At 49.8% G+C, this 72,089-nt stretch overlaps 1 protein-coding gene across 1 annotated transcript; it reads left to right on the forward strand.

Moving 5' to 3' along the window:
* The first annotated feature begins 4,453 nt into the window (after positions 1-4,453).
* LOC148138718 (putative G protein-coupled receptor 139) lies at positions 4,454-40,583 on the forward strand. The gene is made up of 2 exons (XM_087981143.1): positions 4,454-4,673; positions 39,673-40,583. Exons 1-2 carry the CDS (start codon positions 4,454-4,456, stop codon positions 40,581-40,583), a joined length of 1,131 nt encoding a protein of 376 aa, XP_087837269.1.
* Positions 40,584-72,089: the final 31,506 nt, after the last annotated feature.

Raw genomic sequence — 72,089 nt, forward strand, 5'->3', positions numbered from 1 at the left:
TTGGTTTCTGTTTTCCTGGGCCTGCCCAGGGTACTTTCCACAGATGAATATGGGAACAAAGTTATATCCTATCATTCTGTACTTTCCGTGCTAGGAAAAATATTCTGTTGCGATGGATGTCTGAACTCCCCCACCCCCAGAGAGGAAGAACTATGTACATAAAAATGTGTATCAGTTAATGCTCTTGATGAACAAGAGCTGTCCTTTTGTTATGCTGAGCTGTATTATTTATTCATTAATGTTTGCTTAGTTTTGTTTTTTCTTCTGTCTGTGTAGTGTTTTAATTTGTTTTGTATGTACATGAAATTGGATGTTATTTTGTTTTCAGTTAGTTGAGTTGTGTTGTTATTGGTTTATTATAATACTAAAAATCTCTTCTTAAATTTTTTTTTAAATTAAAATGCTGACATTGATAGAATACAGTCCCAAAAAACTCTCATTAGAAAGACCACTCATGGTGGTTTATCCTGAGGATCACCACATCTCGGGTGATGGGGTGAGGCTGAGAGACTGTCCCCTTCATGGTAATCTTTGTCAGTGTGAGGGACTGAACCTGCGCTGTTGCTCTGCCTCTACATCAAAAACCTGCCGTCCTGCCAACTGAGTGGGAGACTGTGTAACTGTTACAGACAGAAACAGTCACAGACAAATTTTAAGAGAAACATGCATAATAAGGAAAGTGGTACAGTTCAGATAATGGTCAAGATAACGCCTGAGGGTAAAAATGTTTTTTTGCTCGAAATTGTATTTATAACGAGACGTGTTTAGATGTTGTTTTTGGTTTAATATCATTAAGGTGAGTCAAGTAACTCTTATGTGTTACACACTGGCACACTACCATTTTCCTGAAACTGGGAAATATTTGGAACATTATCTGGAACATTCTATAATCGGCATTCTCCAGAATATTCTATGACTGTGTGGGAGGTATTGCAAAGGAGAGAGAGAAGGTGTTGCATGCAGTAGTGAGAGTGGGGGACCACGAGCCTTGTTCGGGGGTAGTTGCAATCACAGATATACAGTGATTGTGAGGGACAGACAGAATACGGTGACCCTTATCCTGACAGAGCGGGGAAGGTTATTGATGCTTATCCTGTATTGCTGGACATTTCTTCAGACCTCAAATACTGCACTGAACTCGGTAGTGAGCACAGACCATGCTCGGTGGGTCTGGTGGTGTGGCACCTTCTGGGATGGGAATGTTCCCCCTCTGTACTCGCCCATCCAATACGCCCACCGTGCTCTGTCAACAAACCATGGTGTAATTGCACCTTATCTACCAATTTGCCATTTCCCTGTCTTTGCTCTGTATCCATCTAATCCTTTCCTATCATTGTATTTGTCCAAATGCCTTTTCAATGTTGTTATTGTACTGACTTCAACCACTTCCACTGGCAGCTCAGTCTAATTTGACAGTTCACCTTGGATTCCATGCGATCTAGCCTTCTAGAGCGGCCTACTATGTGAAACTTTATCAAAGGCCTCACTGAAATCCATATATAATATGTCTACAACCCTGCTCTCATCAACCTTCCTGGTCACTTCCTCAAAAATCTCTAACAAAATTTGTCAGGCATGATCCGCCACGCACAATGCCATGCTGACTGCTCCAAGTCAAACTCTGTCTTTCCAAATGCATGCACATCTTATTTCTCAGAACCTTCTCAAGTGGTTCACCGAAAACAGGTGTGAAGCTTACTGGTCCATATTTCCTAGGCTTTTCTTCGCAGCCTTTCTTGAATAAGGGCACAACATTTGCTACTGCCCAGTCTTCCGGGATCTTTGTCCCTAAGCTTTTTCTCTCGCCTCTTACAGTGCTCTTAGATATATCTGGTCAGGACCAAGAGATATGTCTGACTTTGTGCGTTCTCATATGTCCAACAGCACCTCTACTGTGATATGGACAGTACCAAGATATGACAACTAACCTCCTAAAGGTCACAGATCTTCATGTCTTTCTTCATGATAAACACCGAGGGGAAATTGAGGACTTCACCCATCTCTTGAGGTTTTACACATGCATGCCGGTTTTAGATTTTAAAGCATCCTATTCTCTCTCTAGTTACTCTTTATTTTTCCTATACTGAATTTGGATTCACTCTAATCTTCTCAGCCATGACTACCTCATACCCCGTTATGGTCTTGCTGATTTCCTTCTTCAGTAATCTCCTCTATCCCCTGTAATACTCCAGGGATTCCCTTGATACGAGCTGCCTGAACATGAGCCACGCCTCCTTTTTTCTGGTCAAAGCCTCAATATCTCTTGACATCCAGGGTTCTCTCTTCCAGTCTCACATAACCTTCACCCTCATAGGAAAATTGAAACCTTGAACTCGAGCTATCTTACTTTTAAAGCCCTCCCACTTGCCCGAGATCCTTTTACCTGGAAACAAACAACTCCAATCATCCCCTGCAATCCCCTGTCTAACCTAGTCTCGTGCAGTTGAGTGACTGCCTCCTGTTCCTGTGTCCCAGTTTCAAGCAGTTGAATGATTCCCTCCTGATCCCAAGTTTGTGAAAATGGATGTCCTCCAACTGCTCCAGAGTAACAGGCTCCAATAGCTCTGTGCTCAACTGCTGCTCATGTGGAATGGAATTGAGGGACTGAATGACCTCTTCACATTCTTTACAGCTTTTCTTGACTAAAAGCCTTTCTCCTGTTTCTGTAAAACACCATCAAAATGTGAATGATGTATTTTTGTATTTGACTGTCAGTAATTGAGCAAACACGCTGACTGATAAACTTCAGAAGCTGTATAGCCTCCTCCTGCTCCCATGTTAAACACTCAAGAGTCAATCGACTCTCAGAGATGTATAGCATGGAAGAATATCCTACGGGTCTGGTCATCTGTACCAACCAAATATCCTAAATTTATCTCGTCCCCCTAGCCAGCAGTTGGCCCATCTCCCTCCAAACACTTCCCGTGTACATACCCATCCAAATGGTGTAACTGTACCTGCCATTATTTTGCCATTAAAGGATTTGTAGAATTTCTTCAATGCCTCATTAACACGATTTGTCCACATTTTTCTGGCCCAATTTCCCCATTGACAATACACTTATTGCCCTTATACTCCCCTCGGGATTCACTTAATCTCAGCTCTGTTTTCCTGACATATGCCTCCTTCCTTACCTTGACCATGACATCAATATATCTAGCCATCCAGCACTCCCTGCACCCACCAGCCTTGCCCATCTCACTAATAGGAACATGTTGGCTCTGGACTCTCTGAAACCACGTTTTGATGGCCTTGCATTTTCCAACCATCCCTTTACCTGTGAATAGGGTATTCCAATCTGCCTTTCACAGGGCTCGCATAACACTTTCAAAATTGGCCTTATTCAAAGTTAGAACTTTAATGTTTACATCAAGTCTTTCCTATTCCACAACTAGTTTAAAACTAACATTTATGCGTAACAGACTTGAATGTTAAATAAACATTTCCTGCCCCTCTGCAACAGGCTCGAGAGGCTGAGTGGACTCCTTGTGTCCCTCTGTAATAGACTGGAAAGGCTAAATGACCTCCTCTTTTCCCTCTGAAATAGACTCAAGAGGCTTCATGGCCTCCTCCTGTCCCTGTGTAACAGATCCGAGACATTAAATGAGATAGCAACACGTGGATTACGAGCAGCCGTTAAACTGTATTTGATGGAGTTACAGAAACACAAACAACACAATGTACTCCAGGTGCCCTCTCAGTAACAGTTTATACAGATGCAGCGACACATCTCTTTGTTTTGAATGAATCTTTCGGCAAAATGTGCCAATATTCCAGCTTTCCACCTTTTCAAGTAGCACTAGGCTAATATGGGCTGAATGGCCTTCTCTTATCCCTCTGTAAGAGGCCCATAGGGACAGAATTGCTTCGGTCTGTTCCTGAGCAGCAGTCTCAATGCTCTGTCTCAAGGTTATGAAAGGATTTGACAACAGGTCACTTAAAACCAGGAGTAGCCTCACACTGGTCAATAAGTACCGTACTTTTTGTTCAGGTATCGAGAAACTTGCCCACCCGACTTTTTTTGATGCGACCGATCTGTTATTTTATAACTGCCTCCATTCCTAACCAGAGTGGAACATATATTGACCCCTGCAGTGTCCTGTTAATACTCTCACATACAAATTAATAAAAAGAGTTAAAAGATTGAAAGGTTTATGATCCATCCCTCAGCAATCCTCATTCATTCCATCCAAACCCAATAAATGAAAAGTGATGTTTTGAACAGGTTAACTGAGCCTATTTGTTCAGTGACTGCGATTAATGCCAATCTCCATGGATTCTAATTATGCCAGTGGAGGGTTTCCATCTTTTAATGATAAATGGGCTCCGTTCAATGTGTTATTCCATAACATGAGCGGGAGCATCACCGACAGCACTGATCGGGATCAGCAGATCCAGAGAGAGGGAGAGGAGAGATCAGAATCTGAGAACATTAGACTGGAATGTGCCAACAATGGATCAGAATCTGAGAACATTAGACAGGAATATTCAAACAATGGATCAGAATCTGAGAACATTAGACTGGCATGTTCCAACAATAGACAGGCGCTTATCCAATTATGTTTGGTATCTTTCTGCATTTGATTGGTTGTCATTATCATTGCGGATCTATTACGCTCTTCTCATTATTCAATATTTTTATTATCCCTTCCTGGCTATCATTGGTGTTCCTGGTGAGTGTCACTGTCCAGATTTTGTTTCTATAAACCAGTTATGACTGTATTACTGTTATTTCATGTAGTCTACACTTCCTGCCACTATTATTATTCCTGTTGAATCTCTCAATCCAGATATTCACTCCACAGGCCACTACTAACTACATGAATGAATGCGTTCAATTACTGTCTCGCTCTCTGCTCTGGCAGTGTTACTCCGGGTCCCTATGTTGATCTATTCAGTTTCAGGGGAGAACCACAATGCATTGTAGCATTGCCTTTGCTGTTAAGAGTATAGAGGTCACCGTCTACTGCTCTGGTTACAAATTCCACTTCCTTCCACTGTTTCTATCCCATCCCTGGCCAATATCTACAGCTGAAGCAGACAAGTCACAACTGTGGGAGATCTCTTTGACCATGAGCTGATTCCTGACACCATGTCCTGACCATTTCTAACTTGAAATACTCACCACTCCAGAATATATCTCACTGCGTATTCCATCTGCTGTTTGAATCTTGAGCTATGAAATACAGGCTTAATGAAGCCAATAATCTGCTACTGACGCTCCCGGCTTCAAACCTGCCGAAGCAAATCTGATTCGAATTCACACCAAACCCCCATCCATCTGTCATTCATGTGTGTGCCGATGTATATTGCTGTTGTGTCTGGCAATGACTTTATTTTAATATTCTCAAACACTTTATCTCATCTGTCCATGAAACTTCCCTCGTTCTCTCTGTTGATTAATAAAAAGCCTGTCAGTTGTTCGTATTTAAAAGTTTCCTCCACGTGCGTTCCTTCTCAAACAGTGAGTTTCGCATTCAACCACACACACACACACACACACACAGAGCAAACCTTCCCATTGCAAGCAGTAATCTGATGCGAGGAAAGTTAGCATATGATAGCAAAGTTTGCAATACTCTCTATGCTGGGCAGATAGTGCAGTTCACTGAACAACACACTAGCATGGCCTGCACAGCTGTCCACGCTGGGCTGTCATCTTGTCCCAGTTTATGTTGTGTGTAATGTTCGGTGAAGCAGATTCAGAATTTGATGTAACAAACCATTCCAGCTGATCTGACAATGCCTTTTTTCAATGTTCTCATTCTTGTCATTTTACTCTCGAAGGTCTCACTTCCCCAGTTAGTCCCACTGCCCTGTCTTTTTCCCCATATTTCCACAACATCTTTTCAGTTAATTAATTGTCTGTTTCTGTCTTTAATGTGAATCTCTCTGTCCCTCTGTATCTTTCCCTGGCCTTGGGTTTTGGCTCCCTAGTGTATCGAGTGCTGGCATTGTGTAGCTCAGAAATACTGAAATGGTGTGTGTCAAACTGTTGTTCACTTCCTGGTATGTCCCATGTGATGGTCCATGGACAGGCGTGTATCAGAAGTTATGAGACACCTCCTTGTAACTTGGTCTGTACCTGTGGTTGTCCCTCTCAGGTGACCTTGCGATCAGTAACACGAGCAAGCCCATTGAGTGAAGGACCAGGCATCTAAATTGCCTGACAATGCTGTTACTTTTTAAATAAAACGTTAGTTTCTCTTTTTTTTTAGTAAGAGGTCTTAAAGGCCAAAGTGCCTACTGAAAACGGCTCAAGTAAATAACTTACGGGGCTTTTAGGGTTTTTAATAAATAGTAGTAACAATGGACAGCTCACACAGACCAGGCTTTCTAGTTTGTTTTTTCTTGCAGCTGTAACAATCACCGGGTGTTTGGGGTCCCAGAGGGATTGGAAGTTTTAGTAAAGTATCCCTAGCTGTTACTCTCTCTAAAGCCTCACTTGATAGTGTTTCCTCCTGGATTGGAGAACTGTATGCAAGAATGCATGTCTGAATGTTCCTTTTTGCCAAGGGGTGTGTTTAGGTGATGTTAATAGATTGAACAGTTCATTTGTAGAACGTACTGTATCCATTATTCGGTTAAGGTTTACAATAGTTAAGTTATTCTAAATTCCTCTTCATTTTGTATGGATTTTCATTAGAGGATAGTGAGGTTGAGCAACCCTATAGCAGCCAAAGGCCTGATCAGGATCTGTTGAAAGACATCCAGGTCATTATCTAAATTTGATGAGAATGATGGGGGAGCCTTTTTAATTTCATTTCAGAAAGTGGCTAAACAAATGCAGTGGCCAGAGAACATGTGGATTTAGTTTATCCAAACAAAGCTGATAGGTATTTGCATCCCTATCGGTGGAGGTGAAGAAAGCCATCTGAAGTGCATATGAGCTTGTGCCAAAAGCCGACAGTGTTTCAGGAATCTAAAAGAGCATTCCTGGTTTAACGCACGTTGTGTTTGAAAGAATCAAACAAAGTAATTTTGAAAGGTGGGGAAGGGTATTAAAACAGAGCAAAGTTATGGCACTCTGAGAGAGACTCTAATTTTGGAGAAGTTCAACAATTCACTTCCTGCAGCCGTGAGAACTCGTGTGGAAGAGCAGAGAGTTACTATGGCAAGATTAGAAGCTGAAATGGCTGATAATGATGATTGGGTTCAGAAACCAAAGTTTGGTTTCTGTGAGGGATTGAGAAGAATGTGCGAGATCTTCTTAAAACATATCCCTGTGAGAGTAAGGTTAACTGGTGTAGGCCAGCATTAGCAGGTGAAGCGGTTACATTACAAAGTGGTACAGAAGGATGTAATATTTTTATGCTGAGACATGATGAGCTATGTCATTCAGAAGGACTATTGGAGAGATGAGACGTGCTCCATTATGTAACGTGTGGTTGGAGTGTCCAGTAGAAACATCAACAGATTTATTCCACAATGGGGAAGGAGGCCTTGAGCTTGGCGTTGGCGTTACAACATTTCAGCATTTAATTTGCCAATAACATACATGAGACAAATCTTTATCACTGATCGTGACCCTTAATGATTTTGGAGAAATTTAGGGAGAAAAATACCAGTCCGTTTTTATTGAGCTTATTGAAATTATAAAGTTGACACGGCGAGAAAACCTAAGTTTTGACATGTTGTGGAGACTTGGATGAAGAAAGACAAAAGGCATTCTGTGGCAGGAGTGAAATGACTGAAATCGAATCGAGTTGTGAACATTTGTATGCTCAGAGTCAATGTAATATATGTTCATTCCAGTCTACTAATAGTGGAAGATTAGGCGGTCTAAAATGAATCCATTTGTGTATATTGATGGATCATTTTATTAAAAGTGGAGTTGTGATAATACTATCACTATAAAAAGGTTATTTTCTCTTCGGGTTTTTTTTTTGATGAGAGCTTTGAAAGGCAGAGGTGCAGAACTGCTCTCTGAAAACAGTTTAAGTAAATAACTGAGAAATCCTTTAGGTTTTATTAAAACGGTGCTAACAATGGAAGGGCAGTGGCCAGCTCTCCCAGACCAGGTTTACTCGTTTTGTTTTTAGCTGCAGCATTCAGAAGCTGTTGGGGATCCCAGAATGGTTGGAAGTGTCAATACTTGATCCCCAGCTGCCTTTCTCTCTGAGATCTCTATTTATGTTGATTTCTCCTGGATCAGAAAACTACAATGTAAGAATCTGTATTTGAATATATCTTTGTGCCAAGCGGTGTATACCAATAAGGTATGGTATCTATTGTATGTGTAATTGTTCCAACATATAAGTCATCCCGAAATGTTCTTTTCTTTGATTGTATTTTAACTAAAGCATTTAAATAGATTATATTTTGCCTAATGTCGAGTGGTTTGACCAATCACAACATATCTGTAAAGCACACTTCCCATCTATATTCAAAATGAGGAAAGGTTTGGGTCTAAGCGGCCTTCTTAAAATATTTTGCGGGAATCTGGTCTGGTCCACAACACTTGTAGCCGAGGGATTTCTAACTGACTCCTGTTATTGAAAAGTTAGTGCAGCAGCAGGGGATGGTTTTCTGGAAGTTATGCTGTGAGCTGCCTCAGACATTCAGGGAGACCTGAGGATTTGGTGACCCTGGGGACTCTTGGATGGAGCCTGGGGACTGGAGTTACAACATCTGGGTCTGCAACATGAACAACAAATGGAGCAGAGGTTGCAGAGAGGGGAGACTCTGAAACCACGCAGTGAGTGTGTGTGTGGGGAAAGAGAACTGCTGCGTCCACCCCGGAATTTTCCGGAACAGCTTCCCAAGCTCCACTTATCCCAGTAGCAGAGTGTGAGGGGACTCTGATTGAATAAGGAGCTGGTCACAGAGCGGTGTCACCTCCTTTAACACGTCCTGCAGCATCACCCCAGGGGGAAGGACGGTGCTGCCAGTGGCTGTTCGGGTCAGTTTCATTCAGCTTCTATGTTCTGGAACTTTTCAAACAGGACTGGGTGACATATCCGTCATCTCCCAGTATGTTGCCATCAATGTAACCATTCAGTGACGGAGGATATATATGGTGAGGTAAATACATTGTTTCTCCTTCAGTAGGGAGCTGCCGGGTGAATCCAGTATAGTGGGATTCCCGATGGTGTACATGGCATCTGCGGAGTAGCCGTGTCAATGGGGAGAGGTAGAGGAACTGAAGGAGCACTCTCTGCATTAATCTTGCAGCGTGCCCATCACAGTACATCATGTTGGTGAATACCCCTGTCCTGACAGCAGCCACAGCCTCTTCATTCACAAGCAGGCAGACATTCCCATCGTCTTCAGATCTCCATGTAGAAAGGAATGAATGTATCTTGGATAAAGGCCATCCCCTTGATACACGTTTGATGACAGCATCCCCCATCACCAAACAAACACTTCAAAGTATTCCATGTGCACGGAGAGCAATGGGGTCACTTGGAGCGTCAAGGAGCAGACAATCAGGGATGGGGTAAAACCTCCCCTGTCTGAACGGGTCAGAGTGAACCCCCCAATACACAATATTATTAATCCCTGTAATCCCTCTCCATTTCAGTAACATACTGCCTTCCATTATTCCTGTAAATGAAATGACAGATTATATCATGTTATTTTGCAGCTGCCAAATTATTATCCATTGCCTTTACCTCTCTGCATCTATCTGTAGACCCTCCACCCTCTCTTGATAATTTAATCTCTTGCTTATCACAGCAACATGACCAAACTCAGTATCTCTATATCTGTTCCATCCTCCTGATCATTGATATAGATTGTAAATAGTTGAGGACCCAGCACTGGTCACTGTGTGACTCCTCTGGTGACGTTCTGTCAAACTGATTTAGACTGATTTATCCGGAGTGCCTGCTTCCTGTTTGATACATAATTCTACCCCATTACTGTGTAACACAGCCGTAAAGCTGAATATGAACAAGGAGCATCAGTCAGGAATCCAACCCTTCGAACTTGCTCTGCCATGGAATACAATCATGGCTGATGTCATCGCGGCCTCTGTTCCACTTTCCTGCCATCTCTCGATCCTCAAACTCTAGTCTCTTATTGTAGATTGCGCCACATGAAAAAATATCCATTCCACATCTACACTTTCAATTACGTTTCGCATTTTACAGACCTCAATGAGATCTCATTTCATTCTTATAAACTCGACAGTATAGGCCTGAACTGCTCAATTTCTCTTCATAAGACAAACACTTCAAATATGGAATCAATCTGATGAAGCTCTTCTGAATTGCCTCCAATGGAAATACCTCATTCTGCAGGACACCCAAACTGTCCTCCAGTTGCAGCCTCACTAACGCCTTGCATAGCTACAGCAACCTTTCTACTCTATCCTTTTACAAATAAACGCTCAAGTTATGCTTGCATTCCTCATTACTTCAGGTACCCGCAAGTGGTTTTCTGTGATATGCAAGCAGGCACCCAAATCCCTCTGCACTTAAGCACTTTGAAGTTTCTCTCCATTTAGATAATAATTTGCCTTTTTATTAGGCTGGCCAACTTGAATAACCCCATATTTATCCACTTTAATTTTCATTGCCAAATGTTTGCCCATTCACCCAATCTATACATATAGTTTTTAAATCTCTTGCATCATCATTCCGAAGTAATTTCCCACCAATGTTTGTGTCATCTGAAAATGTAGCTATAGCATTTTCTATCCCGTCAACCGAGTAATAATGTCGATCACAAATGGTTGAAGCATGAGAACTGAAATCTATGGCACCCAACAAATTGCATTTTCCAATAGAAAATGACACAATTAATTCATCTGACTGCATTTTGTTGGTTAACCAACCCTCCATCCAAGCCAATAAATTACTCCTAAACCGATGCTGTCTGATCTTACCACGCACTCTTTGCAGAAGCGACGTATCTGAATCCTTCACGAAGACCAGATATATTCCATTTCCAGGATTCCCACAATCCACCTTGTTTGTCACATCTTTAAATAACTCAAGAAAACACTTCAATCATGATTTATCCTTTGTAAAACCACGTTGACTCCGATGAATTGTGGTTTACGTTTGCAAATGTCCACAACAATGGATTCTAATAATTTGCCTTAAATTACAATACTTTATTGTTACATTTTACTCCCTAATGTATTCAGTTATTATAAGTTCTTCCCTTTCTAAAACCTTTACATTTTCTTTGAATTCCTGTTTGATTGGCAAAAGGGTTTTAAGAGATGTGCTCCACTTGCTGCATAAGCGGTATGTGTGGCTAACTGGACCCATCCTCCTGCTGGTGTACAAAATCGATGAGATGAAGTCTTTCTGACGTTCCCATGTTATCATCTCCAAGGCCAGAATGACCACCCCCTGTAGATGCGTTAGAGGAGTGGGGGATTATGGAAACTTCCCGTTGCTGTGCAACATTTTGAGGGGCTGATGGGTCTTCTCATATTTCTCCATAATAGGTGGAGGTACTGTACGGTCTCCTCATGTATCTCAGAGATGGGACTAAGATGGCGATTGGTCTTCTCTTGTTCCCATACAACAGACACGTGTCTGAATTACCTCCTCTTTTCTCATGAAATAAGTCTCAAATAGTTTTTATCCTTATCCAATTCTCTTGCAACAGACTCGGTGGGTATGAATGGCTTCCTGCTATCCCAGTGTAACAAATCTCCAGTCACTGTGTGACCGCTTTCAGTTCCTATGTTACAGACTTGAGGAGGCTGAATGGACTGATCCTGTTGCTGTGTAATAGGATACTGGTGCAGCATGGCCTACTCTGGGGCCAGTGTTGTAGATTCGAGGGGCTGATTGGCCTCCTCCTGTAAATATACATCAGGCTCCAAGGGCTGAACAGCCTCGCCCTATTCTGGTGTAACAGGGTCAAAGGCCTGAATATCCTTCTGTTGTTCGTGTGTAACAGGCTGAAGAACGGAATGGATTCCTCCATTATCTGTGTAATTTGCTTCAGTTGTTGACTCCTTCCTGTCATCTATGTTGAAATAAGGTCTTCTTTCATTTTTGTAAACTCCAATGGCTATTGGATCAACCTGATCTTCCTTTCGTTATAAGTTAGCACCTTTATTGCAGGAATCAGTTGAGGGGACCATCTCTGAGCTGCTTCCAAGATAATAACATCCTTTCTTCATCGAAGAGACCAAATCTGTACACACTACTCCAGATGTGATCTCACTAAGATCCTGTACAGCAGCAGCAATGCTTTACCACCCTGCTGTAAGGTTCCCACCCAGGTGAGAGCAGTCTCAGCTCTCTGGGGGAAATACAGAGCATTGTTGAACGATCATTGTCCTTCTCTACTCCACTAGCATAACGGGAGATCTGGAGAAAATGTCACGATGATGCTTAAGAAGATCATAAATGATGTGGCAAGATGATCTCTATCATTAATCTCCCCAAAGTCCACGTCACTCAGATTCTACAGAATCTTGTAAGGTGGAGCGTAAAAACAGCAAGGAGCAGGAAACATTGATGGGGGTTATATATCAAAGTGAAAGCTGCAATACAAATGTTGGGCACGTTATAAAACAGGAAAATGAGATATACACAATTGTGGCTACTGCAGTAATAATGTACTGTTTACATTGTATCTAAACTGTGTTAACCAAACTGAATGCTAATGCTGGGAAAAATGGATTTCATGAGCATGTGTTAGATAACTGGCATTAACATTTTGTTGAGCACAGAGCTAGAGATCAGGTTATTTAGAAATTGATGTTGGATGACCAGAAAAGCTAATTGAAAACTTTAGTTTAAAAGGACCTTTTGGGAACAGTGACCACAATGCATTGGTTTTCTTTTATGCTGTTTGAGTACACGGTAGTTTTTGTTTTATTTGAAGTAACTGTTATAAATCTGAATCATGCAAGCCCTGAAGGTGTGAAGAGAAAGTGGGCACTGCAGCTGCTGGAGATCAGTGGCGCTGGAAAAGCACAGTCAGGCAGCGTACGAGGAGCAGGAGCATTGTCGTTTCGGGCACAACCCTTCATCAGGAATGAGGCTTCTGGGTCAAGGGAGCTGAGAGTTAAATGAGAAGGGGGTGTGGCAGGAGGCAGGTAGCTAGGAATGCGATAGGTAGATGAAGGTGGTGTTGAAAGTGATAGGTGATGAAGGGAGACAGAACGCCTCATCTACTGCATCCTTTAAACTCAGTGTGGTCTTCTCCACATTGGCGAGACACACGTGGATCATTTCAGAGAACATCGCTGGAACAGCCACATTGTCCAACTCCACCACCTTGTGGTTAAACACTTTACCTCTCCTTTCCACTCTGCCAAGGACATGAGAGTCCTGGGCCTCCTCCATCGCTAAACCCTAACCACCCGAAGCATGGATGGAGAAAGGTTGTTCTTCTGCCTTGGGACCCTCCAACCACAGGGGATTAATGTAGATTTCACCAGTTTCCCCATTTCCCTTAACTCCACCTTATCCCAGTCCAATCTTCCAACTCAGCACACTCCCCCTTTTGAACGTTCCTATGTGTTCATCTTCCTTCCCATCAATCACAGGAGAAAGAAACAGTTTCTTTGTGTCTATTTTCAATGCAGAATATCCCGAAATTCTACCAGAAATACCAAGTGACCATGGGACTTGTGCAAGTAAAGTTTAAGATCATTCTTATCAGTGTTGAGGTCATCTTTGAAAAGAAAACTGGATTGAGTATTTGTAAATCTGACAGATCAGATGTACTTCATACAAGAATTTCAGAGGAAGCAGCAATAGACGTATTGATTGCATTGCGAATTTTCATGTTATTTTCCAATATATTCCTGAACGATATTTAGCCAATATGGATATGGCAAAAGTTATAAATATTATCCAACAGTTTAAGAACGGATGAAGATGGAGATTGGTGAACTACAGATCAGTTAACTTGTAATCCGCGGTCGTGTGTCTCCTGGGCTGAATTACAAAGAACGTGTTACTGGGTATATAGAAGGTAATGGGAAAACTGGGGAGGATGATCATGCATCGATGAAACGAAAACCATACGTGGCAAACATTTTTTGGAACGGTTTGAAGATGATTCTTGTGGACGGAGGCAACAAGGAGCTAATGGATAACGTATGGTTAGATATTCAGGAGGATCTTTTTTAAGAACTCTCCCACTACCTTCATAAGAAAAGTTAAAGTGAAAGGAATTGGGAAGAACGCGTGCAAATAGGAAACGAAAAATTAGGTTAACATTCATGTGTATGTAATTGCAATATAGAAGATGTCATGCACCAGCTGCATAGAGTGTTGCTGAGACTAAACTGAGTATTGTGTACCGTTCGGAGTCCCAATCTAAGATAGAATATACTGACTACAGAGGAACTGAAAAAGGTATTTTCCAGACTAATCCATAAAATGGCAAGATTGTCTGATGGGGAAACTCAGTCTGTGATCTCGAGTTTCAAAAGATGAGACTTTTGAAGTTGAGATTGTAGTGAAACTTAGAAGCTTAGGAACAGAGAGGGGACTGAATAACAGAGAGACATGGAGAAGTGCAAGCAGGCGATATTAGGGAGAATCCCACGGTATTCTACACGGACAAGTAGAACAGAATAATCAGCAAACAGTTAGTGTCCATTAGAAACCAAAGGGGCAATCAGTGCGTCAACCCGGAGAACATTGATAGATTGGTACATGTAAATATCACAGCTGTTTTACTTGGGAGAAGGAGGATGCAGGCACAGAATTCAAGAAGATGGACCGGAAAGCTCTTGAAGAGATTGATGTAAAATATGAGCAGGGGTTTGAGGCTTTGTCTGGTATAAAATTGGACAAATCCGCAGGTCTGGACACTGTTGGAGTCAAGGGAAGAAATTTTAATTGGAATCTGACCACAGGGGAGGTGCCAGAGGACTGGAGAGCAGCTAATATGATTCCACTTCACAGTAAGCATGGTAGATATTTGCCAAGGTAACTACGGATGAGCAAGTATTAGATCACTGTTCGGGAAACTACTGGAGAAAATAGAGAAGGAGAAAATCGAAGTCCAATCAGAATCGCAAGGTTTGATCAGGGATAATCATCAGGATTTTATTAGAGTGAAGTCACACCTAATGAATTTGATTGAATTAGGCTGAGAAGGTCGCTTATTTAGTTTTGCAGCAAGGCCTTTGACCAAGTTCCACATGGAAAATTGGAAAAATAATGTAAAATCTCACAATATCAAGGATAACTTGACAAGTTACAACGAAAATTTTCTTAGTGTCAGGAGGCAGAGGGTGGTGGGAGAAGTCTGTTTGTGTGACTGGAGACCAGTGTCCCCTGGTGTACCACAGAGATCAGTGCTGTGTCCCTTATTATTTGTAGCATTCATAAATGGTACCGATGTGAATCTGGAGGGGGAGGGGGGTGGGTGGAGGGGTGGGAGTTGTGATAAGTAAGTTTGTGTTTGAAACAAGGATTGGCCGGGTGGTTGGCAGTGAGGAGGAAGTTCTGATTTTACAGGAAAATACAAGTGGAATGATCAGATGGGCAGATCAATGGCAGATGGAATGTGATCCTGATAAATATGAGGTGATGTACTTTGGAAGGAGGAACCAGACATGGGGTGTACACAATGATTGGCAGCACACTAGGAAGCTCACAGGGTGTTTCTCCACACATCCCTGAACGTGACTGAACAGGGTAATGGACTAGTTAAGAATTGAACCTTGGGTGTAGCGTTTATTAATCAGGGAGTAGATTATAAATGCTATAAAGGGCTTGATTTAGTCCATGATGGAGTACTGTATGTCGTTCTGGGAGCCACATTACAGGAAGGATGTGATTGTACTGGAGTGGCTGCAGAGGAGATTCACCAGAATGATCCCTGGGATGGAGTATATCAGCTATGGAGAGAGGCCGGATAAGCTCTGGTTGTTTACTTTGGAGCAGAGGACGCTGCGGGGGATGTGATTCAGAAGGATAAGTTAACAAGGGGCATGGACAGGGTGGATAGACAGCAGCTGTTCCTTTTAGACAGAGGGTCAAGAACCAGGGAGCACACGTTTAAAGTGGGCGGCACGGTGGCACAGTGTTCAATTCCCGCCTCAGGCGACTGACTGTGTGGAGTTTGTACGTTCTCTCCGTGTCTGCGTGGGTTTCCTCCAGATGCTCCGATTTCCTCCCACAGTCCAAAGATGTGCAGGTCAGGTGAATTGGCCATGCTAAATTGCCCGTAGTGTTAGGTAAGGGGTAAATGTAGAGGTATGGGTGGGTTGCGCTTCGGCAGGGGGGTGTGGACTTATTGTGCCGAAGGGCCTGTTTCCACACTTTAAATAATCTAATCTAAAAGTGAAGGATTCGAGGTTCAGAGAGGATTTAAAGATTACTTCTTTTCACCCAGAGGGTGTTGAGGTCTGGAATATACTTCCTGAGAGGGGAGTTATCACGGCTAACCTCTCAACCGTTAAAAATACCTGGAAGTTTCATAACATTCCAGGCTATGGGCCTGGTGTTGGAAAGTGGGACTAATATAGATCGTGCTGTATTTCTGTTGGTACAGTAACTATGCTCCTGTGAGTGTATGATGTGGAGCTGAGCAGCTTAAGACATGAATTGGTGGGTTTCTGAAGATAATGTTCACAATGATTATAGGAGTGAACTGTTATAGCTTGTCAAATTATATCAATGTGAGAAGTATAAAAAAACAGTGCAGATTTTTTTTTTCCAGTTTGAAACCAGAGAATGGAGAATGGGAAACAGGGAAATGGCAAAACTATGAAGCCACAACTTCAGTTCTGTCTTCACAGAACTTTCTGACAATACCAGGACAACCAAGTATGGTGTGTGAAAACGAAATAGTACATGAAACACAGAATATAGTAAGTAAATTGTTTGGGAGAAATTATTGGGACTGAAAGTAATGGTCATAGACAACACTAACATAGATTTATGAAATGGGAATTATGTTTGAGAAACTGACGGGGAGATAAATGAAAGAGAAACAATGGATGTAAAACACGTGGATTTTCAGAAAAAATGTTGATAAATCTCCCAGCCTAGTTTGCAAAATCAAATCTTAGTAGATTGGGGCGAATATATGGCCATGTTTCTAGAATGGGACAGCTGGCAGGAAACAGTGAATAGAAAAAAAAAAACAGACATGTGAAGCAACAGCCTGACCTGGTATTTAAGGTCTGATTCTGTGAGTATGACTATGTCCCAGACACCCCGTCACCTTCCTCGGATATCTACTGTTTCACCAGCAGGAAAGACAAAGCAGACGTGGTGGCACAGTGGGATACAGTTGGAAGGGAATTGCTCTGGGAGTCCACAACAGTGAACTCTATCCCAGGAAGACTCATGGCATTAGTTTACACATGAGAAAGGAAACCTCCTGCTAATTACTATGTACCAGCCTCTCCCAACTGATGAGTCAGTACTCCTCCAAGCTGACCAACACTGGAGGAAGCACTGAGGGTGGCAAAGGCACAAAATGTACTCTGGGTTGGGGATGTCAGTGTCCACAAAAAGAGTGGTTCAGCAGCAGAATTACTGCTTGAGCTGGCCGAGTCCTAAAGGATATACCAGATAGACTGGGTCTACGGCAGCTGGTGAAGGAACCCATAAGAGGGAAAAGCCATATTTGACCACAGCCTTACTAATCTGCCAGTTGCAGAAGTATCTATCCATGACATTATCGTTAAGAGTGACCACTGCATAGTTATTGTGGAGATAAAGTCACACCTGCACATTGAGAATAAGCTCCACCAGCACAGGTGGCACTATCACCGTGCTAACTGGGACAGACTTCGAACAGATCTATCTGGGTTTCCATAACGTGTTGCAAGTCATCAATAGCAGCAGAATTGTACTCCAGCACAACCTCATGGCCTGGCTTATCCCGCTCACAACAATTACCATCAAACCAGAGGATCAACCTTGGTTCAATGGAGTGTGCAGGAGGGCAGGAGCAGCACCATGCATACCTGACAATGAGGCGTCAGCCTGATGAAGTCACCAAACAGGACAACTTGTGCGCCAGACAGCATAAGCACTAAGTGATAGACAAAGCTAAGTGATCCCACAAGCAACAGATCAGATCTAAGCTCTGCAGTCCTTCTAGTTCTAGATGAGAATAGTTATGGACAATTAAACAAGTCATTGGAGGAGGAGATTCCACGAGTATCCCAATCCTTACTGACGGAAAAGCCCAGCACTTCAGTGTATAAGATTAGGCTGGTGCATTCACAACAATCTTCAGTCAGAAGTGCTGAGTGGATGATGCACCTCAGCCTCCTCCAGTGGTCCTCAGCAATTCAGTTACCAGCCATCAGCCAATTTGATTCACTCCACGCGATATCCAGATTCAGTTGGAGATACTGGATACACCAGAGGGTACATACTCTGACAACATTCTGTCAATAGTACTGAAAAGTTGTTCTCCAGACCTTGTCACTGCCCTCACCAAGCTGTTCCAATACCGTTACAATTACATTTCCCCGATTACGTGGGAAATTACCCCAAGTATCTCCTGTATATAAAAAGCAGAACAAATCCAATCCGGCCAATTACCACCCCATCAGTCTACTCTCGATCATCAGTAAAGTGGTGGAATGTCTCAGTGCTTTCAAGCTGCACCTGCTCAGCAATAACCGGGTCAATGACGCCCAGTTTGGGCTGCCCCAGGGCCACTCAGCTCCTGACCTCATTACCTTGGTTAAACATGGACAAAAGAGCTGAATTCCAGAGGTGGGGTGAGAGTGACAGTCCTTTAAAACAAGGCTGTCTTCTCCCAAGTGTGGCATCAAGGGGCGTAAACAAAACTGGAATCAATGGGTATCAGGGGCAAACTGCCCGCTGGTTAGAATCGTACCTGACATGTAGGAAGATGGTCATGGTTGATAAAGGCCAGTCAACTCAGCTCCAGGGCAAGTCTGTTGGAGTCCCTCGGGCAGTGGCCTAGGCCCAAACATCTTCAGGGCTGCTTCATCAATGACATTGCCTCTATTCTAAGGTCATAAGTGGGATGTTTGCCAATGATTGCACAATATTCAGCAACATTTGTGGCTCCTAAGATACTGAAGCAGTCCATGTCCAAATGCAACAAGATCTGGACAGTATCCAGGCTGAAACGTGGCAAGTAATATTCACGTCACACAAATGCCAGACCGTGACCATCACCACTAAAATACAATCTAACCGCTGTCCCTTGGCATTCAATGGTGTTACTATCACTGAATCCACAGTGGGCTGCAGTGGTTCAACAAGGCAGCTCACCGCCACCTTCTAAAGGGGCAACCAGGGACAGGCAATAAATGCTGGCCCAGCCAGTCACACCCAGATTCACGAAATAAATAAATTGAAAAAGCAGATTTTTTTTAACAGAGGAAGGTTGCTGAGGTATCATAGGGATCGGTGCTCGGGTACCAGCTGTTCACAATATCCATTAAAAATGTGGTTGTGGGAATCAAATACAATATATCACAACCTGCTGAGAAAACTAAAGGATGTTGGATTGCGAGTGGGTGAGGAGGTTGAAAAAAAGTTTATGGGTAGAGGTGACGATGTGCCCTTTGGTGGGAACAAGAGATTGGCAGCTTTTCATTTGAAAAGGGATTGTTTGAAACATGTTGATCTAAAAAGCGACATATGGGCCTTTTTGTTGTTTCTTTTGGCGCAGACCTCCGAGGTCCCTGCAGCGCAGTGAGGTCTGAACCCAGAAGTCAATACTGGGAATGGCATTCACACGCTGCCCAGTGTACATAGACCCACCAAGTGGGGAGCTGTAACATTGTAAACGATATGGATCTCCATGTACACCAGCCACTGAAACCAATGTTGCAGGAGCAGAAAACAGTTAGGAAGATCAATGATGTGCTGACCTTCATTTCAGGGGGATTTGAATCCAGGAGTAAGGGTGACTAACTGCAGCTGTACAGAGTGTTGTTGAGACCCCGTCTCAAACACTGTGCAGTATTGTGTGCAGGTTTGGTCTCAGTACCTAATAAAGGACAAAACTGACATTGAGGGAGTGCAGTGAAGGATGACCAGACCGATCTTTGTGATGACAAGCTTGTTGTGGGAGCAGAGTTTGGGGCGACTGGGCCTGTGTTCCATGGGGTTTAGGAAAATGGGTGGAGGTCTCAGTGAGATATATAAAGCTCTGACAGGGTGAGACGGATTGGAAGCAGGGATAATAATTCCCCAGGCTCTGATGTCTAAAACAAGGGTCCACAGTATTAGGTACAGGCTGACCATTCTGCAATGAAATGACAATAAATGTCTGCCCTCAGCGTCTGGTGAACCTGGGGAATGCACTCGAATCTGGAAGCCAAGTATCGAATCGTCAGAAAACAAACCTTCAAGCACAGCGAGCTAACTTGCATACATGCAAACTGTTATTTTTCTATTATTAGTGGAATTTGGGAGTTCTTTGTCATTCATGTATTAACAGATTACGAGGTGAGGTGAGCTTTTTTGGGTTTGTGGTTTTAATTAACAGAAGTGCTCGACATAGATGTCTTCACAGTTCGGGGCCCTGCCATAAGGGACTTGGGTAGATTTGAACAGATTTCGGGTACAAAATGTCCCAGCAAATTCCAACACGTTGCAATTAGTGACCTAGTTCTTCAAATAAAACCGGTCGGAAAATCTGTTTAATTTTGTTCACTGGTGGTTGTTTAAATTAAAACAGAGGGAAATGGCTCTTAACATTACTAAAGAGGTTCCCAAATTTGCCAAGAAAGTTGAGAAAGACTGAAGCAGGACATTTATTAGAATTAGCAAATAGGTTGGAATTGGGTTTAACCACGGACAGAAGGAAATTTGAAATTATAATGTAGTTGGTTAAGCACATTGATGTATCAGAGAAACAGACAAGTGCAATCGAGTTAGAAAAAACTTAAATTGCAAATATGGCAACTGAACTTAGAAGATAAAGTAAGAGACGGAAACAGAGTTAGAAAAAAGAGGAGAGGGAAAAGAAAGAGAGAGAATTTGAGATTCAGAAGTTGTGAATTAGACTATAAGTTAAATTAATGGAGTTGAAGGGAGAACATCGGGATGTATACAACTATGTTAGTACTTTGCCATATTTCGGTGAGAAAAATGTCAAAACCTTTTTTATTTCATTTGAAAAAAATGACTCGGCAGATTATGTGTCCAGTGAACTTGCGGGTAATGCTAGTTCAGACTAAGCTGGTGGGCACAGCTGGTGAGATATGTGTAGCACTGTCAGATGATGGGTCAAGCGATTATGCAGATGTCGAATTGGCTATTTTGATTGGTTATGAAATGGTACCAGAAGCACATAGACAGAGGTTCATAAAAATTGAGACGGAACTTGGTCAGACTTAGGTTAAGTTTGAAAGAATTAACTACAGTCATTTTGATAGTTGGGTGTTGGACTTAAAAATGGATAAGACCTGTGAGGCTCGAAGGGAGATTATTCTGCTGGAGAAGTTTAAAGACTCACTTCCAGAGATGGTAAGAATTCATGTGCACGAACAGAAAGTTCAAGAAGTGAGAAGCGCGGCAGAAATGGCAGGTAAATATGCATTGGTGCATGAGATGAAATTTAGCTACCGGGAGAATTTTCATGCTATGAAGGATAAAAATTGGGAGAAGGAAAGTTCACACATTACAAAGCGAATAGTAGCGCACAATAGTTTACCACAAGTGAAAAAAGAAGCCCAAAGGGGTTGAAAGGAGGTGAAAGGCCTCAGGTGTTCTCAGTATAAGGCAGTGTAATACATAAAATGACAGTGCCGATGGTTTAAGAAGGGCACTGGGAAAAGGTGTTTTCACTGCAGTAAGCTGGGACACACTGTGATGGTCGTTGAAGGAAGGCATTTTGGGGAAAGATGTGGTAGAAGAGGCTAAGCCAGTGGCATTAGTAAAACTGGTAAAGGAGACCCCAAGTGGAGCCGTGGAGCTGCAGGAAATTGCACAGCCTCTGCAAGGGCTGGGTATGGAGGCAGTGCCTAATCTCTCTAAAGAATTCACCTCTGTAGATAAAGTTTACTCAGAAAGATCAGGGGGAGTTGGACAAGAAGTTATAATTTTGTGAGATACGGGATCTGCTCAGTCTCTAATAGTTGAGAAGTGAGCCGCCGGAAAAGCACAACAGATCTGGCAGCATCCGAACAGCAGGACAATCGAATATCAGGCAGAAACCCATCGTCAGGAACATGGTGGGGGGACAAAGGGGCTGAAAGATAAATTCGAGGGTAGTAGCTGAGCTGGTGGGATGGTCACTGGGAAGGCAATAAGAAGATGTAGGTGGGAGTAATAATGATATGTCGGTTGGGAGGATGGAGTCGGAAGGTGGGAAGCAAGCTGGCCAGTTAGGGCCGTTCAAGATGGCAGTACTAGGTTGAACGGTTGGATCTGGGAGAGGTTGGTGGAGGGGAGATTTGAAATTTGGTGAAGTCAACGTTGATGATGGTTCTAGTTTGAGGGTTCTAGTTGTCCTATCACCTATCCACAACACCCTCCTCTCCGACCTATCACCATGACACCCCACCTGCGTCTACCTATCGCCTTCCAAGCTATCTTACACCCAGCTCCACACCCATCCTACTATTTATTTCTCGGCCCCCTTCCCCCTCCGTTACCCCATCCCCCACTTTCCTGAGAAGGATTTAAAGTCAACTCTTCTGCCCCTCGGATGCTGCCTGGTTGGCTATGCTTTTCCAACCCCACACTTTTCAACTCTCATCTCCAGCATCTGCAGCCCTCACTTTCTCTCGGCCTCTAATCGTGAGAGATGAAAGTATTTTCACTCTTTCTGACGTATTAATCAAGATCGTGACAATTTGTGGAATGGGGTTAGAAATTAAGCATTCCCTTGTGTAACATCAGGTTGGAATGCCAAATCAAGGTTGGGGAAGTAACAGTGACAGTGAGTAACAGAGTGTCATTTCCAGGAATACAGTTTGTTCTTGTGAACGATTTAACAGGATCCAAGTTGGGCGTGGCACCCCTTGTGTTGGAGAAGGCAAAAGAAAAACTAGGGAATTGGGGAGTTAAAAGAAAAATACCCAGGATTTTTCCAGACTGTATAGTAACAAGATTGTGGGCGGCACGGTGGCACAGTGGTTAGCACTGCTGCACTCATAGTGCCAGAGACCCGGGTTCAATTCCCGCCTCAGGCGACTGACTGTGTGGAGTTTGCACATTCTCCCCGTGTCTGCGTGGGTTTCCTCCGGGTGCTCCGGTTTCCTCCCACAGTCCAAAGATGTGCAGGTCAGGTGAATTGGTCATGCTAAATTGCCCCTAGTGTTAGGTAAGGGGTAAATGTATGGGTATGGGTGGGTTGCGCTAGCTTTCGGAGATAGCTTTCGGAGCGACGCTCCTTCATCAGGTGATTGTGCAATCACCTGATGAAGGAGCGTCGCTCCAAAAGCTAGTATGCTTCCAATTAAAACTGTTGCGCTATAACCTGGTGTTGTGTGATTTTTAACTATTATGGAGTGTTAAGGTAAAAAGGGAGGTGGAGGAGTTGGTAGCTTTCTTTACTCACTGTGGGCTCCGCTGAGAGATTCAGTCAGACCAAGGTCTCATTTTACCGCTCAGCTGTTCAAGGAAGTCATGGATAGTTTAAGGAAGTCATGGATAGCTTAGTCATTCAGCACTTCAAATCAAGGGTGTCCCATCCTGAATCCCAGGCACCCTTGGAAAGTTAGCATCAGGCGCTGAAGACCATACTAACAGCGTACTGTCAGGATTACCGGAATGATTGGAATGAAGGTGTCTCATTAAATTGTTTGCCATTAGACAAAAATTATTTGCCCCAAATAAATCTACTCAGTTTACTTCCTTTGAGTTAATATTTGAAGTCAGAGTTCCTTTGGAATCAATTGAATATAAATTGACAGGACCGAAGTCAGAGACTCGGATTATATATGTGAGGTGAGGGAGAGATTTGATGCAGTAGGTGAGTTAGCTAAACAACACCTGAAGGGCACAGTATAGAATGAAGCACGTGGCAGATAAAAAACTCTGAAATTTTGACGATTTCCTGTGGGGATGACGTATTAGTATTGTCACCAGTGATAGGAATCCCGTTCAATGCCAGGTTTAGGGACTCAGGAACAGAGTTATGGTCAGATGGACAAATTGTGTAGTTTATCTGTATGATGTAGTGATTTTTAGCAAGTGATTGAAAGCTCACGTGTTGCAGCTGCCAGAGCATGTTGAATGTTTACAAGAAGCAAACTTTGTAATAAACTTAAAGAAAACTGAATTCGCGAAGGCAGAGGTGACGTTCGTGGGACATTACATTGGACATGGAAGGTTGACCCCCATGGAACACAAAGACAAAGGGCTTTGAGGAATTTCCACGACTATCCTCGATGAAAGAGCATTTTTGGAACTGAGTGGATTCGATCGGAAGTTTGTTCCAAACTTCAGCAGCGTATTGGCACCACTGATGGACTTAGTAAAGAAGGAAACATAATTGTGGTGGACAGAACAATGCCAGGAGGCATTTGAGAATTTTAAAGCAGGATTAATCACCGCACCAGTTTTAGCTACAACAAATATTTTGAAACCCTTTCAAAATTCTATTTGCTTCTAGGGATATAGGGGTTGGAGTTGTATTGATACAGTAAGATGATGATAGAATTGAATGGCTAATTGGCTACTTGTCGAAAAAACGCAATATCCACCAGAAAGAAAAAATACACCATTCTCCATCATTGAAAAAGGATGATTAAGTTTCGAACTGACCTGACAATATTTTAATGTTTATGTGACAAATAAATTGTCGGAGATGGTTGTGGACAACAACAAACCTCTCGCGTTTTTTGGAATATTTAAAGACCAGAATATGAAAGCATTTCATTGGAGTCTTATCACACCGACTTTAAACTTACAAAATGTACATGCTATGGGTCCTAAAATGTGATAGCAGATGTCTTAGCGTGGATTTAAAGGAAAAAGTTTAGATAAGATTTGACTTATTCCAGTTTATATAGGTGTGTAAGATTAATATGATTGATATAACTGAGATTAATACTTTTGTATTTCATAATAATGGGATTAAGAATTAGAAGAAAAGAAACGAAGCCATCTTTTCATTCTGATGTTTTTTTTCTGAAGGAGGGATGTCTTATGAAGCAGAAAGCATGTCAGCTCACTTTAAGACAGAACGGGTTTTGTTGAATAGAAAGTACAGCACAGATGACAGCTAAATGTCAGATTGTTCCATATGTCACAGTTAGCTGTGAAATGGTTACCTGAGTTTTGGTTGCTGGTTTGACAACAATTCAAATAAAACCAAAGTGTTTAAATAATGGTCAGGATACCAGAAGCCAACGGAATTTGAATATTATTGTTTAGACATCTGGAAAGCAATCACATTATGAGAATTGTTGTATCATGGGGAGTATATAAACCCAGCATTTGAACACTAGAGGGAGAGCCACTGCCATCCAACAACAGAGTAACTGCTGTAGAGCAGGAGTGCTAACTGGCCATCTCAAACACTCTCTTTCAAAGATACATGTTCATGTCCAACCTACTTGCAATAAAAAATGACCCAGGGAGATCAGCAGCTGGAAGAGTGAACACAGCGGGGAAGATAGAGACGGTGTGGTCTTGAGATTGTAATGTTTAATATGTGGGCTTTTGGAACAGAATATTTTTACAGAGTCGGAGTCAGATAGTAAGTAGCTAAGAAAGGAGGGGCTTGTATTTGTGAATAGTTATCGTTTAGTGTTCATTTTTAAAGTTAAGAAACTAACTTGTTAATTTTTGTATAAAACGTGGAATGTAGGAGATCTGTGTCGATCATATTTTAACAGATTACGAGGTGAGGCGAGCTATTCTGGGTGTTTGTTTTTAATTAACAGAAGGGTTCGACTCCACCTTGTAAATGTCCATCCACGCTAACCCCAATTCCCTGCAGTTGGCCCATATCCTTCCAGTCCATTCCTATTCACATATTTATCCAAATGCGTTTGAAATGTTGTTAATGTACCCCCCAACCACATCTGCTGGCAGCTCATCCGTACACCAGCCATTTATGTAAATAAGTGGTCCCTCAGCTTCCCTTTTAATCCTTCCCCTTTAACCTTAAACTGATCGTCTCTCGTTCTCGATTCTCTAAACCTTGGAAAAAGACTGAGAGCATTAACCCTACCATCGTGATCTTATACAGCTCTATAAGGACTCTCTCAGTCTCCTACATGCTAAAGAAAAGGTCCGAGCTTGTCCAACCGCTCCCTATAACTCAGACCATTGGGTCCTGGCAACATCCTTGAAAATTTCTTCTGCACTCTTTCTAATTTAATAGTGTCCTCCCTAGAGCAAGGTGACAAAACTGAACACGATACTCCAAGTGCGGCCTTACCAAAGTCCTGTGTAACTGCAACATAAATTCCCAACTTCTGTACTCCATGTCCTGCCTAATGAAGGCCAATGTGCCAAATGCCTTCTTCACTGCCCTGTCTACCTGTGGCTCCACTCTCAGAGAACCGTGCACCTGAACCCCAAGATCTCTCTGTCCACTACACCCTTGAAGATCCTCCCATTCACCATGAAACTCTTACCTTGCGTTGAGTTCGCAAAATGTAAGACCTCACGCATCTATATTAAATTCCATTTGCCATTTCTCGGCCCACTTCCCCACCTGATTACGGTCCTGCTGCAATTTCTGATAAACTTCCTCACTGACCATGCTCCCACTTACTTTAGTGTCATCTGCAAACTTTCTAATCATAACTTGTACATTCACAACCAATTCATAGATAACAAACAACAATGGACCCAGCCTCCAGTCTGACAAGCATCATTCCACTAAACCCTCTGCTTTCTACCATCAAACCAACTGTGTATCCAATTGGCCACTTCCCCCAGCATTCCACGTGATGGAAACTTCCAGAGCAGCCTGCCGTGTGGGACCTTATCAAAGACCTTACTGAAATCCATAGAGACTATATCTACCCCTCTGTCCTCATCAACCTTCCTGGTCACTTCATCAAAGAACTCGAACAAATTTGGGAAGCATGATCTCCCACTCACAAATCTATGCGGCCTGCTCCGAATCAAACCCTGTGTAGGTAATGGGTACAGTCAATGGTATGCTGTCCTTCATTTTATGATGATTCGAGAACATAAGTAAAGCCAACTTCCTGCAGTTTTAGAGCCTTGCTGAGAGAGCATTTGGGGCAATCTCTACAGATTTGATCTCCTTTGTAAGGAATGATCTCCTTACCACAGACACGGGTGATGGTAACATGAGGATAGAGTGAAGAAGCTGAGTGTTTAACCTGTAGAGATGTAAGGGATGAAGAAATAGTGACGCTGAAACACGAGGAGTGGCAGCGATCACTTATTTGCAAAAGAGACATTGATAGGGTGAGAAATTCCATGCTTTACCCAGGATTGATTGGTTTGATTTATTGCCACGTGTACCTCAGTACAGGGAAACATTTTATTTATGAGCAGTGGATACAGGTCATCGTAAGGATGGCCAGACAGATCATAGGGTGGACATAGACTTGGACAGAGTAAGGCACACAAGTTACACGGAACTGACGTGCACTAGACAAGATCAACATGAGTAATATCAGCATTATTTGAACTTAGTGAGTCCATTCATCAGTCTAATGTGACTTTCCTAATAGTCTATATGCTTTTACTAACTCTCCCCATGTTATTGTGCAGTCGGCGGGTGAGCCCGTACTGAACGTCAGCTTGCTCACAATCCCCAACAGCAGCCACAATACCTTCCATCTGAAACAGGTAGCCATTCCCAACAGCTTCCGTCCTGCATAAAGAACAGCAGGCTGTCTTCTCGGAAATGAAAGGTGCCTTCTTAAGACTTCACACAAGACATATGGCTTCCCTCCTCACTGCGAGAAAACCATGTTAAAGTCCCACGTGTGTGTCATGAGCAATGGAGCCAGGAGTAACAACATGGAGCAGCCTGTCTGTGCAGCCTCAGCTCCAGTTGTTCATCATGTTAGAGCATCTATTAGGAGACAGTGAGGGCTGCCCATGCTGGAGATCAGAGTAGAGCATCAATTGCTGGAAATGCACAGCAGGGCAAACGACGTTTTGGGCATAAGCCATTCATCAGAATCAGCATCAATTAACTCATTCTGCCCCCGTGTAAGTGCATTGAGGTGGGAATGGCCTCCTACTGTTCCTGTATAAGTGGCTCAACGGGCTGAATGGCCTCCTCTTGTTCATGTGTAAGTAACTCAAGGGGCTGAATGGCCTCGTTCTGTTTCTGTGTAATTGACTCAAGGGACTGAATGACTTCTTCCTTGTTCAATTGGACAGGGCCAAGGGTCTGACTGGTTACCCCTGGTTCCTGTTTAATAGGTCGATGTACTGACAAGTGTGATGATGCTGCAGCTTTAAGAATTATTTTGTTCTGGTTTCTTTGAAGAGAGAGATTGAATGATCATTAACAAACTGGTTAGTTAAGACCACTGAGTAAACAGCGAGGGAGGCCTTGGGTTTATTTTAGTGTAGCCTGAATGGATGTGGCCAGCTCTCACAGATTAGGATCTTTGAGTCTGTGGCAATCTGTGACTGAATACTCAGTTTTGCCAAGGGCTGTGTTTATGGGATTTTCGTGTGTCGGGCCAGTTCATTAGTAATAGCTCCACGATCAATTATTCTGTTAACTTGTCCAATAGAATTAAGTTATTCTAATTTCCTCTTTCTTTGCTTTCATTTTATCTTTCGTGTTTAAATAAATAGTGTTTAGCTTCACACCGAGTAGTTTGACCTGTCACATTGCATCTGGAACAGACCCTTTACATTCCCTTTAAAATAAGAAAACATTAGAATCTACGCTACCGCTTTCAAATATTGTCGAGGGGCTCTTGTGTGGTCCATCACACTAGACTCCTTCTCTTCCTGAGTAATAGGTTGGAGGCACTGAACAGGCTGTCCCTGTTCTTCTCCAATAATGTCAATGGGCTGAATGGCTTCCTCATATTCCTGTGAAACCAGCGTGTGTTGCTGAATGAACTCTATTTCACTGTGGCAATGTGCAGTGTCAGGCAGTGCTGTTACACGAATGTTACAGACACGTTAACAGCACAAGTCTCAATGGAGTCTAGGTCTTGCTGCTCATGGACACAGACCAGTTCAGGAGCTGACGGGCAACAAAATGTTCTGAACATTGTGGAATCTTCAGTGACCATCCCCACTTCTGATCTTATGGTGGGGAGGGTGGGGCTGGGTAGACACTGATGAAGCAGCTGAAGCTGTTTGTGAAGAGGAAGCTACCCTGAGGATCTCCCGCAGAGCTGACACAGGACGGAGATGATGAACATCTTCCTTTGTGCCATGTTTGACTCCAAGCACTGGAGAGTTTACTCTGATTCCCATTAAGTCCAGTTTTGTTAAGCTCCTTGATGTCAACAGAAGCCAACCATTGCCTTGGTATCAGGGCCAGTCATTTTGTACCTGAACCCTTGTCTCAACCTCTTTTGTTCATATCAATAGGCCATGGTATAGGAGCAGCAAGTGTTTTCTTCAAACAGATGGGATTGAATGCCAGGATTTCTCGTCTCAAGAGTGTTCGGAGAGTTAGATGACTGAAAGTATTTGAAGAGGAGGTACTGGATATTGACCTGTCAGAGAGGTGAGGGCTATGAAGTATTGGGTATGGAAGAGGATTTGAGACCAAGAGCAGATCAGTCATGATCTTAGTGAAGGGCAAGGCAGGCTTGGGGAGTGAACGACCTGCCTCTGTATCTGATCTTCGCCCATTCTGTTATTGGAAAGTTAGTGGGTGTTATTTTCCTGAATGTTATGGTTTTGAATATTGCAGACAGGGAGACCAGAGGATTTTGTGAGCCAGCGCTGAGTGAGGTATGGGGGCTGTATTCACAGTGAATCTGGGTCTACAACATGATCAACAAATGAAGCACAAGTTGCAGAGAGGGGAAGCTCTGTAAAGAGAGATGAGGGGCCTCTTTCATACCCGTGCCTGGGTTTTCCAATTATATTTCCCAAATCACCTCGAAACATGTGGGGCAGTCTTCAAGGGCAAAATGGTCTCCTCTGTTTCCGTGCAACAGGTTATAGGAGTAAGTGGCCTCCAACTGTTCCTGTCTAGCAGGTTTGAGGGGCTGGATGGAACACGGGAATATGGGACTGAGGAGCAGGAGAGGGTCATTAGACATTTTGACCCTTCTCCACCAGGCACTAAAATTGTGGCTGATCAGGTTGGGGCCTACTTTTTTGTCTATATCCCATTATCCGTTATTCACTTCTCTACCAAATACTTACCTAACGCATCTTTCAATCAATGTGAACATAGAGGCACGATAAACTTCCAGTGAAGAGAATTCCTACTTGAAAGGTCCTTTCAGAAATTTTCACCATCCCTCTCATAGAATAAGAGAGTCAGGCAGAATGGAAACAGACCCGTTAGTCCAATCTGTTCACTCCGATCAGATATCAAATCTGATTCAGTCCCATTTGCCAGCAATTGGCCAATATCCCTCCTCTTTCAGATACTTTTTAAATGTGCGATTGTAACCACCTTCAGCACTTCCCCTAACAGCACTTTCTGTACACACACCACTCTCTGTGTGAAACATTTATCTTCAGGTCTCTTCTAAATCAATCCCCCTCGCCTTCAGCCTATGCGCTCTTGTTCTGGACTCCCCTACCCTGGGGAGCAGAACGTGGCTGTTCAGAATATCCATGCCCCTGCTGGTTTTATAAACATCTGTAATGTTACCCCTCAACCTCTGACACTCCGGGGGGAAACACCTCAACGGAATCAGCCTCTCCCTGCAGTCAAACCTCCAGTCCTGGAACATATGTGTAAGTCATTTCTGCAGAAAACCGAGTTGTACACAATATTCTTAAAGTGGCCTCACCAACATCCTGTACAGATACAACATGCCACCACAACCCCTATACTCAATGCTCTGACTGATTAAGGCAAATGTGCCAAATGTGTTTAGCACCACACTGTCTACCTGCGACTCCACTTTCAAGGAACAATGCACCTGCAGCCCTATGTCCCTTTGTTTCACAACATGCCCCAGGACCTGACCATGAAGTATATAATGTCTGCCCTGATTTGCCTTCTAAAAATGCAAAACCTCGTATTTATCTAAATTAAACTTCATCTGTCACTCCTTGCCCCTTTGTCCCATCTATTTATCGTATCTTTGTACTCTGAGATAATCTACTAAACCACCATTCTGATATAATCTGCAAACTTACTCTGTCCTCAATATTCACAACTAAATCCTTTACATAAATGATGAAATGCAGTGAACTCAGTACGGATTCTTACAGCACACTGCTGCTCACAAGCCTCCAGTCTGAAAAATATCCCTCTTCCTTCAAGCCAATTGTAACTAGCTTCTTCTGTATCCCAAGTGACCGAACCTTACTCATTTGTCTACCAATCAGAATGAAATACTAGCTATGAAGACAGATTGAGTAGGCTCGGCTTATTTTCACGAGAAAAAGGAGATTGAGGGGGGACCTGATTGAGGTTTACAAAATCATGAAGTGTATAGCCAGGGTGGATAGAGACAAGCTGTTTCCCAGGTTGAAGGATTCAGTCACGAGAGGTCGTGCTTTCAAAGTGAGAGGTGGAATGTTTAAGGGGGATACACGCGGTAAGCACTTCACACAGAGGTTGGTGGGCATTAGGAACGCATTGCCAGCAGAGGTGGTAGAGGCAGGCACGGTCGATTCATTTAAGATGCATCTGGACAGATGCATGAGTAAGTAGTGAGCAGAGGGATCAGATCCTTAGGAATTGTCCGACAGATTTAGACAGTACATTTGGATTGGCTCAGGCTTGGAGGGCTGTAAATTTTCTTTGCTCTTTGTTCTTTAAATGAACAACTTGCTGAGGTCCATATAGACAATGTCACCCAAACTGCCTTCATCAATCTTCTTTGTTAACTCTTAAGCAAATTAATGAGACATGATTTCCCATGCAGGAAGCTACGTTGTCTACTCCGATCAGCCGTTGCCTTCCCAAATGTATGTAAATGCTATCCCTCAGAATCCCCTCCAACAACTTACCCACCACTGACATCAGGCTCACCGGTCTGTCGTTCCCCGTCTTTTTGGGTCACTGTTTACTTTTCTCGTCCCACTCCTGCACTGCTCACAACAGATGTTAAATGTAACCAGGTTGGTGTCATGCCGATCATATCGGTCTCAGACTGGGCCAGGGTCAGTTTTAGGAACAAGTCAGGCTAGTTTCTGTAATCTGCTCAAATAGCACGTTTTTGATCCAGAGCAATGTTACTCAAACTCTGATGGAAAGATGGACGTTTGGGTGTTGAAAATATATAATCAATATTTCCTTTTCTAAAAACACTGACACACACATACATACACACACAAATAAACAAAATCTCTGCAACTTTAACTTGAAAGAACTTTGCCCAGATATTATTGTAACTCATGACAAAAGGAAAAATTGCAAGATTTTCCAAAACATCATTCTGCTTCTGAAGATATTGTTCTCACACAGCTGCTAGCAATGGGATTCCATCCTGGGAGAGTTGGATTTGGCTGAATTCCATTTGCTTTAGGCAGTGAGCAGATTCCAATGGATGTTGGTCAGGGATCACCCAGAGGGTAGCATGGGGGTTAGCATTGCTGCCTCACAGCACCAGGGGCTTGGGTTCGATTCCAACCTTGGGTGACTGTCTGTGTGAAGTTTACACATTCTCCCCCTGTCTGTGTGAGCTTCTAATGGGTGATCCCGTTTCCTACCACAGCTCAAACTGTGTAGGTTAGATGGATTGATCATGCCAAATTGTCTGTAGTTTTCAAGGGTTTCTAGGTTAGGTGTATTACTCTGGGATAACTATAGGGGAATGTGTTGGGAAGGTTGGTATGGATTTGTTGGGCCGAAGGGCTTGTTTCAACACTGCAGGGATTCTGTTCCAATAAGAATGGTAACGATGACTGTAGAGTACTTTTTAGCTCGTATACATTGCTGTGATAAGGAACAATGAAGGAGAGAGAGTACAATAGGCCGTTCCTTCTCGGACAGATTACATTTTCTCCCTTTCTGAGCTGAGTCACACAATAATGTCATCCTCTCCCAAACTGGACCATGTGAGGTCTCCTTGTACATGGTCCAAACTATGTCTCCATCACATTCCCTATTCCATGTTGTTGCATCATTGCTGCTGTCATACACAGAGCCATACCCTTCGCAGAAAATGGTCTCGGCCGATTTGAAATATGTTTACATAGCCCCGCGTCATTTAAAAAATGAAATGTTTAATTTATTCAGAATTCCTGTGTTAAAATGCATGCATTTTTAAAGAAATGCATAAATTGCTGGAAAAGCTCGGCAGGTCTGTCAGTATCCAGATGCCTTTTACATGCTGTATTTGTACCAGACTCCACTACTTCCTCTGGCAGCTCATTCCATACACACACCAACCTCTGCGTGAAAAGGTGCCCCTTAGGCCTTTTCAAAAACGTTCCCCTTTCACTGTCAACCAATGCCCTCTAGTTTTAGACGCCCCTAACCTGGGAAAAACCCTGACTACTCACCCTATCCGTGACCATTCTGATTTTATAAATCGTTACTGCTGTGAAATATGGCCCCAATCAACACGAATGGCTGTACTTTCAGTTATCCTGGGCCTAAATTCTGAAATTCAATACTGACACCTCTTCCTTCTCCATCAAGTCACAATTCTAAGTCCATTTTATTCAGTTTGTTCAGATGTATCATGAGGCACTTCTGTGAGCTTTACACCTAGACCTTTGTGCAATGAGGTTGGGATACTAGCATCACTCTGCAATACCCATAAAGTTGTAACAGTATTCTCCTCTGTGGTTTGTTCATCAGTCTGTTCAGACATGCTGGGGCATACCTCTGCAACAGGCAGGACTTGAATCCAGGCCTTCTATTCCAGACCTAGGAACACTACCACACAATTTCAGGAATTGGAATCAAATCCAGAGCTCTGGCTCAGAGACAGGGACACTACCCACTACACTACCATACCCAGATTTTGGTTCATATTTTAGTGCCCGCTTTCAGCTTGGTGTGGATTTATTATAATCAGGTTACCATTACTGAATTACAAACAACACTTTGCATTATTAAACAAATGCAAGACATTTGTCTCAACTGTAGGATATTGAGTGTATGTGCTGTGCCATCGAAATTAACTCTAAACATCTTTAATTGCTATTATCTGTGGTCTGCAATATGAGAAAAAGAAATCCTGCTGACACAATCTGCCCAATGAAGGGTCTCAAATAGATATTTATTACTGAACACCAGAGACGAAGGAAGAGCTTTACTTCTGGTCACAACACACCGATCACTCTTACCCACCTCTAACGTGCGACTGTCCTCTTCCTAAAATGAAATTACTCTCCAGCCTCTCCTCCCCACTGACTGTGTCAGCAATCTCTCTCTCCTCGCCCTAACCACACAAGGCAAACCAAGCTCAGGGTCTTTGTGAAAATCAAGGCCGGAGTGTGCAGGCCTCCTGGAGAGGGATGGGCATTTTAAAATTGAAGGGGGAGGGTGAGGTGGCAGTAATATCACTCACTGGGCTGAGGGGTGGCAGATGGAGTGTAGTTTGGATTAATGCGAGGTATTGGATTTGGTAAATCAAACAACAGCAGGACCTATACAATTAAAAGTAGGTTCTTTGGCAGTGTTGGAGAACAGAGACCTAGGCTGTCAGGTATAATTCTTTAAAATTTGCATCTCATACAGATAGTGTGGTTAAGAAGGCGTTTAACACACTTGTCTTCATTGGTCAGACCTTTGAGTATTGGAATTGGGATGTCATGTTGTGGTTGTACAGGATATTGGTGAGACCGCTTCTGGAATACTGTGTCCAGTCTGGTCGCCCTGCCCACTCACTCCATAGGCACACTACCCTCTGGGTGAAAAAGCTGCCCCTTAGGTCACTCTTAAATGTTTCCCCTCTCACCTTAAGCCTATGCCCTCTAGTTTTGGACTTCCCATACCCTTAGAAAACACCTTGACTGTTCACTTTGATATTACTGACCTTGATATTATTAAGATGGAGAGGGTTGAGAACAGATTAATCTGTATGTTGCTGGGAAAGGAGGGAGTGAGCTATGAGGAGAGGCTGGGTCGGCTGGGACTCGTTTCACTGGAGAGTATGAGACTAAGGGGTAACTTTACAGAGGTTTATAAAATAATGAGGGGTACAGATAAGCTGAAGGGCTGATGTCTTTTCCCTAGAGTTGGGGATTCAAAACTGAGGGATATTTTAAGGTGCGAGGAAAAAGATTTACAAAAGTCACGAGAGGTAATTATTTTAGACAGAAGCTGGCTTGGGTGTGGAATGAACCTCCAGAGGAAGTGGTGAAAGCAGGGACAGTTACAACGTTTAAAGGACATTTAGATCAGTACATGGATAAGACATCAGTTTGGATGGTGCTGTAAGCAGCTGCCCTCTCCCTCCCCATCTCTGAATGAATCCCTGTTGGTTTTCACCCTCTGCCAATGCCTGTGCAGTGGCGTGGGGAGGCCAGCAGAGGGTGACATTGCATCACTTTAAGCACCACAGAGACTGCCAGACCTGCCCCACCCAGAGACACACAGATACACACACAGCAATTGTTTGGACACAATATTGAGCTCATCTGGTAATTTAAACTAAACATAAAGAAATGCTCAATTTGCTTTGTAAACTGTTAAAATATGAGGGCCAGGTCTGCAAAATCCCACTGTTTAAATAAAAACATCAATTTATTTTTTTCACTCTGAAAGTGAACATTTTACATCAACTATTCACAATACTGACACCCCCTTTCTCTTAACTGCTTATTACCCGACTCCAGCTCTATAACAATATACTGTTTCTGGGTCTGCCATCCTCTCATACCACAGGTGCTTGTAAGCTCTCAGTTCAGAACAGCATTCACCCTCTCTTAAAGGTACAGTACACGCTTTCAACTTCATCACATTATACCCTGATGAATATCGATAAGTGGAACCTATCCGGATTTCTTTTGCTCTGTGGTTTGTCAATATTTCATTTGCTCCGTCTGGTGTGTGCAGGACCTTTGTTGCTCCATTGACACCATGTCATTATTAGACTCTGTCCACAGGAATATATCAGTATTTCACTTGCTCACACTCGTGTGTGTGGGGCAGAATTTCAGTTGTTACATGGGGTCTGTGACGCTATAACAATCTCAATATTTGTAGATGGCACCGAACCTGGAAGGACTCTGAAGTCTATGGAGGACAGTGTGGAACTCTAACTGTACAATCACACATTGGTGCAGTGTTCAGGTTTAAGGCAGATGGGGATCAGTGCAGAGCAGTGTGAGGTGATACACTTCGGTAGGAACGACAATGAAAGACAGTTTAAAGCAGGCTGTGCCATTATAAAGGGGCTGCAGGAGCAGAGAGAGCTGGGTGTATATGAGCACAGATTGTTGAAGATGTCAGGACAAGATGTCAGGGGAGAACAGTAACTATCACAGATTAGTTTCAGTATCTGAGCTGTTTACAGTGGGGGTGTAGGAGGGAGCCTCCGTGCTCCCTTCCTGGGAGGTGGTGGTGATGATGTGTTGTGAGCCCACCCTCCTGCCCACCGAGACCGTGGGGTTTCCATTTGTACCAGCTCAACACAAAAGGGAGATGGCATCAGGGCCACGGCTTCTAGGTTATGCCGGGGGGAAATGGTGCTGCCAGGGGGTTTAAAGTGAGAATTGCCCTTCACTGAACATTGCTCCTTACTCGGTCGGTGGGACGTGGATGTTTCAGCATCTCCACACGAGGCATCCCGGTCCTCAACGGCTCCTACCAGGGTCCTCCCCACATGGCGGGGGGAGGGGGGGAGGGAATGGATATCGGGCACTCCACCGCCCGGCTTGGCTCTTCCCGTGCTATTCCAGGCTGTTTCTCTTGGAATGGAGGAAGGAGGGAGGGAGTGGGAGGCCCTGCTGTTAGTGCTGGTGTAGGTGGGGGTTGGGGGAGGTATGGTGGGGTGTCCGAAGGGAGTCAGTCCACAATGTTGTATCTATGCAGGGGGTAAAGTGGATGGAGACAGAGAGAGAGAGAAGGTGCTGCATGCAGCAGTGAGAGTGGTGGAGCAGGAACCTAGTTCGAGGGTTGGTGGCATAATAGATATAAAGTGAGTGTGAGGGAGCAGAGAGAATACGGTGATCCTTTTCCTGATAGAGCAGAGAAGGTTATTGATGCTTGTCCTGCATTGCTGGACATTTCCTCAGACCGCATAGTGCATTGAGCTGGGTGGGGAGCTCAGACCATGCTCGGTGGGTCTGGTAGTGTGCCCCCCCACTCTAGGAAGAGAATGGCCCCCTCTGTACTAGGCCCTCCACCAGGAACTCCGTGTCCCTGTCGACAAACCGTGGTGTAATTGCCCAATACCTGCCATGCTCGGAGTAAACTGTGCAGGGCAACTCCAAACGGCGAAAGGTCAAACATGTGCCCATTGGCCTTTTAAAGATGGCACCAATGCCAGGGATCAGAGAATATCCAGGGGCATCCGGGCGATGGTGAGTTACTGCGGCCATAATGGGTGGGAGAATCGGGCTGGTATTGAATGAGAGGGACACCATAGGGTGGGCTGGGCAGTTAATGAGGTGAGTCCGATACGATAGCACCAGGAAACTAGCTCAGCCTCGTGTGGACAATCCCTCTGTCACACTCAAGGAAAATCAAACAAAGAGAAATTATTGTTAGAATCTGCCCAATGAGTCATAGATTCGGTTGAAACTAATTCCAGTTACAAAGATGCAGAACAAATGCTCATCTGACCTCACAGCAATATCCCTTTTTCCCATCTTTCCTGGGAAGACAGGCTCATATTACATGATGTTATCAAAGTGTCTACACTTCAGCATTCTGAAACCTTTGAACACAACCTTCCTTGACACTTTCTCTCAGTCTCCCCCTCTCTGTCTATACCCCAAACGCATCGCATGTGGTGATATTTAAAGTGATTCACCCGCCATCTCTCTCTGGCAGTGATGTTCACACCCATAGCACCCCCTTGTCATGGCACGGTGGAGAGATGGATCTGGAAATGGATGGGAGCTACCCATCCAGTCACTTCCAGCATGGGCTGCTAGTTTCCCCAAACTGGGCAGTGATTTATCACAGTGTTACTGAGCAATGCACTGGGGCGATGTACACAGTCCTACATGCTGGGAGGGTAACTGCTCCTGGGTTACAGATCAATGCCCTGGTTTGGTGTACACAGCCCTACATGCTGGGAGGGTAACTGCTCCTGGTTTACAGATGAATGCACTGGGGTGGGGTACACAGTCCTACACGGTGGGAGGGTAACTGCTCCTGGCTTATAGATTAATTCACGGGTGATCACTGCGCAGGTCGCTGTGCTGGTCAGACTATCTGGTTAAGTTTTATAGATAATGCCCTGCTGTGATCTGCACAGCTCACTGCCCTGGACAGATATATGGTCTGGGTTTATAGATCAATGCCCTGATCTGATCTGTGCAGTGTTCCACTCTGGACAGATTGCTTGGTTATGTTGACCAGTGCAATGGATGAATCTGGACAGATTGCTGGGTTGTACTGAGCAGGACACTGGCCTGGTCTGCACAGTGTTCCACGGTGAACAGATATCTCCTCTGGGTGTATGGTGTCTGGGCTGGTTCTGTGAGGTGGATTGAGAATGTGGTATATCTAACCATTTCAGCTGATCTAGCAATGCCTTTAGCTCCCATTCCTGTGATTGGACCCTCCGTCTCTCACCCCATTAATGTAACAGTTTGCCCAGGCACAGTACATCATGTTGGTGGGGTGGGTAGGGGAAAGGTGATGGACAGGTCAAAGAGTCCCCCAGAACGTTCTGTCCCCGACATTCTATAACTGACATCCCCCGGAACGTTCTGTCCCCGACATTCTATAACTGACATTCCCCGGAACGTTCTGTCCCCGACATTCTATAACGAACATTCCCCGGAACGTTCTGTCCCTGACATTCTGTAACTGACATTCCCCGGAACGTTCTGTCCCCGACATTCTATAACTGCCATACCCCGGAACGTTCTGTCCCCGACATTCTATAACTGACATTCCCCGGAACGTTCTGTCCCTGACATTCTATAACTGACATTCCCTGGAACGTTCTGTCCCCGACATTCTATAACTGCCATACCCCGGAACGTTCTGTCCCCGACATTCTATAACTGCCATACCCCGGAACGTTCTGTCCCTGACATTCTATATCTGACACTCCCCGGAACGTTCTGTCCCTGACATTGTTTGTGAACGGCCGGACGTCAGTGAATTGAACAAAAGATAAGATCCCGAGGGAAGAGATCCCGTTCCAGGGAGAAGGAGACACTGTTCCGAAGGCCCCTCAGGCAGTTAAAGGGGTGAACACGTTTTCCCTGCGTTTACATTTCTTCCCGACACAGGATCGACCATAATTTAGTTCAAAATACAGAAATTCCTAAACTCCGTTTGTCTTCAGGAAACTGGGAGAGAATCCTTCAGGACAGCAATGTTCCCACCCTCCGTATTAGGAACTGGGAAGGAGTGACCTGTGTCTGCTCTCGAGTGATCGAGTGTGTGGGAATGGTCTAGAAACCATTTGTCCTTATGGATGTGTCTCTGTGTGTTTGGGGAGGGAGGGTTTCTTGTGGTTTCTGTCACATTTTTGTCAGTAATTCCGACCTTCCCATTTGTTATTCCAGCTCCGATTATTTTAATAAATCCCTGAATACAGGGACACATTTGGAAATCTCACTGGGTCCCCGATCAAACGGGTCCCTTTGCCTCCAGGCTGATGGATAATGGGTTTGTTTTCCTTCCTCACAGTTAACGTAGTGACCATCTACGTCCTGCTTTATAAAGATTGTGGATTGTCTCCATGTGTCAGACGTTACCTGGGGGCCATGGCAGCGGCGGATCTCCTGGTCATTATCCTCGACCTGATCCTGAGACACATTCCCATTGTTTATTGGGAACAGTTTTATTTCCTGAGGGTCTCCGTCTCCGTGTGTAATATCCACGCCGTCCTGCTTTATGCAGCCACTGACTGCTCTGTCTGGTTCACCGTCACTTTCACCTTTGATCGGTTTGTGGCCATTTGTTGCCAGAAGCTGAAAAGTAAATATTGCAGTGAGAAGACGGCGGCTGTGGTTCTGGGAGCAGTGACTGTGCTGAGCTGTTTAAAGAACATTTTCTGGTATTTTATGCTCTCGGCTCGGTATTCGCTGGGGAACGTCCCCTGGTTTTGTGTTGTAACACGCGCTGTTCAAATCTCCAGTGTCTGGGTCACAATCGAGTTCCTCCACCACATTCTAACCCCGGGTGTCCCATTTCTCCTGGTTCTGCTGCTCAATGTTCTCACCGTCAGACACATTTTAGTGACCAGCAGAGCCCGCAGGAGACTCCGCGCTCACACCAATGGGGACGCTCAGTCTGACACTGAAATGAGAAACCGAAAAAAATCCATCATTTTACTGTTTGTGATCTCGGCCAATTTCATCCTGTTATGGTCAACGTTAATGCTGTATTCTACATGGAGACGGATGTGGAATATTCTGGATAACTCTGTGTATCTCCATGGCTTTGTGCAGGAATTGGGCTTCATGCTGCAGCTCCTCAGTTGCTGCACAAACACCGCGATTTATGCCGTGACCCAGACTAAGTTCAGGCAGCAGCTGAAGAATGTGCTGAAATATCCCTTCACCCAAATCCATCCATCCATCAAATTCCCTAATTAATCAATCCATCCGGGAATTTCTCATTTCAGTTCAGTGTTTCAGTGATGGAGCAGCCTGTCGCTATGGTAACAGACTGAGGGTAGCGCTGGGTTGTCCATCCTTATCCCACAGGGGGGTTACAGGGAAACATTTCAATGTTTCCCACAACTCAGGAGCCGGTGAGAAAAGGCACCATCCTACTGACTGTATCCATCACTTCCATTTGTAAACAATAAAAATGTACATTAAAGCGTGCTGAGCAGCAGAGTGACCGATGTTGCTGTGTGTCTTTGTGCAAGAGTCGCTGAGCTGGAGAGAGACAGACTCAGCCCCAAGTCCTGGAACTCAGGAAGGGGAAGGGACCGGTCCCTGAGCTCAGGAGCTGGGTTTAACTCCCTCTGTCCCCCCACTCCAACCTGGCCTCCCCATTTCCTCTCCCCTACTCTTTCTCCTCATTTCTCTCCCTCTCTCTCTCTGCACACTCTCTCTTTCTCACCACCTCTGCCTTTCACACTCCCTCTTCCACTCCTCTCTCTCTCACACACACCTAACCCTGGTTTCTCCACCTGCCTCAACTCTTGCCTCTCCCCCCTCCCCTGCACACTCTCTCTCTCTCCTGCCGTCTGTCTCCCTCCTGCAATTCCGTTTCTACCCCATTTCCCCCCTCGATCCACCTCCCACATCTCTGTATCATCTGGCAACCACCCCTCCAACCACATTCAGCCACAGCACCAACCACCCCACACCACCCCCCCCCACACCACCCCCCAGTCTCTGGATCAGAGAGAGAGAGATGCGTCAGGGAGACAGAGTGTGTCAGAGAGAGATGGAGGGGCAGGAGGAAGAGATATTTAGTCAGAGAGAAACAGAGTGACATGGGGAGAAAGAGAGACTGCGGTAGGGGGATCGAGGATGAGAGAAGGTGGAGAGAGAATGAAGGAGCAGGGAGAGAGGGGGGCAAGGAAGAGATAAGGTGAGAAAGGGAGAGAGAGAAATAGGGGAGGACATAATGAGAGGGGGACGGGGGACAGAGAGGGGGCAACAGAGAGGGGGGAACAGAGAGAGTGGGACAGAGAGCGCGGGACAGAGGGAGGGGGGCAGAGAAAGGGGGAGATAGAGGAGTCAGAGAGAGGGGAACAGAGAGTGGGGAGATGGAGAGAGGGGAGACGGGGGACAGAGGGGGGACAGAGAGGGGCAGGGGCAGAGAGGGAAGGGACAGAACGGGGGGACAGAGGGGTGGAGGACAGAAAGAGAGGGGGGACAGAGAGAGGGGCGTCAGAGAGAGGAGCATCAGAGACGGGGACAGAGAGAGGGGACAGAGAGAGGGGAGACAGCGAGAGAGGCAGAGAGGGCGGTGCAGAGAGAGGGGGTCAAAGAGAGAAGGCTGACAAAAAGAGGGGGACAGAGGGGGCGACAGAGAGCGGGGGACAGAGAGAGGTGGGAGAAAGAAGGGGTCAGAGAGAGTGGGGGACATAAATTGGGAGGACAGAGTGGGGGGTACAGAGAGGGAGGGGATGACGGAAAGAGGGGAAGCAGAGAGCGGGGGCAGGGGGGCAGAGAAGGGTGGCAGAGAGAGAATGCACAGAGAGAGGAGGACAGAGAGAGAGAGGGTGCCAGAGAGATAGGGGGACAGAGATGAAGAATAGACAGAGGGCTGACAGACAGAGGGGGTACAGAGGCAGGACAGACAGACGGGAACGAAAGAGGGGGGACAGAGGGTGCGGGACAGAGGGGGGGTACAGAGAGAGTGGTGAACAGAGGGTGCAGGACAGAGAGAGGGGGACAGAGAGATAGGGACAGAGAGGGGGACAGAAGGCGGGGGACAGAGAGATCGAGGGGACAGAGGGGGGACAGAGAGACGGGCGAAAGGGAGAGGGGGGACAAAGGGTGCGGGACAGAGAGAGGGGGACAAATGGGGGACAGAGAGAGGGGGAACAGAGAGAGGGGGGACAGAGAGAGTTGGGGGACAGATGGTGCGGGACAGAGAGGGGGGACAGAGAGAGTGGGGACAGAGACTCTGGGGGGACAGAGAGGATGGGGGGACAGTGGGTGCGGGACAGAAAGAGGGCGGACAGAGAGAGAGGGAGATAGATAGAGAGGGGGACAGAGAGAGGGAGGACAGAGAGAAAGAGAGCGACAGAGGGTGGAGAGAGAGGGGGGACAGAGAGACAGGGGACAGGGAGATTCAGAGGGGACAGAGAGATAGCGAGGGGACAGAGAGAAGTGGGGCAGAGAGAGGGGGACACAGAGGAGGGGCAGAGAGAGAGAGGGAATAGAGAGAGGTGGGATCGAGAGAGGGGGACAGAGAGAGGGGAAGAGAGAGATAGGGACAGAGAGGGGGTACAGAAAGGGGGGACAGAGCAATCGAGGGGGGACAGAGAGGGGGGGACAGAGAGGGGGACAGAGGGTTAGAGAGGAAACACAGAGATAGAGAGGGGACAGAGAGAGGGAGGAGAGAGAGGGGGGACAGACAGATGGGGACAGAAAGAGGAGGATAGAGAAGGGGCATAGAGAGAGGGGATAGAAAGGGGATAGAGAGGGGATAATGCGAGGGCGCAGAGAGAGGGAGGACAGACAGAGGGGGCAGAGAAGGAGGGGACAGAGTTAGAGGGGGAAAAATGAAGGGGGACAGAGAGAGGGATGTACAGAGAGAGGGATAGAGAGAGAGGGTGACAGAGAGGGGGGCTGGGGGGCAGAGAGAGAGGGGACAGAGAGCGCGAGGGGGGACAGAGAGAGGGAGGACAGAGAGAGGGGACAGAGAGAGGGGACAGAGAGAGGTGACAGAGCGAGTGGGTGGACAGAGGGTGCGGAACAGAGAGAGGGGGCAGAGAGAGGGGATAGAGAGAGTGGGACACAGAGAGAGGGGGACAGAGAGGGGGGAACAGAGAGAGGGGGACAGAGAGAGGGGGACAGAGAGAGGGGGACAGAGAGTTAGGGACAGCGAGTTAGGGACAGAGAGGGATGTCAGAAAGCGGGGACAGAGAGACAGAAGAGGACGGAGAGAGGGGGGGGGGACAGAGAGAGGGGGACAGAGAGATTGAGAGGGGACAGAGAGATAGCGAGGGGACAGAGAGAGGGGGACAGAGAGAGGGGGCAGGTAGAGGGAGGAGAGAGAGATTGGGACAGAGAGATGTGGACAGAGGGAGGGGATAGAGAGATGGGGAACAGAGAGGGGGGCAGAGAAGAGGGGAGACAGAGTGCGAGGAGGACCGAGGGAGGGGGGAGAGAGAGTGGGGTATACAGAGAGAGGGGGGTGATGGAGAGAGGGGAAGCAGAGAAGGGGGCAGAGAGGGGGTCAGAGAGGGGGTGCAAAGAGAGAAGGGACAGAGAGGGGTAAAGAGAGAGAGAGAGGGTGGAGAGAGAGAGAGGGTTACAGAGAGAGGGGGGACAGAGATGGGGGACAGACAGAAGTGGGACAGACAGAGGGGGGACAGAGGGGGAATGAGAGACGGGGACAGAGGGAGGGGGACAGAGGGAGGGGGAAATAGGGAGGGGAACAGCGGGATGTGGACACGGGGGGCACATAGAGAGGGGCGGAGCAGTGTGGGGGACTGAGATAGGGGGATACAGAGAGAGGGGGGACAGAGAGAGGGGGGAACAGAGTGAGAGGGGTACGGAGAGGGGAGGGAGACAGTGGGGACAGAGAAATGGGGCAGAGAGAGGGAGAGAGGAAACAGAGAGGGGGAAAGAGAGAGGGGGCAGAGAGAGGGGACAGAGAGAGGGGGGCAGAGAGAGAGGAAACAGAGAGAGGGGGTAAGAGAGAGGGGTAAGGGGGGACATAGAGAGGGGTATAGAGAGGAGGGACAGCGAGAGTGGGACAGAAAGAGTGAGGACAGAGTGATGGGGAGAGAGGGGGACAGAAAGAGGACGGACAGAGAGTGGGGGACAGAGAGAGGGAGGACAGAGAGAGAGGGGGGGACAGAGAGTGGAGGGACAGAGAGTGGGGGGACAGAGAGTGGGGGGACAGAGAGTGGGGGGACAGAGAGTGGGGGGACAGAGAGAGGGTGGGAAAGAGAGGGGGGACAGAGAGGGGAAAGAGAGAGGGGGACAGAGAGGAGGACAGTGAGTGGGGGGACAGAGAGTGGGGATAGAGAGAGGGGGACAGAGATAGCGGGACAGAGAGAGGGGGACAGAGAGAGGGGGACAGAGAGAGAGGGGGACAGAGAGGGGGGGACAGAGAGGCGGGGACAGAGAGGGGGGACAGAGAGAGAGGGGGATAGAGAGAGAGGGGGATAGAGAGTGGGGGACAGAGAATGGGGGACAGAGAGGGTGGATAGAGAGGGGAACAGAGTGAGGGGGAGGGGGCAGAGAGAGGGGGGACAGAGAAAGAGGGACTGCGAGAGGGGGGACAGAGAGGGGGGACAGAAAGGGGGGACAGAGTGGGAGACAGAGAGTAGGGGACAGAGAGTGGGGGGACAGAGAGAGGGGGAACAGAGAAAGGGGGAACAGAGAGAGTGGGAACAGAGAGGGGGGAACAGAGAGAGCGGGAACAGAGAACGGGGGACAGAGATAGGGGACAAATGGAGGGGGACAGGGAGAGGGGGACAGAGAGGGGGACAGAGAGTGGGGGACAGAGAGTGGGGGGAAAGAGAGTGGGGGACAGAGAGGGGGGGACAGAGAGAGGGGGACAGAGAGAGTGGGAAAATAGAGAGGGGTACAGAGAGAGGAGCGTACAGAGGGTGGGGGGACAGAGAATGGGGGTCAGAGAGTGGGGTGACAGAGAGAGGGGGACAGAGAGAGTGTGGGACAGAGAGAGAGGGCGACAGAGAGTGGGGGACAGAGAATGGGGGGACAGAGATCGAGGTACAGAGATAGGGGTACAAAGCGAGCGGGACAGGTAGAGGGGGACAGAGAGAGTGGGATAGAGAGAGAGGGGTGGGAGAGGAGTGAGGGAGAGAGGGGTGAGGGGGAGGGGGGAGAAAGAGATGGGGAGAGAGAGAGGGAAAGAGAGAGAAGAGAGAGCGAGGGGAAGAGAATGGGGAGAGAGTGAGGGGAGAGGAGATATTGGGGGCAGATGGGGGGAGAGTGGGGGGAGATTGGTGGGGAGAGTGGGTGGGGAGAGTGGATAGGGAGAGTGGGTAGGGAAAGTGGGTGGGGAAAGTGGGGGGAGAGTGGGGGAGAATGTGGGGAGAGGGGGAGGGAGACTGTGGTAAAAGAGCGGGGTAAGAGAGCAGAGTAAGAGAGCGGGAAGAGAGAGAGGGGATGGATTGAGGGGAGGGAGAGAGAGGCGATAGAGAGGGGGCGAGAGAGCAAGTGGAAAGAGAGAGAGGAGAGATGGAGAGAGATGTAGAGAGGAGAGTTTGGGAGGGGAGAGAGAGGTGGGAAGAGAGGGGAGAGAGAGGGTAGCGAAACGGGGTTAGAGTGAGAGGGGCAGACAGACAATGCAGGGTAGAGAGAGGGGGACAGAGAGAGGGGGAGAGATGGGGATAGAAAGGGGGGACAGAGGGTGGGGGTACAGAGAGAGGGGGACAGAGAGACGGGGGCTGAGAGAGGGGTGACAGAGAGAGGGGGACAGAGAGGGGGACAGACAGGGATCGGGGAGTGGGGGGGAAAGAGCGTGGGGGGCAGAGAGAGGGGGACAGAGGGGGGAACAGCGAGAGGGGGACAGAGGGAGGGGGACAGAGAGTGGGGTGACATTGCGTGGGAGGACAGAGAGTTGGGGGACAGAGGGAGGGGGACAGAGAGTGGGGGGACATAGAGAGGGGGACAGAGAGTGGGGGACAGTGAATGCGGGGACAGAGAGGGTGCACAGAGGGGGGAACAAAGAGGGGGCAAAGAAGAGTCGGGGGACAGAGGGGGAGACAGAGAGAGCGAGGACAGAGAGAGGGGGACAGAGAGAGGGAGAGAGCGCGGGGCCGGGGGGGGAGATAGAAGGGTTCAGAGCGTGGGGCGCAGAGAGTGGGCGTACAGAGATGGGGGACAAAGAGAGGGGGACAGGGAGAAGGGGACAGATAGAGGGGTGAGAGAGATGGGGAGAGGGAGAGAGGGGGAGAGAGAGATGGGGAAAGTGAGATGGGGAAAGAGAGAGGGGGAGAGAGTGGTGGTAGAGAGAGGGAGAGGAAGAGGTCATGTGAGGTGGTAGAGAGAGGGGGACAGAGGAGGGAGAGAGCGCGGGGACGGTGGGGGGGAGATAGAAGTGTTCAGAGCGTGGGGCACAAAGAGTGGGGGTACCGAGATGGGGGACAAAGGGAGGGCGACAGGGAGAGGGGGACAGATAGAGGGGTGAGAGAGATGGGGAAAGAGAGATGGGGAAAGAGAGAGGGGGAGAGAGTGGTGGTAGAGTGTGGGGGAGAGAGTGGGGAGAGAGTTGGGGAGAGAGGGGGAGAGTGTGTGGCGAGAGAGTGATGGGGAGAGAGTGAAGGGGAGAGAGTGAGGGGAAATATTGGAGGGAGAGTTGGGGGAGAGTGGGGAGGAGAGTGGGTGGGGAGAGTGAGTGGGGAATGTGGGGGGAGAGTGGGGGGAGAATGGGGGAGAGGGGAGATAGACTTTGGTAAGAGAACGGGGTAAGAGAGCAGAGTAAGAGAGCGGGGAGAGAGAGAGGCGATGGAGTGAGGGAAGGGACAGAGAGTGGGGATTGAGAGAGAGGCGATAGAGAGGGGGCGAGAGAGAGATGGAAAAAGACAGAGAGGAGAGAGAGGCGAGATGGAGGGAGGAGAGATGGAGAGATGGGAGATGGAGAGAGGGGAGTTTGGGAGGGGAGAGAGAGGTGGGAAGAGAGGGGAGAGAGAGAGGGTAGAGAAAAGGGGTTAGAGTGAGAGGGGGAGACAAACAGTGCGGGGTAGAGAGAGTGGGCACAGAGAGAGGGGGACAGGGACAGTGTGACAGAGAGAGGGGGAACTGAGAGGGGGGCAGAGAGAGGGGATTAGAGAGGGGGTCAGAGAGTGGGGGGACAGGGAGTGGAGGGACAGAGAGTGGGGGACAGAGAGAGGGGCACGGAGAGAGGGGCAGAGAGAGGGGGACAGAGAGAGGGGAACAGAGAGAATGGGGCAGAGGGAGGGGGACAGAGAGAGAGGGGGACAGAGAGAGGGGGACAGAGAGAGAGGGGGACTGAGAGTGGGGGGACAGAGAGAGTGGGGGACAGAGAGTGGGGGGACAGAGAGTGGGGGACAGAGAGTGGGGGACAGAGAGAGGGGCACAGAGAGAGGGGCACAGAGAGAGGGGGACAGAGAGAGGGGGACAGAGAGAGGGGGACAGAGAGAGAGGGGGACAGAGAGTGGGGGGACAGAGAGAGTGGGATAGAGACAGGGGTGGGAGAGGGGTGAGAGAGATGGGGAGAGGGAGAGACGAGTAGAGAGTGATGGGGAGAGAGAGGGGGAAAGAGAGAGGGGGAGAGAGAGGGGGGAGAGGGGGAGAGAGTGGAGAGAGAGAGGGGGAGAGGGGGAGAGAGTGGGGGAGAGAGTGGGGGAGAGATTCGGGGAGAGATTCGGGGAGAGAGTGAGGGGGAGAGAGTGAGGGGGAGAAAGTGAGGAGGAGAAAGTGATGTGGAGATATTGGGGGCCGAGTGGGGGGGCGAAGTTGGTGGGGAGACTGAGGGAGTGTGGGGGTAGAATGGGGGGAGAGGGAGGAGAGAGACTGTGGTAAGAGAGTGGAGTAAGAGAGCAGAGTAAGAGAGCGGGGAGACAGAGAGGGAATGGAGTGAGGGGGGAGGGAGAGTGGAGGGAGAGAGAGGCGATAGAGAGAGGGTGAGAGAGAGAGTGGAAAGAGAGAGAGAGGAGAGAGAGAGGCGAGATGGATGGAGGAGAGATGGAGAGATGGGAGATGGAGAGAGGGGAGTTTGGGAGGGGAGAGAGAGAGGTGGGAAGCGAGGGGAGAGGGAGGGCAGAGAAACGGGGTTAGAGTGAGTGGGGGAGACAGACAGTGCGGGGTAGAGAGAGGGGGAAGAGAGAGTGGGGAGAGAGAGGGGAGAGTGAAAGAAGTGGGAGACAGAAAGGGGAGAGAGGTGGCAGTGAGAGGTGGGAGAGTGAGTTGGGAGAGAGAGTTTGGGAAGAGACAGTGGAGAGAGAGGTTAGGGAGGGGGCAGAGTAGGAGAGAGAGGAGGAGAGAGAGGGTGTGAGAGACAGTCTGAGAGACGGTGTAAAAGATTGTGTGGGAGAGGATGTGAGAGAGGGGGTGAGAGGGGAGAGGGGAAGGGAGAGAGGGGGTTGGGGAGAGTGGGGAGAAAGGGGAGAGAATGGGGAAGAGAAAGGGAGAGAAAGGAGGGAGGGAGAGAAAGGAGGGAGGGAGAGAGGAAGAAAGAGGAGAGAGAGAGTGAGGGGAGGGGGAGAGAGGGAGGGGACGAGGAGGGGGCGAGAGGGAGGGGAGTGAGAGGGTGGAGAGAGAGGTGGAGAAAGAGTGTGGAGAGAGGGGTGGAGAGAGAGGGGAGAGAGAGGGGAGAGAGAGGGGAGAGAGAGAGAGGTGGGTGGAGAGAGATGATTGAATAGAGAGTGTGGTGAGAGAGGGGCATAGAGAAGGGCAGAGAGAGGGGGCAGAGAGGGGGGGAGAGAGGAGGAGAGAAAGGGGGAGAGAGGGGGAGAGAAAGGGGGAGAGAGAGTTTGGGGAGAGATGGGGAGAGAGAAAGGGGGAGACAGCGTTTGGGGCGAGAGAGGGAGAGAGAGAGGTGGGTGGAGAGAGATGAATGAAGAGAGAGAGGAGGCGAGAGAGAGGGGAGAGAGAGGGGAGAGAGGGGGCAAGAGAGGGAAGAGAGAGAGGGAGAGAGACGGGGAGGGGGAGAGAAAGGGGTAGAGAGAGTTTGGGGAGAGAGAGGGTCGAGAGAGTTTGGCGTGAGGGGGAGAGAGGGGAGAGAGAGGGGGAGACAGAGGGTGTGAGAGAGAATGTGTGAGCGAGAGGGTGTGAGAGAGAGGGTGAGTGAGAGGGAGTGAGAGAGAGTGGGTGAGAGATGGGGTGAAGTGGGAGAGAGAGGTGGAGAGAGCGGGGAGAGAGAGGGTGTGAGAGAGAGGGTGTGAGAGAGGGATTGTGAGAGAGAGGGTGTGAGAGAGGGTGTGAGAGAGCTGGTGTGAGAGAGGGTGTGAGAAAGGGGGAGAGGGGAGAGAGTGAGGTGGTCGGGTAAGGGAGGAGAGGTATCAAAGAGAGAGAGATAGGGACAGAGAGGAGTAGAGAGAGGGGGTGAGCAATGGAGGAGGGAGAGGGAAGAGAGAGTGGGGCAAGAGAGAGGGGGAGACGGGGGGACAGAGGGGGCGAGAGAGTGGGGGGCAAGAGAGAGAGGGGGCGAGAGAGGGGCTACGAGAGAGGGGAGAGAGGGGGTAAGAGGGGGAAGAGAGAGAAGGGGCAGAGAGAGCTGGAGAGAGACGAGAAGAGAGGGGGAGAGAAAAGGGAGAGTGAGGTTGGTGTGAGGGGGAGAGAGGGAGAGACAGAGGGAGTGTGAGAGAGAGGGGTGAGAGAGAGGGGATGAGAGAGATGGAGTGAGAGGGGGAGAGAGACGTGAAGAGAGAGCGGCGAGAGAGAGGGTGGGAGAGAGAGACTGTAAGAGAGGATGTGAGAGAGAGGTTGTGAGAGAGAGGTTGTGAGAGAGCGGGTTGAGAGAGAGGGAGTGAGAGAGTTGGTGAGATGGAGAGAGAGAAGTTGTGAGAGAGGGGATGAGAGAGAGGGTGTGAGAGCGGGTGTGACAGAGAGGGGTGAGATAGAGGTGGTGAGAAGGGGGTGAGTGTGGTGAAGAGTGCATGTGGGGGGAGAGGGGTCAGAGAAAGGTGGGAGAGAAAGGGGGAAGGAGATTGGGGGAGAGTGTGGGGAGAGAGAGGGATAGAGTGAGAGGGTGAGAGAGGGAGGGGGAGAGAGAGTTTGTGGAGAGAGGGGGAGGGTGGCAGAGAAGGGGAGACAGAGAGAGGAGAGAGAGAGATGTGGGTGAGAGTAGGGGAAGAGAGTGGGGGAGAGAGTGGGGAAAGACAGTAGGGGAGAGAGAGGAGAGAGTGAGAGGGGGAGAAAGGGAGGGAGTGAGAGAGGGAGAGAGAGGGGAGAGATTTAGGTGACAGAGTGGGGGGAAAGAGTTACTGAAGAGAGAGGGGAGAGCGATTAAGGGGTAGAGAGAAGGGGTGAACGGGGTAGAGAGAGGATCAGAGAGGGAGGTGAGAGAGGGTGTAGAGAGAGAGAGGGGGAGAGGGAGGTGTGAGAAGGGGAGTGGGAGAGAAGGGGGGAGAGAGAGGGGAGAGTGTGGGGAGAGAGAGGGGGCAGAACGTGGAGGGAGAGAGAGGGTGAGAGAGAGAGAGGGAGAGAGGAGGAGAGAGAGGAGGAGAGAGTGGGGGGAGAGAGTGGGCGAGGGAGAGGGTTAGGGAGGGAGAGAGTGGGAGAGGGGGAGATAGTTAGGTGACAGAGTGGGGATGAGAGTTAGTGAAGAGAGAGAGGGAGCGAGAGTGTGTGGGGTGGAGAGGGGGGTAGAGAGAGAGGTATAGAGACGGGGGGTGAGAGAGAGAGAGAGAGACGGTAGAGAGAGGGGGAGAGAGGCGGGCGAGAGGTGGGGAAAGAGGAGGGGAGAGAGAAAGAGGGGAGAGAGGGAGAGTGGGGTGAGAGGAGGGGTGGAGAGAAGGGGAAGAGAGAGAGAGTTGGTAGAGAGACAGAGAGGGGAAGAGAGACGGGGAGGGGGAGGGGAGAAAGGTAGGTGAGAGTATGGGAGGGAGAGGGGAAGAGAGAGAGGGAGAGAGAGGGGGAGAGCGAGGAGGAGAGAGAGGGGAGAGAGAGAGATGTGTGGAGGGTAGAAGTGGAGTGGCAGAGTGTGGGGTTGAGAGAGTGGGAGAGAGAGGGTAGTGAGTGGGGGAGCGAGCAGATAGTGGGTGATAGTGTGAGAGAGGGAGGGAGTGAGAAACGGAGGGAGAGTGAGGTGATAGAGTGAAGGGAGAGGGAGGGGGCAGAGAGAGGGGCAGAGAGAGGGAGGGCGAAAGAGAGGAGGGAATGGAGGCAAGGGAGAAGGGGCAAGGGAGAGGGGAGAGAGGGGCGAGAGAGAGAGAGGGCAGAGAGAGGAGGGACAAAGGGGAAAGAGAAAGGGTGAAGAGTGAGAGGGAGAGTGAGTAGGGTGAGAGAGAGGTAGAGAGATAGAGTGAGAAGGAGACAGGGGGTTGAGAGAGCGGGTATGAGAGCGCGGGGGAGAGAGTGGGGGAAGAGAGAGGGGGAGCAAGAGGGTGGGAGAGAGTGGAAGAGAGGGTGGAGAGAGGAGGAGAGAGGGGGAGAGAGGGGGAGAGAGGGGGACAGAAAGGAGGGTGAGAGAGGGGGAGAGAGAGGGGAGAGAGAGGGGAGAGAGATGGGGAAAGAGAAGAAAGCGAGTGGCGGAGAGAATGGCGAGAGAGTATGGAGTTGGAGAGTGGGAATGAATGGTGGGAGGAGAGAGGGGGGAGAGAGAGAGGAAAGAGTGGGGAGAGAGAGGGGTGTGAGTGGGGGGAGAGAAGGGGAGAGTAAGAGGAAGGGAGTGAGAGAGGGAGGGTGAGAGAGAGGGAGGGAGAGGGAGGTGACAGAGTAAGGGGAGAGAGCTAGTGAAGAGAGAGAGAGAGATGGGGAGAGAGAAAGGGGTAGAGAGAGGGGGTGCGCGATGGGGAGGGAGAGGGGAGAGAGAGTGGGGCAAGAGAGAGGGGAGACGGGGGACACAGGGGACGAGAGAGAGGGGGAGAGAGGGGGGTACAAGAGTGGAGGGTGAGAGAGAGGGGGTACAGTGAGGGGGAGAGAGGGGGAGAGAGACGGGGAGAGAGAGGGGGGGAGAAGAAGAGAGAGGGGGTGAGAGAGAGGTGAGAGAGAGAGGGCAAGAGGGGGTAGAGAGAGTGGGAGGGAGGGGGAGAGAAGGGGTGAGAAAGGGGGTGGGTAGAGTGATGGGGAGAGCGCTGGGAGAGAGAGGGGTAGAGAGAGGGGAGAGAAACGGGGAGAGAGAGGGGAGAGGAGAGAGAGAGAAGCGGGAAAGAGTCGGGGAGAGAGTGGAGAGAGAGTATGGAACTAGAGAGGGGAGAGAGGGCGGGAATCGTGGGAGGAGAGAGGGAGAGAGAGACCGGGAAGATAGAGATGGGTAGAGAGATGGGAGGGGGAGAGAGGGGGCGAGAGAGAGAGAGGAGGGAGTGGGAGAGAGAGTGGCGAGAGATTATGGAGCTAGAGAGGGGGGAGTGGGAGGGAATGGTGGGAGGAGAGTGGCGGAGAGAGACACGGGGAGAGAGAGATGGGTAGACAGACGGGGAGGGGGAGAGAAGGGGAGAGAGAGTGGAGAGGGAGTGGAGGAAAGAGAGAGAAATGAGTGGGGGAGAGAGGGGAAAGTAAGTGGGAGGGAGTGAGAGAGGGAGGGTGAGAGAGAGGGAGGGAGTGTGAGGCGACAGAGTCAGGGGAGAGAGCTTGAGAAGAGAGAGAGATGGGAAGAGAGAGTGGGGCAAGAGAGAGGGGGAGACGGGGACAGAGGGGGCGAGAGAGGGGATGAGAGAGAGAGGGAAGAGAGAGGGGGAGAGGGGAGAGAGAGGGGGAGAGAGAGGGGAGAGGGATGGGGCAGAGTGTGTGGGAGAGAGGTGTAAGAAAGGGGTGGAAAAGGGGGTGAGAAAAGGGGAGAGAAATGGGGAGAGAGAGGTGGGAGAGGGGGGGTGAGAGAGGTGGGAGAGAGAGGGGAGTGAGAGAGGTGGGAGAGAGGGAGAGTGAGAGAGGTTGGAGAGAGGGGGAGTGAGAGAGGTGGGAGAGAGAGAGGAGTGAGAGAGGTGGAAAGAGAGGGGAGAGGGGGGTGAGAGATGGGGAGAGAATGGGAGGAGAGAGAGGGGGTGAGAGAGAGGCGAGAGATGGGGAGAGGGGGAGAGAAAGGGGAAGAGAGAGTTTGGGGAGATAGAGGATAGTGAGTGATAGGGTGAGAGAGGGAGGGAGGGAGAGACGGAGGGAGAGTGAGGTGACAGAGTAAAAGGAGAGAGAGGGCAGAGAGGGAAGGTGAAAGAGGGGAGGGAGAGGAGACAGTGGAGATGGGGCAAGGGAGACGGGGAGAGTGAGGGGCAGAGGGAGAGAGGCGAGAGAGAGGGGGCAAGGGAGGGGGACAGAGAGGGAGGGGGAGATAGAGAGAGAATCGTGGAGAGAGAGGGGGAAGATAGAGGCAGTAGAGAGAGGGGTATAGAAAAGGGGCGCAGAGTGAGGGGGAGAGTGAGGGGGGATTGAGGGGTTTGGGGAGAGAGAGGTTTGAGAGCGCGGGGAGAGACAGCGGGGGGATAGAGCGGGGAGAGAGGGGGATAGAGACGGGGAAGAACGGGGACAGAGAGGGAGAGAGAGGGGGAGAGAGTGGGTGGAGAGAGAAGGCGAGAGAGGGGGAGAGAGAGTGTGTGGAGAAACGGGGAGAGACGGGGAGAGGGGGGAGATTAGGGGAGAGAGAGGGGGAGGGAGAGAGAGGGGGAGAGAGAGAGGGGGAGAGAGAGGGGGAGAGCGAGGGAGAGAGGGGAGAGCGAGTGGGGGAGAGCATGGCGAGAGTTTATGGAGCTAGAGAGGGGGGAGAGGGAGGGAATCGTGGGAGGAGAGAGAGGGGGAGACAGACGAAGAGAGAGACGGGGAGAGAGAGACGGGGAGAGAGAGACGGGGAGAGAGGGGGAGAGCGGGAGAGAGTGGGGTGAGAAGGGGTGGAGACAGAGGGGGAGGGAGCGATGGCGGTATGGGGTGAGAGAGAGAGGGGAGAGAGAGGGGAGAGTGAGGGGGAGAGAGGGGGTGGGGGAGATAGATATGAGTGGAGAGAGATGGGTAGAGAGGGGGTGAGAGAAGGGGGAGAGAGAGAGAGGGGAGTGGAGGGGAGAGAGAGGGGGAGAGAGAGAGGGGCAGAGAGAGAGAAGGGGAGAGAGAGAGGGGGAAGAGAGAGATGGGGAGAAAGAGAGAGGGGGAGAGAGAGGGGGAGAAAGAGGGGAGAGGGGGAAGAGAGAGATGGGGAGAGAGTGGGAGAGAGAGTGGCGAGAGAGTATGGAGCTAGAGAGGGGGGAGTGGGAGGGATTGGTGGGAGGAGAGTGGCAAGAGAGAGACACGGGGAGAAAGAGACGGGTAGACAGACGGGGAGGGGGAGAGAGGGAGAGAGAGAGTGGAGAGGGAGTGGAGGAGAGAGGGGGGAGTGAGTGGGGGAGAGAGGGGAAAGTAAGTGGGAGGGAGTGAGAGAGGGAGGGTGAGAGAGAGGGAGGGAGTGTGAGGCGACAGAGTCAGGGGAGAGAGCTTGAGAAGAGAGAGAGATGAGAAGAGAGAGTGGGCAGATAGTGGGGGGAGAAGGGGTGGAAGAGAGAGGGGGATTTTATTGGGGGAGAGTGAGGGGGTGAGAGAGAGGGTGAGAGAGAGCGGAGAGAGTGGGGAGAGACAGGAGGGAGTGAGAGGTGGAGGGTGAGGAAGGTGGGAGAAGGAGTGGGAAGAGAGGGGGACAGAAAGCGGGTGAGGGAGAGAGAGCGGGGAGAGAGAGGGGAGAAAGGGGGAGAGATGGGGGTCGAATGACGGGGTTCCAGTGAGAGGGTTTGAGTGAGGGAGGTCGATTGTGGGGGTCGAGTAAGGGGGAGAGAGGGCAGAGAGGGGGGAAAAGAGAGGGGGAGAGAGGGGGCAGTGAGGCGGGAGAGAGAGGGAGTGGGGGAAAGAGGGGGAGAGAGGGTGAGAGAGAGGGAGAGGGGGAGAGGAGGGAGAGAGAGGAAGAGAGGGGAGAGAGGCGGGAGAGAGAGGGCAGAGAGAAAGGGAGGTCGAGAGAGGGGGTCGAGTTAGGACGATAGAGAGAGGGGGTAAAGAGAGGGGGTCGAGAGGGAGGGGATGAGAGGAAGGGGGTCGTGTGAGGTGGTTTGAGTGAGGGGGTTCGAGTGACGGTTCGAGAGACGGCATCGAGAGAGGCGTTCGAGAGAGGGGTTCGAGAGAGGGGGTTGAGACAGGGGTTGAGAGGGAGGGGTTGAGAGAGGGGGGATCGAGTGAGGGGTCGAATGCGAGGGTCCGAGAGAGGCGGTTCAAGAGAGGGTGGTCGAGTGAGGGGATCGAGAGAGAGGCGAGAGAGGAGGAGGGGAGGGAGAGTGGTTAAGAGAGAGGGGGGTCGAGAGAGGCGGGTTGTGAGAGGGGTCTCGTGAGAGGTGGTCAAGAGACGGGGTAAAGTGAGAGGGTTCGAAAGAGGGGGATCGAGTGAGGGCGGTCGAGTGAGGGGGTCGATTGAGGGGGGTCGAGAGATGGGGTGAGAGAGATGGGGTGAGAAAGATGGGGTGAGAGAGATTGGGTGAGGGAGATCGGGTGAGAGAGATCGGGTGAGGGGGAGAGAGAGAGGAGAGAGAGAGTGGGAGAGAGAGGGGGAGAGAGAGGGGGAAAGAGTGGGGGAGGGAGTGGGGGAAAGAGGGTGGAGGGGGAGACGGAGGGGCAGAGAGAGGGGGAGAAAGTGATAGAGAGGGGAGAGAGAGAGTGAGGAGTGAGAGAGGGGGAAGCGAGGTGTGAGCAAGAGTGACGTGCGAGAGAGGGGGTGAGCGAGAGAGAGAGGTGCAAGTGTGAGTGAGTGAGGGGACGGAAATGAGCGAGAGTCTGAGAGATTGAGAGAGAGTGTGATAAGGGGATGAGAAAGAAAGAGAAAGAGAGTAAATTAGAAAGCGTGGAGCGTGAGATAGGGAGAGATACAGGGCGAGCCAGAGAGAGAGGGACATGAGGGAGAGGCATGCGAGGGAGAGAAAGAGTTGGGTGAGAGAGAGGGATGAGGTGGAGAGTGAGTATGGTGGTGGGAGCAAAAGTGAGTGAGAGGGTGAGAGAAAAAAAGTGCATGAGGGGAAGAGTGATAGAGAGGGAGGGTTGGAGAGGGGGTGAGAGAGAGAATGAAAGTGAGGGACTGAGAGATACAGAGTGAAGGAGTGAGAGAGAGAATAGAGAAAAAAAGACAGAGAGTCAGAGCGAAAGAGAGAGAGATGTCTCAGGGAGGACTAATACAGCGGAGGTGAAAGCAGGACCCTCACAAGATGGTGGGAATGAAGCCTAGAATGTTACTGTACCTTGCCCAGCTCTGTATCTATGTCCTGTCTTCCGGGTCTGAATACAGAAGTCCACTAACCCCTCCCTGCGCTGTTTACTGTGATTGATCTTACTGGCTGCAGGATTTACTGAAGGCTCCAGATCTCCCTCTCCATCTCTCTATGGCTGACCAAGCATCTTTGATGCGGTCATGGACGAGACAGGAGTTAGGAATTCGGCTGAGACAGGAACATCCTGAGTACCTACAGGAGACAGAGAAATAGACAGAATGGGAAATTAAACTGATGCAGTGAGGGTTACACATGGAGGATGGCACTGAGTCCCACAGAGATCTGGAAAATCCAAGGGTCCATCCCTGGCCTGTGCTGTTGCGTCTCTCTGGAGTGGAGAGCTCTGTTGGCTCAGGATCTGGAGTAACGGCAAGAGCGAGAGATAATGACAGAGGCAGCAATTCCATCCTCACAGTGAGGGGTACCACATGGAGAGATACTGAGTGATATGAGCAGGGTGTAGGAAGATATCATGATCAAACAATGTTCATGATGAAAGGGGTTTGATTCCTGGTGCCTGGGGATCAGTACTCACTGATGGGTGGGACAGGTGATGGCCTCATGCTATTCTCATCCGACTGTTCACCCAGACTTTAATGCCAGAGTCCAAATTATCCATCTAATTGCCTAATAGCCGTTCATGAAGGAAATCTGTTATAGGCAGCGGGTCTGGCCTACATATGAATCCAGACCAAGAGCAATGGGGTTGACTCTCAACTGCCCCCTGAAATAATCCAGCAAGGCACTCAGCTCAAGGGCAGCTCGGGGTGGGAAATACACACTGGCCACCCAGAGACAGCAACATCCCATGAGTGAATTAGACATAACAATGCTGGGACCAGTGTCCTGGCCAATCATGTCGGTGGGCTTATGGACAGGGCTTTAAGCTGACAGAGAGGATGCAGGGCCAGGGTTCAGGTGAAAGGAGCTTTCCAACTCCAAACAGAAATGGCAATGTAGCTGAAGACAAGCAGAAAGGAACAGGAAGAGACAGAGTTTAACTGAAACTGTACATCAGTGAATTGGACTGAGACAAGAAATTGTAGAAAGAGTCAGTCGTAATGGCCTTTTTTTGTACTGGACAAAGTCTCTGAAATAAGGTGGATGGACTGTGGCACAGAGATAAATGCGATTTAGTGGTGACAGGGTGAACAAAAGGTCTCAGGGAGAGCAGGATGGGTAACCCTGACATTAATGGGTAACAAAGACATTACAGAGAAAGCATTTGGCCTCAGAGATGAAGCTGAATCAGCCTGAATGTAGATTCTGGGCAACACGTGTCAAAACCACAAACAGGAGAACAGTTTTGAGGCTGCCGAACAGCATTTCATTGCTCAACACTGTTACACATTCCAATGAATTCCTGTTTAATGCAAAGGCAGTGTGATCATTTTGGGAGACTTCAGTCTTTGTATAATCTGGGACAGTCACTTTGGCAAAAGTGATGTTCTCCAAACTCCTCTTTGAATGTTTGTGTCAGTGTTTCTTTGAATAACACATTGTGGAAATGGCCAGGGTTGTGACTATCTCAGATCGACCGTTGGGTGATGACGCTGAGGGAAGGAGGAATGTCACAGTGAGATATCCTCTGGGAAATTGTAGTGTAGTGGAATTCTGTGAGATGATGGATTTTTAAAGTGACCATAAAGCGCACCCTACAATGACAACCAAAGCCATTGACATGTGTTCGGAGGGAGAACTGACCAAGGTAAACAGGGGAAACAGTGAAGTGTATGGCTGGAAATGGACAGTGGAAAACATTTAGTCAGAGAGGTGTACAGCACAGAAACAAATCATCCATGCCACCCACATATCCTACCATAATCTCATTTTATTTGTCAGCACTTGGCCCAAATCCCCCTCACCCCTTCCTGTTCGTATACCCATCCAGATGCCTTTTAAATGCAGTAATTGTACCAGCCTCCACCACTTCACCTGGCAGTTAATTCCATACACGCAACACCCTCCACATCAAAACGTTGTCCCTTATGTTCCTTTTATATTCCCTTATGTTCCCCTCTCACCCTCAACCTAGGCCGTCCAGTTCTGGACTACCCCACCCTAGGGAAAAGAACATTTCTGTAAAACCTATCGATTCCTCTCATGGTTTTTGTAAACCTCCATATGGGTACCCCTCAGCCTCAGACATTCCAGGGAAAACAGGCCCAGCCCATTTCACCTCTCCCTGTGGCTCGCAAATTCCAATCCTGTCAGCATCTTTGTAAATCTTTTCTGAACCCTTTCAATTTATACAACATCCTTCCGATAGGGAGGAGACAAGAATTGCACACAATATTCCAAAAGTGACTTATCCAATATCCTGTATAGCCACAACATGACCTCCCAACTCCTCTACTCAATGCACTGAGTAAACGCAAGCATACCAAACACCTTCTTCACTATCCTATCGACCCACAATTCTCCTTTCAAGGAACAATGAATCTGCACTCCAAGGTCTCTTTGTTCAGAAACACTCTCTGAGACCTTAGCATTATGTGTCGAAGTCCTGCGAAGAGTTGCTTTTCAAAAATGCAGCACCACCCATTTATCTAAATGAAGCTCCATCTGCCACTCCTCAGCCCATTGGCCCATCAGTTCACCATCCCGTTTTAATGTGACGTAACATTCTTCGCTGTCCACTACACCTGCAATTTTGGTGTCATCTGCAAACATACTAAATATACCTAAGTTCACATTCAAATCATTTATATAATTAATGGAAAGTCGTGGACCCAGCACCGATCCTTGTGGCACTCCACTGGTCACAGGTCTCCAGTCTGAAAAAACAACCCTCCACAACCATCCTCTGTCGTCTACCTTCGTGCCAGTTCTGTATCCAAATGGCTGGTTTTCCCTGTATTCCATGAGATCTATCCTTGCTGTCCAAGCTCCCATGTGGAAACTTTTCGAATACCTGACTGAAGTCCATATCACTCACACCCACCGCTCTGCCCTCATCAATCCTTTTGTTACTTCTTCAAAAAACTCAATATCTTGAAACATGATTTCCCACGTACAAAGCAATGCTGACTATCCCCAATTAGACATTGCCTTTCTAAACACATGTATCCGTCTTTCAACGTGCCCACGACTGACGTCAGGCGAACCAGTCTGTAGTTCCCTGGTTTGTCCTGACCACCCATGTTAAACAGTAGCACCACGTTAGCCCAACCTCCGGTCATCTGGTACCTCACCTGTGTCTATCGATGATACAAATATTTCAGCACGGGGCACAACAATCACTTCTCCAGCTTCCCACAACGATCGAGAGTATACCTGATAAGGTCCTGGGGACTTAATCGCCTTTAACCATTTCAAGACATCCAACACCTCCTCCTCTGTAATGTGGACATTTTGCAAGATGACATCATCTATTTCCCAATGCTATTTCCCAAACCATCATCCTATTCTATATCTTCCAAGTCCTTCTCGAGAGGGACTACGTGTTCAGCATCGCCCCCATCTCCTGCAGCTCCACGTGCCGAATGCCTTGATTTTTCAGGGGCCCTATTCGCTCCTCAGTGACCCTTTGGCCTTCATGCATTTGTAAAAGCTCTTTGGATTCCCCTTAACCCCAATTGACAAAGCAATCACATGTCCACTTTCTGACCTCCTACTTTCCAATCTATCCCTACCCAACACTGCACTCACCCCCCCCCCCCCCACCGACTGATCCCTGCCCAACACTGCAATCACCCCCTCCCTGACTGATTCTTACCCAACACTGCACTAACCCCCTCTCTGACAGATCCCTGCCCAACACTGCAATCGCCCCCTCGCTGACTGATCCCTGCCCAACACTGCAATCACCCCCTACCGGACTGATCCCTACCCAACACTGCAATCTCTCCTCCCTGACTGATCCCTACCCAACACTACAATCACCCCCTCCCTGACTGATCCCTGCCCAACACTGCAATCACCCCCTCCCTGACTGATCCCTGCCCAACACTGCAATCACCCCCTCCCTGACTGATCCCTACCCAACACTGCACTCACCCACTCCCTGACTGATCCCTACCCAACACTGCACTCACCCCCTCCCTGACTGATCCCTACCCAACACTGCACTCACCCCCTCCCTGACTGATCCCTACCCAACACTGCACTCAACCCCTCCCTGACTGATCCCTACCCAACACTGCACTCACCCCCTCCCTGACTGATCCATTCCCAACACTGCAATCTCCCCCTCCCTGACTGATCCCGACACAACACTGCAATCACCCCCTCCCTTACTGATCCCTACCCAACACTGAAATCACCCCCTCCCAGACTGATCCCTACCCAACACTGCAATCTCCCCCTCCCTGACTGATCCCTACCCAACACTGCAATCTCCCCCTCCCTGACTGATCCCGACACAACACTGCAATCACCCCCTCCCTTACTGATCCCTACCCAACACTGCAATCACCCCCTCCCTACCTGATCCCTACCCAACACTGAAATCACCCCCTCCCTGACTGATCCCTACCCAACACTGCAATCACCCCCTCCCTGACTGATCCCTACCCAACACTGAAATCACCCCCTCCCTGACTGATCCCTGCCCAAAACTGCACTGACCCCCTCCCAAACTGATCCCTACCCAACACTGCACTCACCCCCTCACTGACTGATCCCTACTCAACACTGCACTCACCCCCTCCCTGACTGATCCCTACCCAACACTGCACTCACCCCCTCCCTGACTGATTCCTACCCAACACTGCAATCTCCGCCTCCCTGACTGGTCCCTACACAACACTGCAATCTCCCCCTCCCTGACTGATCACTATCCAACTCTGCACTCTCCCCCTCCCTGACTGATCCCTACCCAACACTGCAATCTCCCCCTCCCTGACTGATCCCTACCCAACATTGCACTGTCCCCCTCCCTGACTGATCCCGACACAACACTGAAATCTCCCCCTCCCTGACTGATCCCTACCCAACACTGCAATCTCCCCCTCCATGACTGATCCCGACACAACACTGCAATCACCCCCTCCCTTACTGATCCCTACCCAACACTGAAATCACCCCCTCCCAGACTGATCCCTACCCAACACTGCAATCACCCCCTCCCTGACTGATCCCTACCCAACACTGCAATCTCCCCCTCCCTGACTGATCCCTACCCAACACTGCAATCTCCCCCTCCCTGACTGATCCCTACCCAACACTGCAATCTCCCCCTCCCTGACTGATCCCGACACAACACTGCAATCACCCCCTCCCTTACTGATCCCTACCCAACACTGTAACCACCCCCACCCTGACTGATCCCTACCCAACACTGCACTCTCCCCCTCCCTGACTGATCCCTACCCAACACTGCACTCACCCCCTCCCTGACTGATCCCTACTCAACACTGCACTCACCCCCCACACTGACTGATCCCTACCCAACACTGCACTCACCCCCTCCCTGACTGATCCCTACCCAACACTGCACTCACCCCCTCCCTGACTGATCCCTACCCAACACTGCACTCACCCCCTCCCTGACTGATCCCTACCCAACACTGCACTCACCCACTCCCTGACTGATCCCTACTCAACACTGTACTCACCCCCCACACTGACTGATCCCTAACCAACACTGCACTCACCCCCTCCCTGACTGATCCCTACCCAACACTGCACTCACCCCCTCCCTGACTGATCCCTACCCAACACTGCACTCACCCCCTCACCGACTGATCCCTACCCAACACTGCACTCACCCCCTCCCTGACTGATCCCTACCCAACACTGCACTCACCCCCTCCCTGACTGATCCCTACCCAACACTGCACTCACCCCCTCCCTTACTGATCCCTACCCAACACTGCACTCACCCCCTCACCGACTGATCCCTACCCAACACTGCACTCACCCCCTCCCTGACTGATCCCTACCCAACACTGCACTCACCCCCTCACCGACTGATCCCTACCCAACACTGCACTCACCCCCTCCCTGACTGATCGCTACCCAACACTGTAACCACCCCCACCCTGACTGATCCCTACCCAACACTGCACTCACCCCCTCCCTGACTGATCCCTACGCAACACTGCACTCACCCCCTCCCTGACTGATCCCTACCCAACACTGCACTCACCCCCTCCCTGACTGATCCCTCACCAACACTGCACTCACCCCCTCCCTGACTGATTCCTACCAAACACTGCAATCTCCGCCTCCCTGACTGGTCCCTACACAACACTGCAATCTCCCCCTCCCTGACTGATCACTATCCAACTCTGCAATCTCCCCCTCCCTGATCCCTACCCAACACTGCAATCTCCCCCTCCCTGACTGATCCCGACACAACATTGCACTCTCCCCCTCCCTGACTGATCCCGACACAACACTGCAATCACCCCCTCCCTGACTGATCCCTACCCAACACTGCACTCACCCCCTCCCTGACTGCTCCCTTCACAACACTGCACTCACCCCCTTCCTGACTGATCATTACCCAACACTGCACACCCCCCTCCCTGACTGATCCCTACCCAACATTGCACTCACCCCCTCCCTGACTGATCCCGACACAACACTGCACTCACCCCCTTCCTGACTGATCATTACCCAACACTGCACTCACCCCCTCCCTGACTGATCCCTACCCAACACTGCACACACCCCTTCCCTGACTGATCCCTACCCAACACTGCAATCTCCCCCTCCCTGACTGATCCCTGTCCAACACTGCACTCACCCCCTCCCTGACAGATCCCGACCCAACAGTGCACTCACCACCTTCATGACTGATCCCTACACAACACTGCACTCACCCCCTCCCTGACTGATCCCTTCCCAACACTGCACTCACCCCCTCCCTGACTGACCCCTACACAACACTGCACTCACCCCCTCACTGACTGACCCCGACACAACACTGCACTCACCCCCTACCTGACTGATCCCTACCCAACACTGCACTCACCCCCCTCCATGACAGATCCCGACCCAACAGTGCACTCTCCCCCTCCCTGACTGATCCCTACCCAACACTGCACTCTCCCCCTCCCTGACTGATCCATACACAACAATGCACTCACCCCCTCCCTGACTGACCCCTACACAACACTGCACTCACCCCCACCCTGACTGATCCCTACCCAACACTGCACTCACCCCCTCCCTGACAGATCCCGACCCAACAGTGCACTCACCCCCTCCCTGACTGATCCCTACCCAACAGTGCACTCAACCCCTCCCTGACTGATTCCTACCCAACACTGCACTCTCCCCCTCCCTGACTGATCCCTACACAACACTGCACTCACCCCATCCCTGACTGATCCCTTCCCAACACTGCAGTCACCCCCTCCCTGACTGATCCTTACAAAACACTGCAATCTCCCCCTCCCTGACTGATCCCTACCCAACACTGCACTCTCCCCCTCCCTGACTGATCCATACACAACAATGCACTCACCCCCACCCTGACTGACCCCTACACAACACTGCACTCACCACCTCCCTGACTGACCCCTACACAACACTGCACTCACCCCCTCCCTGACTGATCCCTACCCAACACTGCATTCACACCCCTCCCTGACAGATCCCGACCCAACAGTGCACTCTCCCCCTCCCTGACTGATCCCTACACAACACTGCAATCTCCCCCTCCCTGACTGATCCCTACCCAACACTGCACTCTCCACCTCCCTGATTGATCCCTACACAACACTGCACTCACCCCCTCCCTGACTGATCCCTTCCCAACACTGCACTCACCCCCTCCCTGACTGACCCCTACACAACACTGCCCTCACCCACTCCCTGACTGACCCCTACACAACACTGCACTCACCCCCTCCCTGACTGATCCCTACCCAACACTGCACTCACCCCCCTCCCTGACAGATCTAGACCCAACAGTGCACTCACCCCCTCCCTGACTGACCCCTACCCAACACTGCACTCACCCCTCCCTGACTGATCCCTACCCAACACTGCACTCATCCCTCCCTGACTGATCCCTACCCAACACTGCAACCTCCCCCTCCCTGACTGATCCCTACCCAACACTGCACTCACCCCCTTTCTGACTGATCTCTACCCAACACTGCACTCACCCCCTCCCTGACTGATCCCTACCCAACAGTGCACTCACCCCCTCCCTGACTGATCCCTACCCAACACTGCACTCATCCCTCCCTGACTGATCCCTACCCAACACTGCAACCCCCCCCTCCCTGACTGATCCCTACCCAACACTGCACTCACCCCCTTTCTGACTGATCTCTACCCAACACTGCACTCACCCCCTCCCTGACTGAGTCCTACCCAACAGTGCACTCACCCACTCCCTGACTGATCCCTACCCAACACTGCACTCACCCCCTCCCTGACTGATCCCTCCCCAACACTGCACTCACCCCCTCCCTGACCGATCCCTACCCAACACTGCACTCACCCCCTCCCTGACTGATCGCTACTTAACACTGCACTCACCCCCTCCCTGACTGATCCCTATCCAACACTGCAATCTCGCCCTCCCTGACTGATCCCTACCCAACACTGCACTCACCCCCTCCCTGACTGATCCCTATCCAATTCTGAAATCTCCCGCTCCCTGACTGATCCCTACACATCACCGCACTCACCCCCTCCCTGTCTGATCCCTAGACAACACAGCACTCACCCCCTCCCAGACAGATCCCTACCCAAAACTGCACTAACCCCCTCGCAGACTGATGCCTACCCAACACTGCACTAACCCCCTCGCTGACTGATCCCAACCCAACACTGCACTCTCCCCCTCCCTGACTGATCCCTCCCCAACACTGCACTCACCCCCTCCCTAACTGATCCCTACTCAACACTGCACTCACACCCTCCCTGACTGATCCCTACCCAACACTGCACACATCCCTTCCCTGACTGATCCCTACCCAACACTGCACTCACCCCCTCCCTGACTGATCCCTACCCAACACTGCAATCTCCCCCTCCCTGACTGATCCCTACCCAACACTGCACTCACCCCCTCCCTGACTGATCCCTTGCAACACTGCACTCACCCCCTCTCTGACTCATCCCTTCCCAACACTGCACTCACCCCCTCCCTGACTGACCCCTGCACAACACTGCACTCACCCCCTCCCTGACTGATCCCGACACAAAACTGCACTCACCCCCTCCCTGACTGATCCCTACCCAACACTGCACTCACCCCCTCCCTGACTGATCCCTTGCAACACTGCACTCACCCCCTCTCTGACTCATCCCTTCCCAACACTGCACTCACCCCCTCCCTGACTGACCCCTGCACAACACTGCACTCACCCCCTCCCTGACTGATCCCTACCCAACACTGCAATCTCCCCCTCCCTGATTGATCCCTGTTCAACACTGCACTCACCCCCTCCCTGACAGATCCCGACCCAACAGTGGACTCACCACCTCCATGACTGATCCCAACCCAACACTGCACTCACCCCCTCCCTGACAGATCCCGACCCAACACTGCACTCACCCCCTCACTGACTGATCCCAACCCAACACTGAAATCACCCCCTCCCTGACTGATCCCGACACAACACTGCAATCACCCCCTCCCTGACTGATCCCCACCCAACACTGCACTCACCCCCTCCCTGACTGATCCCTACCCAACACTGCATTCACACCCCTCCCTGACAGATCCCGACCCAACAGTGCACTCTCCCCCTCCCTGACTGATCCCTACACAACACTGCAATCTCCCCCTCCCTGACTGATCCCTACCCAACACTGCACTCACCACCTCCCTGACTGATCCCTACCCAACACTGCAATCACCCCATCCCTGACTGATACCGACCCAACACTGCAATCTCCCCCTCCCTTACTGATCCCTACCCAACACTGCACACCCCCCTCCCTGACTGATCCCTACCCAACACTGCACTCACCCCCCTCACTGACTGATCCCTACCCAACACTGCACTCACCCCCTCCCTGACTGATCCCTACCCAACACTGCACTCACCCCCTCCCTGACTGATCCCTCCCCAACACTGCACTCACCCCCTCCCTGACTGATCCCTACCCAACACTGCACTCACCCCCTCCCTGACTGATCCCTACCCAACACTGAAATCTCCTCCTCCCTGACTGATCCCTACCCAACACTGCACTCACCCCTCCCTGACTGATCCCGATCCAACTCTGCAATCTCCCCCTGCCTGACTGATCCGTACCCAACAGTGCACTCACCCCCTCCCGCCTGATCCCTACACAACACTGCACTCACCCACTCCCTGACTGATCCCTATGCAACACTGCACTCACCCACTCCCTGACTGATCCCTACCCAACACTGCACTCACCCCCTCGCAGACTGATCCCTACCCAACACTGCACTCACCCCACTCCCTGACTGATCCCAACCCAACACTGCACTCACCCCTTCCCTGACTGAACCCTACCTAACACTGCACTCACCCACTCGCAGACTGATCCCTACCCAACACAGCACTCACCCCCTCCCTGTCTGATCCCTACACAACACTGCACTCACCCCCTCCCTGACTGATCCCTACCCAACACTGCACTCACCCCTCCCTGACTGATCCCTACCCAACACTGCACTCATCCCTCCCTGACTGATCCCTACCCAACACTGCAACCTCCCCCTCCCTGACTGATCCCTACCCAACACTGCACTCACCCCCTTTCTGACTGATCTCTACCCAACACTGCACTCACCCCCTCCCTGACTGATCCCTACCCAACAGTGCACTCACCCCCTCCCTGACTGATCCCTACCCAACACTGCACTCATCCCTCCCTGACTGATCCCTACCCAACACTGCAACCTCCCCCTCCCTGACTGATCCCTACCCAACACTGCACTCACCCCCTTTCTGACTGATCTCTACCCAACACTGCACTCACCCCCTCCCTGACTGAGCCCTACCCAACAGTGCACTCACCCACTCCCTGACTGATCCCTACCCAACACTGCACTCACCCCCTCCCTGACTGATCCCTCCCCAACACTGCGCTCACCCCCTCCCTGACCGATCCCTACCCAACACTGCACTCACCCCCTCCCTGACTGATCGCTACTTAACACTGCACTCACCCCCTCCCTGACTGATCCCTATCCAACACTGCAATCTCGCCCTCCCTGACTGATCCCTACCCAACACTGCACTCACCCGTTCCCTGACTGATCCCTATCCAATTCTGAAATCTCCCGCTCCCTGACTGATCCCTACACATCACCGCACTCACCCCCTCCCTGTCTGATCCCTAGACAACACTGCACTCACCCCCTCCCAGACAGATCCCTACCCAAAACTGCACTAACCCCCTCGCAGACTGATGCCTACCCAACACTGCACTAACCCCCTCGCTGACTGATCCCAACCCAACACTGCACTCTCCCCCTCCCTGACTGATCCCTCCCCAACACTGCACTCACCCCCTCCCTAACTGATCCCTACTCAACACTGCACTCACCCCCTCCCTGACTGATCCCTACCCAACACTGCACACACCCCTTCCCTGACTGATCCCTACCCAACACTGCACTCACCCCCTCCCTGACTGATCCCTACCCAACACTGCAATCTCCCCCTCCCTGACTGATCCCTACCCAACACTGCACTCTCCCCCTCCCTGACTGATCCCGACACAACACTGCACTCACCCCCTCCCTGACTGATCCCTACCCAACACTGCACTCACCCCTTCCCTGACTGATCCCTTGCAACACTGCACTCACCCCCTCTCTGACTCATCCCTTCCCAACACTGCACTCACCCCCTCCCTGACTGACCCCTGCACAACACTGCACTCACCCCCTCCCTGACTGATCCCTACCCAACACTGCAATCTCCCCCTCCCTGATTGATCCCTGTTCAACACTGCACTCACCCCCTCCCTGACAGATCCCGACCCAACAGTGGACTCACCACCTCCATGACTGATCCCTACACAACACTGCACTCACCCCCTCACTGACTGATCCCAACCCAACACTGAAATCACCCCCTCCCTGACTGATCCCGACACAACACTGCAATCACCCCCTCCCTGACTGATCCCCACCCAACACTGCACTCACCCCCACCCTGACTGATCCCTACCCAACACTGCACTCACCCCCTCCCTGACTGATCCCTACCCAACACTGCAATCACCCCATCCCTGACTGATCCCGACCCAACACTGCAATCTCCCCCTCCCTTACTGATCCCTACCCAACACTGCACTCACCCCCCTCACTGACTGATCCCTACCCAACACTGCACTCACCCCCTCCCTGACTGATCCCTACCCAACACTGCACTCACCCCCTCCCTGACTGATCCCTCCCCAACACTGCACTCACCCCCTCCCTGACTGATCCCTACCCAACACTGCACTCACCCCCTCCCTGACTGATCCCTACCCAACACTGAAATCTCCTCCTCCCTGACTGATCCCGACCCAACACTGCACTCACCCCTCCCTGACTGATCCCGATCCAACTCTGCAATCTCCCCCTGCCTGACTGATCCGTACCCAACAGTGCACTCACCCCCTCCCGCCTGATCCCTACACAACACTGCACTCACCCACTCCCTGACTGATCCCTACCCAACACTGCACTCACCCCCTCCCTGACTGATCCCAACCCAACACTGCACTCACCCCCTCCCTGACTGATCCCTACCCAACACTGCACTCACCCCCTCCCTGACTGATCCCTACCCAACACTGCACTCACCCCCTCCCTGACTGATCCCTACCCAACACTGCACTCACCCCCTCCCTGACTGATCCCTACCCAACACTGCACTCACCCCCTCCCTGACTGATCCCTACCCAACACTGCACTCACCCCCTCCCTGACTGATCCCTACCCAACACTGCACTCACCCCCTCCCTGACTGATCCCTACACAACACTGCACTCACCCCTCCCTGACTGATCCCGATCCAACTCTGCAATCTCCCCCTGCCTGACTAATCCGTACCCAACACTGCACTCACCCCCTCGCAGACTGATCCCTACCCAACACTGCACTCACCCCACTCCCTGACTGATCCCAACCCAACACTGCACTCACCCCTTCCCTGACTGAACCCTACCTAACACTGCACTCACCCACTCGCAGACTGATCCCTACCCAACACAGCACTCACCCCCTCCCTGTCTGATCCCTACACAACACTGCACTCACCCCCTCCCTGACTGATCACTACACAACACTGGACTCACACCCTCCCTGACTGATCCCTACCCAACACTGCACTCACCCCCTCCCTGACTGATCTCTACCCAACACTGCACTCTCCCCCTCCCTGACTGATCCCTACCCAACACTGCAATCTCCCCCTCCCTGATTGATCCCTACGTAACACTGCACTCACCCCCTCGCACACTGGTCCCTACCCAACACTGCACTCACCCCCTCCCTGACTGATCCCTACCCAACACTGCACTCACACCCCCAGACTGATCCCTACCCAACACTGCAATCTGCCCCTCCCTGACTGATCCCTCCCCAACACTGCACTCACCCCCTCCCTGACTGATCCCTACCCAACACTGAAATCTCCTCCTCCCTGACTGATCCCTACCCAACACTGCACTCACCCCTCCCTGACTGATCCCGATCCAACTCTGCAATCTCCCCCTGCCTGACTGATCCGTACCCAACAGTGCACTCACCCCCTCCCGCCTGATCCCTACACAACACTGCACTCACCCACTCCCTGACTGATCCCTATACAACACTGCACTCACCCACTCCCTGACTGATCCCTACCCAACACTGCACTCACCCCGTCGCTGACTGATCCCTACCCAACACTGCACTCACCCCACTCCCTGACTGATCCCTACCCAACACTGCACTCACCCCTTCCCTGACTGAACCCTACCTAACACTGCACTCACCCACTCGCAGACTGATCCCTACCCAACACAGCACTCACCCCCTCCCTGCCTGATCCCTACACAACACTGCACTCACCCCCTCCCTGACTGATCCCTACACAACACTGCACTCACACCCTCCCTGACTGATCCCTACCCAACACTGCACTCACCCCCTCCCTGACTGATCTCTACCCAACACTGCACTCTCCCCCTCCCTGACTGATCCCTACCGAACACTGCAATCTCCCCCTCCCTGATTGATCCCTACGTAACACTGCACTCACCCCCTCGCACACTGGTCCCTACCCAACACTGCACTCACCCCCTCCCTGACTGATCCCTACCCAACACTGCACTCACACCCCCAGACTGATCCCTACCCAACACTGCAATCTGCCCCTCCCTGACTGATCCCTCCCCAACACTGCACTCACCCCCTCCCCGACTGATCCCTACCCAACACTGCACTCACCCCCTCCCTGACTGATCCCGACACAACACTGCAATCACCCTCTCCCTGACTGATCCCTACCCAACACTGCAATCTCCCCCTCCCTGACTGATCCCTACCCAACACTGCACACCCCCCTCCCTGACTGATCCCTACCCAACACTGCACTCACCCCCTCCCTGACTGATCCCTACCCAACACTGCACTCACCCCCTCCCTGACTGATCCCTACCCAACACTGCACTCACCCCCTCACCGACTGATCCCTACCCAACACTGCACTCACCCCCTCCCTGACTGATCCCTACCCAACACTGAAATCTCCCCCTCCCTGACTGATCCCTACCCAACACTGCACTCACCCCCTCCCTGACTGATCCCTACCCAACACTGAAATCTCCCCCTCCCTGACTGATCCCTACCCAACACTGCAATCTCCCCCTCCCTGACTGATCCCGACACAACACTGCACTCACCCCCTCCCTGACTGATCCCTACCCAACACTGCACTCACCCCCTCCCTGACTGATTCCTTCCCAACAGTGCAATCTCCCCCTCCCTGACTGATCCCGACCCAACACTGCAATCTCCCACTCCCTGACTGATCCCTACCCAACAGTGCACACCTCCCTCCCTGACTGATCCCTACCCAACACTGCACTCACCCCCCTCACTGACTGATCCCTACCCAACACTGCACTCACCCCCTCCCTGACTGATCCCTCCCCAACACTGCACTCACCCCCTCCCTGACTGATCCCTACACAACACTGCACTCACCCCCTCCCTGACTGATTCCTACCCAACACTGAAATCACCCCCTCCCTGACTGATCCCTACCCAACACTACACTCACCCCTCCCTGACTGATCCCGATCCAACTCTGCAATCTCCCCCTGCCTGACTGATCCGTACCCAAAACTGCACTCACCCCCTCCCTGTCTGATCCCTACACAACACTGCACTCACCCACTCCCTGACTGATCCCTACACAACACTGCACTCACCCACTCCCTGACTGATCCCTACCCAACACTGCACTCACCCCCTCGCAGACTGATCCCTACCCAACACTGCACTCACCCCACTCCCTGACTGATCCCTACCCAACACTGCACTCACCCCTTCCCTGACTGAACCCTACCTAACACTGCACTCACCCACTCGCAGACTGATCCCTACCCAACACAGCACTCACCCCCTCCCTGTCTGATCCCTACACAACACTGCACTCACCCCCTCCCTGACTGATCCCTACACAACACTGCACTCACACCCTCCCTGACTGATCCCGACCCAACACTGCACTCACAC

This window comes from Chiloscyllium plagiosum, unplaced genomic scaffold (genome assembly GCF_037043375.1).
Source record: "Chiloscyllium plagiosum isolate Xiang-an unplaced genomic scaffold, Cpla_swu_hap1 HiC_scaffold_39, whole genome shotgun sequence".
Taxonomy (NCBI): Eukaryota; Metazoa; Chordata; class Chondrichthyes; order Orectolobiformes; family Hemiscylliidae; genus Chiloscyllium; species Chiloscyllium plagiosum.

What these genes read in the sequence shown, in the direction of transcription:
- LOC148138718 (XM_087981143.1), top strand. Translation starts at nt 4,454, where the DNA reads ATGGATCAGAATCTGAGAACATTAGACAGGAATATTCAAACAATGGAT. An exon ending in GGCTATCATTGGTGTTCCTG is followed by an intron (nt 4,674 to 39,672) that starts GTGAGTGTCACT and finishes CCTTCCTCACAG; the next exon opens with TTAACGTAGTGACCATCTAC.